Genomic DNA, 72089 nt, shown 5'->3' on the forward strand with positions numbered 1-72089 from the left:
TTGCTACATAACACTGGAGACAGTGTTGCTACACAACACTGGACACAGTGTTGCTACATAACACTGGAGACAGTGTTGCTACACAACACTGGACACAATGTTGCTACACAATACTGGACACAGTGTTGCTACATAACACTGGAGACAGTGTTCCTACACAGTGTTGCTGCACAACACTGGACACAGTGTTGCTACACAACACTGGAGAAAATGTTCTGCACAACACAACACTGGACACAGTGTTGCTACACAACACTGGACACAGTGTTCCTACACAACACTGGACACAGTGTTGCTACACAACACTGGACACAGTGTTGCTACACAACACTGGACACAGTGTTACTACACAACACTGGACACAGTGTTGCTACATAACACTGGGCACAGTGTTGCTACATAACACTGGACACAGTGTTGCTACATAACACTGGACACAGTGTTGCTACACAACACAACACTGGACACAGTGTTACTACACAACACTGGACACAGTGTTGCTACACAACACAACACTGGACACAGTGTTGCTACACAACTCTGGACACAGTGTTGCTACACAACACTGGACACAGTGTTGCTACACAACACTGGACACAGTGTTGCTACACAACACTGGACACAGTGTTGCTACACAACACTGGACACAGTGTTGCTACATAACACTGGACACAGTGTTGCTAAACAACACTGGACACAGTGTTGCTGCACATCACTGGACACAGTGTTGCTACACAACACTGGACACAGTGTTGCTACATAACACTGGAGACAGTGTTGCTACACAACACAACACTGCACACAGTGTTGCTACACAACACTGGACACAGTGTTGCTACACAACACTGGACACAGTGTTGCTACACAACACTGGACACAGTGTTGCTACACAACACTGGACACAGTGTTGCTACACAACACTGGACACAGTGTTGCTACACAACACTGGACACAGTGTTGCTACACAACACTGGACACAGTGTTGCTACACAACACTGGACACAGTGTTGCTACACAACACTGGACACAGTGTTGCTACACAACACTGGACACAGTGTTGCTACACAACACTGGACACAGTGTTGCTACACAACACTGGACACAGTGTTGCTACACAACACTGGACACAGTGTTGCTACACAACACTGGACACAGTGTTGCTACACAACACTGGACACAGTGTTGCTGCACAACACTGGACACAGTGTTGCTACACAACACTGGACACAGTGTTGCTACACAACACTGGACACAGTGTTGCTACACAACACTGGACACAGTGTTGCTACACAACACTGGACACAGTGTTGCTACACAACACTGGACACAGTGTTGCTACACAACACTGGACACAGTGTTGCTACACAACACTGGACACAGTGTTGCTACACAATACTGGACACAGTGTTGCTACACAACACTGGACACAGTGTTGCTACACAACACTGGACACAGTGTTGCTACACAACACTGGACACAGTGTTACTACACAACACTGGACACAGTGTTGCTACACAACACTGGACACAGTGTTGCTACACAACACTGGACACAGTGTTGCTACACAACACTGGACACAGTGTTGCTACACAACACCAGACACAGTGTTGCTACACAACACTAGACACAGTGTTGCTACACAACACTGGACACAGTGTTGCTACACAACACTGGACACAGTGTTGCTACACAACACTGGACACAGTGTTGCTACACAACACTGGACACAGTGTTGCTACACAACACTGGACACAGTGTTGCTACATAACACTGGAGACAGTGTTCCTACACAGTGTTGCTACACAACACTGGACACAGTGTTGCTACACAACACTGGACACAGTGTTGCTACACAACACTGGACACAGTGTTGCTACACAACACTAGACACAGTGTTGCTACACAACACTCGACACAGAGTTGCTACACAACACTGGACACAGTGTTGCTACACAACACTGGACACAGTGTTGCTACACAGTGTTGCTGCACAACACTGGACACAGTGTTGCTACACAACACTGGACACAGTGTTGCTACACAACACTGGACACAGTGTTGCTACACAACACAACACTGGACACAGTGTTGCTACACAACACTGGACACAGTGTTGCTACACAACACTGGACACAGTGTTGCTACACAACACTAGACACAGTGTTGCTACACAACACTAGACACAGTGTTGCTACACAACACTGGACACAGTGTTGCTACACAACACTAGACACAGTGTTGCTACACAACACGGGACCCAGTGGTGCTACACAACACTGACACGTGTTACTATACAACACTGGACACAGTGTTGCTACACAACACTAGACACAGTGTTGCTACACAACACTGGACACAGTGTTGCTACACAACACTAGACACAGTGTTGCTACACAACACTGGACACAGTGTTGCTACACACACACTGCACACAGTGTTGCTACACAACACTGGACACAGTGCTGCTACACAACACTGGACACAGCGGTACTACACAACACTGGACACAGTGTTGCTACACAACACTGGACACAGTGTTGCTACACAACACTGGACACAGTGTTGCTACACAACACTAGACACAGTGTTGCTACACAACACTGGACACAGTGTTGCTACACAACTCTGGACACAGTGTTGCTACACAACACTGGACACAGTGTTGCTACACAACACTGGACACAGTGTTGCTACACAACACTGGACACAGTGTTGCTACACAACACTGGACACAGTGTTGCTACACAACACAACACTGGACACAGTGTTGCTACACAACACTGGACACAGTGTTGCTACACAACACTGGACACAGTGTTGCTACACAACACTGGACACAGTGTTGCTACACAACACTGGACACAGTGTTGCTACACAACACTGGACACAGTGTTGCTACACAACACTGGACACAGTGTTGCTACACAACACTGGACACAGTGTTGCTACACAACACTGGACACAGTGTTGCTACACAACACTGGACACAGTGTTGCTACACAACACAACACTGCTACACAACACTAGACACAGTGTTGCTACACAACACTGGACACAGTGTTGCTACACAACACTGGACACAGTGTTGCTACACAACACTGGACACAGTGTTGCTACACAACACTAGACACAGTGTTGCTACACAACACTAGACACAGTGTTGCTACACAACACTGGACACAGTGTTGCTACACAACACTAGACACAGTGTTGCTACACAACACTGGACACAGTGTTGCTACACAACACTAGACACAGTGTTGCTACAGAACACTAGACACAGTGTTGCTACACAACACTGGACACAGTGTTGCTACACAACACTAGACACAGTGTTGCTACACAACACTGGACACAGTGTTGCTACACAACACTAGACACAGTGTTGCTACACAACACTAGACACAGTGTTGCTACACAACACTAGACACAGTGTTGCTACACAACACTAGACACAGTGTTGCTACACAACACTAGACACAGTGTTGCTACACAACACTGGACACAGTGTTGCTACACAACACTAGACACAGTGTTGCTACACAACACTGGACACAGTGTTGCTACACAACACTAGACACAGTGTTGCTACACAACACTGGACACAGTGTTGCTACACAACACTAGACACAGTGTTGCTACACAACACTAGACACAGTGTTGCTACACAACACTGGACACAGTGTTGCTACACAACACTGGACACAGTACAGACAGCGTCGTCTCATCACAGTTTAACATTTACGATTATTATTTATAGAGAACTTCCTTATCATATCTTAGCATTTAACTTTATTTACAGTGAAAATAATGTAGGCGCCTGTCATCTGGATTATCTTAATCAGTTGTTCAAGTATGTTATTGTAGCACTTTTAGTTTGTTCAGCTACGATATTTGATAGTTTGTAAACAGTTCATTTTCGGTGTCTTGAACAGCAGCCGCCTCTGTTCAGATTTTTATCAAGTTGCTTGGTGCGAAGACAACTGATCAAGAAGTTTGTGTGGAGCAATAATGTTCTCTGAGTTCTTCATATTGCTATCGTATTGTGGCGTCAGGGTGGTAAGAACGTCTAGTCTGGGACCCTTGGTCGACGGAGATGGACCACACCGAGGACCACTACAAAGTAATGAGTGAAATGATTGCTTTAATTCCAGTACGACTCAAGAGTTCATCCAGCCATTACTCTTTCTGAAGATTGACCACCCAAATGAGTTCCTCATGAACGAGATGCAAAACGCAGCAGACATCTGGGTGATCTCTAATATAACCCTAACTCTACATGGCTTTGAAGAAGACATTGATTATTTGTCGATGCACTCCATCCCAGACTCTGACTCGTGGAACTTCAGCTTCTTCAAGAAACTCTTATCACGTGCCTTAAATATTCTATGGAGAAGGAGCCTGGACACTGGAGTCACTCCACAGTCGTTAATAACTACTGATATAGCCCCACTCCACAAAGGTGGCAGCAAAGCAACTTCAAAAATCTATAGACTAACACCTCCGACGTCCCGCATTATCAACGTTTTTGTAAGGGTCTTGAGAAACAAGATCGCCAGTCACATGGAATCCTCGTAGTTATACAATCCAAGTGAACCTGGGCTCCGGAGAAGGTTGTTCCTGCCTCTCGCAGTTACTGGATCACTAGGACATAGTCTTATATACACTGGAAGACAAGCAAAATGCAGAGGTATAGTACACCGACTTTGCTAAAGTCTTAGACAAATGCCACCATGAAGTAACTGATCACAAAACACGCGTAAGAGAAATAACTGAAGAGAAACAACTGGGATGGTGGGGCAGATGGATCTTTAGTTTTCTTCCCAAAATACTCCAAAGAACGATAATAAATCGAAATCATTAGCTGCTGCAGTGAAATATTTTATTCCCCAAGGCAGGGTACTCGCTCCATTTCTCTTTTACATTATCTTATCAGACGTAGATAGTGACGTAAACCACGGCACTGTATCATATTTTGCAGATGATATTAGAAGTTGTATGAGAGTGGCATCCATATAAGACACAGTGAGCCTCCAAGTTGACATCAACCAAGTCTTCCAGTGGGCCACCGACAACAACACTAGATCGGACCACAAAGCAAAACTTAAACATCTCAATAAGATTTAAGTCTAATGTGAGAAACCTGAGAGTAAAATGTCAGATCTGAGGTTCAGGAAGCATAACAATATTGATGTAACTGCAAGGAAGTGATAAGTTGTATAACTAGAACATACAAAACAAAGGATACACAAATAACCCGCACATAGGAGACTGAAACTTATAAAGACGTTTCGGTCCGACTTTTACCACTAACTAGTGACACACTAGACCACTGTTCCAGTCACGGTATTGTGCCATTTTTTTTCAGAACAAAGGATGTCAAGCCAGTGATGACACTCCACAGCTCACTCGTTGACTCTCAGCTGTAATACTGAGGGTGACCGACGGCCTCCTTCAAGGCAGGAAAATAAAAAAAACAGTGGAAATTAGTGAGAGATATGTCATAGCGCGCAGTAAACTCAATCACCGAAATTACTGACAGTGCTTTAAGTCCCTAAAACTGTACTTCTTAGAACGTAGGCGAGAAAGATACATCATAATTTACACTAGGAAGACACTGGAGGGACTGATCCCAAACCCTCACACTGCAGTTAATGCAATGTTTGACAGACGAGTATACTAAGAGAAAACTTAATAAGTGTAGGGGGACCACAACTCTTCAACACTCTCCCTTCACATATAAGAGGTATCACAAAGGAATCCCTGGCTGCCTTCAAGATGGAATTCGATAAATTCTTGGAATCATTTCCTGATCATCCAGGCTGTGGTGTATACTTCGTGCTGCGGGTGGAGGGTAGCAACAGACTGATCGAACAGGCCAGCCGAAACCAGGAGACCTGGTCCGGGACGGGGCCGCGGGAACGGTGACCAGAGCGACTACAGGTAACGTACAGGTAGCCAGGAGAACATAGAAATAATTGAAGTAGTCAGGGAACAGTAGGCTTATTCTCTCTTCTTCTGTCGGTTTGTCTGTCTGTCTGTCTCTTTCTTTCTGTATGTCTGTCTGTCTGTGTGTGCCTGTCTGTCCGTTTCTCTCCCTCCCTCCTTCTCTCTCTCTCAGTTATTGCTATCCTCTGAGCTGGGTAACAGTGAATCAACTAATGATTTCAGCTTCAGGTTAATTCTCCTCGTCTGGGCGGCAGACTTGACACAAGGCGGATGGTTAGTGTTACCGAGGTAGTGGTACCATGGTACACTACTGGATGGTACCACCTTGGTAGTGGTACCATGGTACACTACTGGATGGTACCACCTTGGTAGTGGTACCAGCGTAGACTACTGGATGGTACCACCTTGGTAGTGGTACCGGGATACACTACTGGATGGTACCACCTTGGTAGTGGTACCGGGGTACACTACTTGATGGTACCATACTGGTAGTGGTACTAGGGTACACTACTTGATGGCACCACTTTGGTAGTGGTACCAGGGTACACTAGTGGATGGTACCACGTAATTCAGTGTTCCGTGCTGTGTGTCGTGTTCCACTAGACTCTCCTGCTGAATCAACTCACCTTCCACAACACACATCTTAAACCTTACTTACCTGGCTTGTCTGTGTTGCACGCTGTCGTATGTGTGTGTGTGTACCCTCCTAATTGTACTCACCTAATTGTGGTTGTAGGGGTCGAGACTCAGCTCCTGGCCCCGCCTCTTCATTGATCGCTACTAGGTCTTCTCTCTACCTGCTCCATAAGCTTTATCATACCTCGTCTTAAAGCTATGTATGGTTCCTGCCTATACTACATCGTATGCTAGACTATTCCACTTCCTGGCTAGTCTGTAATTGAAGAAATACTTCCTAACATCCCTTTGACTCATCTGAGTGTTCATCTTTCAATTGTGACCCCTTGTTTCTGTGTCCCATCTCTGGAACATCCTGTCTCTGTCCACTTTATCTATTCCACGCAGTATTTGTTATGTCGTAATCATGTCACTCCTGACCTCGGTGTCGTCAGACCGATTTCTCTTAACCTTTCTTCATAGGACATTCCCCTGAGCTCTGGAACTAGCCTTGTTGCAAACCTTTGCACTTTCTCTAATTTCTTGATGTGCTTGACTAGGTGTGGGTTCCAAACTGGTGCTGCATACTCCAGTATGGACCTGACGTATATAGTGTATAGAGTCTTGAACGATTCCTTATTGTGTGTGTGTGTGTGTGTGTGTGTGTGTGTGTGTGTGTGTGTGTGTGTGTGTGTGTGTGTGTGTGTGTGTGTGTGTGTGTGTGTGTGTGTGTGTGTGTGTGAGTGTGAGTGTGTGTGTGTGTGTGTGTGTGTGTGTGTGTGTGTGTGTGTGTGTGTGTGTGTGTGTGTGTGTGTGTGTGTGTGTGTGTGTGTGTGCGTGTGTGTGTGTTTGCGTGTGTGTGTGTGTATGTGTGTGTACTCACCTATTTATGGTTGCAGGGGTCGATTCACAGCTCCTGTGTGTATGTGTGCATGCTATATACGGTAGCCCCACACCTCACCTTCTTATGAAGATTAGAAGGTACCAAGCAGAGGGAGGGATGAAGGATAGAACGAACAGGGAGGGAGGGAGGAAAGGAGGGAGGGAGGAAGGGAGAGAGGAGGAGGAAGGGAGTAAGGGAGGCAGGAGAAGAAGAAGAGAGGCGTGGGCAGAGGTGTGGGCGAAGCGAGTGAGTGAGACCACTCACTTTTTTTCCCTCCCTCACTCTCCTGGATCACGAACATTAAAGAGGAACGTTAATGTGCGTAAAACACACACACACACACACACACACACACACACACACACACACACACAAACCCTTGCGCCGAGTCTAGAATCGATTTGTTTGTAAGTTTTGCATCATATCGTGGGCAGGAGTCAGTCAAGACGCAGTGCACCGCCACTCTACCATCAGGGATACTGTAGCCAGTGAAACACAACACTTAGGTATACACACTGTGTATATCCCCTGTGTGTGTGTGTGTGTCTGGTCTGCACCACGTATTATCTGTAATTACTCTTTACACCTTCACATTGTAGATATCCTGAAAAGTGAATCACTGTTGACAGCAGCAGTGTATGTTAGTAAGAACTCATATAAAATTAAGTCCTTTCTAAAATTTTCTCTTATCTAATGTAAAAATTAATAAATTTGTACCAAAAGAACGTTAGAGAACTTACCTAACCTTATTATAACAAGCGCAATCAAACACAATGAAATATATTTTTCTCGATAGGTTCAGAATGATTTTTGCGAAATTATTGCAAGAAGAGCGTAGCTATTTAAACCAAAACCGAAAGTTTTACCCATTCGGCACGATATATATATATATATATATATATATATATATATATATATATATATATATATATATATATATATATATATATATATATATATATATGTATATATACATATATATGTATATTTAGAGAGTATACTTTAATCATTAATGGTATAGTGTCCTTTACTAGACGTGCACATGTGACTTACTTGCAGCGTTAATGAGCCTCGTATAGCCGATAGGCTTTAAACTCAATAAACCAATTAATCCACCTCTTCCTTACCCACCAGACGACCCTAAGAGGTAAAGATGATCATTTTAATTGACAGGTGGATTAGCTGATGGTTGGAAACACAAGCACCCGATGGACAGCTGATGGATGTAAACACAAGCGTGTCTGGAACAGCTGATGGACGTAACACAAGCACGTGCGGAACAGCTGATGGATGTAAACACTAACGCGTGTGGACCAGCTGATGGATGTACGTGCAGATCAGCTGACTATGTAAACAACCTCGCATGCCGAATACTCAACAACAAGGGAATATACACACAGTGATCTGCAGTATATCCCACAATGTATATACACCAAGAGCTACCTTTAAATCCACGTTCTGAAACTTAAAGTATAAGTGATACCAACTAGAAACGGATCACAGGCAGTCAATAGGCCTTTAAAAAGTACACAAACACGTGACGACCAGGGGATCATGTGTACCAACGCACGTGACAAACAGCTGATTGCACCAAGCAAACACGGCGACCGGGTTATCACAGCCCGCCTGGTGATGCCTTGGTCATGAGAGGCTGTGTGAAGATAAGATTGTATAGCTTCGCTCACTCGTTTCATTCATGTAGTGACGCTGTAGACTTACCAGAGGGGAAGGAGAGATGTGAAGTGGACGAGGGCTCTCTCTTTCTCTATTTCTCTCTCTTTCTTTCTTTTATCTACCATATATCTCACATTTGGAAGATCACTCCCTACCAAAGCAAAAGACTCAACAGGAGATGCAACATTCTCCCAATGAAAAGCAGGGGCGCCATGAGTACACTGAGAGATAACACAATAAGTGTCAGGGGCCCAAGACTGTTCAACTGCCTCACAGCATACATAAGGGGGATTATCAATAGACCCCTGGCTGTCTTCAAGAAGGCGCTGTACAGGCACCTAAAGTGCCTATCTAATTGACCTGTGGTTTGTACGTTGGTTTACGTGCTGCTAGCAGTAACAGGCTAGTTGATCAGATCCTGATCCGCAACGAGGCCTGGTCTCAGACCGGGCCGCGGGGGAGTTGACCACCGAAACCCTCTCCAGGTATATTCCAGGTGACTCCCAAGAGTAATCGTATAAGATTGTATTTACAGAGAGAGAGAGAGAGAGAGAGAGAGAGAGAGAGAGAGAGAGAGAGAGAGAGAGAGAGAGAGAGAGAGAGAGAGAGAGAGAGAGAGAGAGAGAGAGAGAGTAAGAGAGATGGTGTGTGCTAGCTCCTGATAACGTTGTTTACCTCCGCTGCCTCATATAACCTTACGTTGTTTTGGGACGAACGAATTTATATATGAGGCAGTTTGTTTTATAGTGTGTGTGTGTACTCACCTATTTGTGGTTGCAGGGGTCGAGACTCAGCTCCTGGCTCCGCCTCTTCAATGATCGCTACTAGGTCCTCTCTCTCCCTGTTCCATGAGCTTTATCATACCTCTTCTTAAAACTATGTATAGTTCCTGGCTCCAGTAAGTCACTTGTCAGTCTATTCCACTGCCTGACAACTCTAAGATTAAAGAAATACTTCCTAACATCCCTTTGACTCATCTGAGTCTTCAACTTCCAGTTGTGACCCCCTGTTTTTGTGTCCCATCTCTGGAACATCCTGTCTTTCTCCACCATGTCAATTCCTCGCAGTATTTTGTATGTCGTTATCATGTCCCCTAACCCTCCTGTCCTCCAGTGTCGTCAGCCTGATTTCCCTTAATCTTTCTTCGTAGGACATTACCCTTAGCTCTGGGACTAGTCTTGTCGCAAACCTTTGCACTTTCTCCAATTTCTTGACGTGCTTGACCAGGTGTGGGTTCCAAACTGGTGCTGCATACTCCAGTATGGGCCTGACGTACACGGTATACAGAGTCTTGAACGATTCCTTACTGAGGTATCAGAACGTTATTCTCAGGCTTGCCAGGCGCCCATATGCTGCAGCAGTTATTTGGTTGATGTGCGCCTCAGATGTGCTCGGTATTATACTCACCCCAAGATCCTTTTTCTTGAGAGAGGTTTGCAGTCTTTGGCCACCTAGCCTATACTTTGTCTGTGGTCTTTGCCCTTCTCCGATCTTCATGACTTTGCATTTGGCGGGGTTAAATTCGAGGAGCCAGCAGCTGGACCAAGCTTCCAGCCTGTCCAGGCCTCTTTGTAGTCCTGCCTGATCCTCATCTGATTTAATTCTCCTCATTAACTTCATATCATCTTGAAACAGGGATGCTTCTGAATCTATCCCTTCTGTCATGTCATTCACATATACCAAAAATAACACTGGTCCTAGGACTGACCCCTGAGAAACCTCGCTCATCACAGGCGCCCACTGTGATACCTCGTCACGTACCATGACTAATTTTTGCCTCCTTGTCAGGTATTCTCTGAACCATTGCAGTGTCCATCCTGTTATACGTGCCTGATCCTCTGGCTTTTGCACTAATATCTTGTAAGGAACTGTGTCAAAGGCCTTCTTGCAGTCCAAGAAAATGCAATGTACTCACCCCTTGTCATAAAACTCCAGTAGGCTTGTGACACAGGATTTGACTTCCATGAATCCGTGCTGGTTGTCGTTTGTAAACTTGTTCCACTCTAGGTTCTCCACCACTCTCCTTCTGATAATCTTCTTCATGACTTTGCATACTATACACGTCAGTGACATTGGTATAAAGTTTAGTGCCTCGTGTCTGTCTCCTTTCTTAAAGATGGGAACTACATTTGCCGTCTTCCATACCTCAGGTAGTTGCCCAGTTTCAATGGATGTGTTGAAAATTATAGTTAGTGGCACACACAGCGTCTCTGCTCCCTCTCTAATGACCCATGGCGAGATGTTATCCGGTCCCACCGCCTTTGAGGTGTCAAGGTCACTTAGCAGCTTCTTCACTCTTCCTCGGTTGTGTGTATTTCATCCAACACTTCTTGGTATGTCCCTTGTTGGTGTACCCCCGCTGTTCTGACTTCCCGGAGTTCTTTCTGTCTCCACTGTAAATATTTCCTTAAATCTTATGTTGAGCTCCTCACATACCGCTCGGTCGTTTCTTGTGAGCTCCCCATCTTCTTTCCTCAGCTTGATTGCCTGGTCCTTGGCCGTTGTCTTCCTCCTGATATGGCTATTCAACAGCTTCGGGTCAGAGTTGACTTTTGATGCTATGTCGTTTTTGTACCCTCGCTGCGCGTCCCTCCTTACCTGTGCATACTCGTTTCTGGCTCTTCGACTAATCTCTTTATTTTCCTGAGTCCTTTGTCTTCTGTACTTTTTCATTCTCTGGTGCACTTAGTTTTTGTCTCCCTGCACCTTTGGGTAAACCAAGGGCTCATTCTGGTCTTGTTGCCCTTGAGAACAAACCTTTCCTCTGTCTTCCTGCATTTTGTTGTTGCATAATCCATCATTTCGTTTACTGATTTTCCTGCCAGTTCTCTTTCCCACTGAACCTCCTGCAGAAAATTCCTCATGCATGTGTAGTCATCCCTTTTGTAGTCTGGCTTTACCCATTCTACTCTTGTTACCCTCTCCACTTGTAACTCTACTATGTATTCAAAGCTCAGAACCAGGTGATCACTAGCTCCAAGAGGCCTTTCATATATATAACAAAAAAGGCACAATACCGTGACTGGAACGATACACAAATAACCCGCACATAAAAGAGAGAAGCTTACGACGACGTTTCGGTCTGACTTGGACCAGTGTGACTTTGTCAATGGTCCAAGTCGGACCGAAACGTCGTCGTAAGCTTCTCTCTTTTATGTGCGGGTTATTTGTGTATGGCCTTTCATATGTGATGTCCTCCATGTCCGAGCTACTCAGAGTGAACACGAGGTCCAGTCTTGCTGGTTCACCTCCCATCTCACTCTGGTAGTGTCCCTAACATGTTGATGCATGAGGTTTTCCAGTACCACCATGTGTGCGTTTGTGTGGCGATAACAATAGAAGAAGAAGAAGAAGAAGAAGAAGAAGAAGAAGAAGAAGAAGAAGAAGAAGAAGAAGAAGAAGAAGAAGAAGAAGAAGAAGAAGAAGAAGAAGAAGAAGGAAAAGAAGAAGTCCACTGGTAATAAGGAAATGGTCACAGATGAACCTCATTCCTTCAAATATAAAAAATTTTGCCCCACTCCCTGACCTTCGTGTCAATAAGACTGGGTGGTTTAGCGGGTGGGTGGGTGGGTGGTCGTGAACTGGTTGGGTGGGTGGGTGTTCCATGGGCGCTGCCACCGCCCATGGCCTCTACCCAACGGATGTACGTGAATTCCAGGCATAGCCAAGGACGTGCCTCTAACGGAATATGTGGGCCAAACGGTCACAACGATGTACTGTTAACACATCTGTTGCACTGTCCATTCCCGACCTAAGACCGTGCCGTTAACGGGTTTCAGTACATGATGCGCAACAGGTGAAGCTGTCAACAGATCTAGCAAGTAAGGCAAAATGAATCTAAGAACATACCGTTAACAGATCTGGCACGCAATGCTAACAGGTCTAAGAACACCAAACTGATCTAGGAACACCAAACAGATGTAAGAACACTAAACAGATGTAAGAACACTAAACAGATGTAAGAACACTAAACAGATGTAAGAACACTAAACAGATGTAAGAACACTAAACAGATGTAAGAACACTAAACAGATGTAAGAACACTAAACAGATGTAAGAACACTAAACAGATGTAAGAACACTAAACAGATGTAAGAACACTAAACAGATGTAAGAACACGCACAGCTTTGGTTATGCCACCAACACATCAAACGCTGGTCACACTGGACATAAGAAAGTATTGATTTGGAAATAGAGTAGTAGATGAGTGGAACAGTCTAGCAAGTAATGGATGAGTGGAACAGTCTAGCAAGTAATGAATGAGTGGAACAGTCTAGCAAGTAATGAATGAGTGGAACAGTCTAGCAAGTAATGGATGAGTGGAACAGTCTAGCAAGTAATGAATGAGTGGAACAGTCTAGCAAGTAATGAATGAGTGGAACAGTCTAGCAAGTAATGAATGAGTGGAACAGTCTAGCAAGTAATGAATGAGTGGAACAGTCTAGCAAGTAATGAATGAGTGGAACAGTCTAGCAAGTAATGAATGAGTGGAACAGTCTAGCAAGTAATGAATGAGTGGAACAGTCTAGCAAGTAATGAATGAGTGGAACAGTCTAGCAAGTAATGGATGAGTGGAACAGTCTAGCAAGTAATGAATGAGTGGAACAGTCTAGCAAGTAATGAATGAGTGGAACAGTCTAGCAAGTAATGAATGAGTGGAACAGTCTAGCAAGTAATGAATGAGTGGAACAGTCTAGCAAGTAATGAATGAGTGGAACAGTCTAGCAAGTAATGAATGAGTGGAACAGTCTAGCAAGTAATGAATGAGTGGAACAGTCTAGCAAGTAATGGATGAGTGGAACAGTCTAGCAAGTAATGGATGAGTGGAACAGTCTAGCAAGTAATGAATGAGTGGAACAGTCTAGCAAGTAACGGATGAGTGGAACAGTCTCGCAAGTAACGGATGAGTGGAACAGTCTAGCAAGTAACGGATGAGTGGAACAGTCTAGCAAGTAACGGATGAGTGGAACAGTCTAGCAAGTAACGGATGAGTGGAACAGTCTAGCAAGTAATGGATGAGTGGAACAGTCTAGCAAGTAACGAATGAGTGGAACAGTCTAGCAAGTAATGGATGAGTGGAACAGTCTAGCAAGTAATGGATGAGTGGAACAGTCTAGCAAGTAATGGATGAGTGGAACAGTCTAGCAAGTAATGGATGAGTGGAACAGTCTAGCAAGTAATGGATGAGTGGAACAGTCTAGCAAGTAATGGATGAGTGGAACAGTCTAGCAAGTAATGGATGAGTGGAACAGTCTAGCAAGTAACGGATGAGTGGAACAGTCTCGCAAGTAACGGATGAGTGGAACAGTCTAGCAAGTAATGGATGAGTGGAACAGTCTAGCAAGTAACGAATGAGTGGAACAGTCTAGCAAGTAATGGATGAGTGGAACAGTCTAGCAAGTAATGGATGAGTGGAACAGTCTAGCAAGTAATGGATGAGTGGAACAGTCTAGCAAGTAATGGATGAGTGGAACAGTGTAGCAAATAGTGGATGAGTGGAACAGTCTAGCAAGTAATGGATGAGTGGAACAGTCTAGCAAGTAATGGATGAGTGGAACAGTCTAGCAAGTAATGGATGAGTGGAACAGTCTAGCAAATAGTGGATGAGTGGAACAGTCTAGCAAGTAATGGATGAGTGGAACAGTCTAGCAAATAGTGGATGAGTGGAACAGTCTACTTTGTAGTGGATGAGTGGAACAGTCTAGCAAATAGTGGATGAGTGGAACAGACTACTTTGTAGTGGATGAGTGGAACAGTCTAGCAAATAGTGGATGAGTGGAACAGTCTACCTAGTAGTAGATGAGTGGAACAGTCTACCTAGTAGTAGATGAGTGGAACAGTCTACCTAGTAGTAGATGAGTGGAGCAGTCTACTTAGTAGTGGATGTGAGGAACATTCTACCTGGTAGTGGCTGAGTGGATCAGTCTGCCTAGTAGGGTCATTGAAGCTAAAACCTTGGGTAGCTTCAAATTCAGGTTAGATAAATACATGAGTGAGACGTGTTGGATTTGAGTGAGACTTAAACGTGAATTAATACAGTTATCAAAGTTTATTATTCCTTGTGTAGCATTGAAAATAGGTTGGGCAAATAATTTTTTTAGTGGGTTTGAGAAAGACCTTCCTAGTATGGGCCAGTAGGCCTGATGCTGTATTCCGCACATAGGAGAGAGGAGCTTCGTGTGTCTCTGCAAATGATCCAAGTCGAACCATTTACAAAGATATACAGTAATCTCCTTTCTCCTATATACGTGTTGTTTGTGTGTTGTTCCCTGACCCTGAGGCACACTCGCCGTAATGACTATATGTGGAGGTGATAGTGGTAGAAATGACTGTTAGTAGTAGTGATGCTGGTTGTAATCTAGATACTTGGGAAAGGTGTAATCTAATATACGAAGTGTAAACCCCGGGAGCTGAGTTTTCAGAGATCTGTGGGTAGTAGCGCAATGAGGCACCGGGAGATGCTGGGAGATGCTGAAAGATGCTGGGAGATGCTATGAGATGCTGATAGATGCTGTGAGATGCCGATAGATGCTGTGAGATGCTGATAGATGCTGTGAGATGCTGATAGATGCTGTGAGATGCTGGGAGATGCTGGGAGATGCTGGGAGATGCAGAGATGCTGGGAGACAAACGGACAGAAACACACACACACTCACACAGACGCTGACAGTTCCCTTACATGAGCCATATTATCCAGACCTGCCGTGTCGTGTTTCATGTCTAAGTGAACATGTTGAACGTGACTACTGTTGCACACTTGAGGCAGTCAGGGACTAGTTGTTCAACACGGGTGTTGAACACCATCTCTTCTTGCCTCTGTAGCATAGCACAACTGATGGTACCCCCTTGTTCCTGTCCCTCCAGTTATGGTAGTAAATACACACACACACACACACACACACACACACACACACACACACACACACACACACACACACACACACACACAAACACACACACACACACAGCACCTAGGTCCGGAGCTGTTTCTGGTATATGTGATTGACATGCCGGAAGGGATAGATTCAGAAGTGTCTCTGTTTACAGATGATGTGAAGTTAATGAGGAAAATTAAATCGGATGAGAATCAGACAGGACTACAAAGAGACCTGGACAGGCTGCAAGCCTGGTCCAGCAACTGGCTCCTGGAATTTAGTTCCACCAAATGCAAAGTCATGAAGATCGGAAAAGGGCAAAGAAGACCGCAGACAGAGTACAATCTAGGTGGCCAAAGACTGCAAACCTCACTCAAGGAAAATAATGTTGGGGTGAGTATAATACTGAGCGCATCTCGTGAGGCGCACATCAGCCAGCTGACTGCTGCAGTATATGTGCACCTGGCAAACCTGTGAATATAATTCCGATACCTCAGTAATTAATCGTTCACGACCCTGTACACCATGTACGTCACGCCCATATTGGAGTATGCAGCACCAGTTTGGAACCCACACCTGGTCAAGCACGTCAAGAAATTGGAGAAAGTGCAAAGGTTTGCAACAAGAATAGTCCCGGAGCTAAGGAGTATGTCCTATGAGGAGAGGTTAAGGGAAATCGACCTGACGACACTGGAGGACAGGAGGGATAGGAGAGACACGATAACGACATATAAAATACTGCGAGGAATTGACGAGGTGGACAAAGACAGGATGTTCCAGAGATGGGACACAGCAACAAGGGGTCACAATAAGGAGTTGAAGATTGAGATGAGCCAAAGGGATGCTAGGAAGTATTTCATCAGCCATAGAGTTGTCAGGAAGTGGAACAGTCTGGAAAGTGATGTAGTGGAGGCAGGATCCATAAATAGTTTAAAATGAGGTATGAAAAAACTCATGGAGCAGGGAGAGAGAGGACTCAGTGAAGAGGCGGGGCCAGGAGCTATGAATCAGCCCCTGCAACCACAATTAGGTGAGTACACACACACACACACACACACACACACACACACACACACACACACACACACACACACACACACATACACACACACACACACACACACACACACACACACACACACACACACACACACACACACACACGCACAAACAAAAGCACACACAAACTGGAACAATCTGCAGAATGATGTAGTGGAGGCAGGATCCATACACAGCCATAATTGTTGACAATGGTATAAAATACCGACAAGTTAAAGATTAAGACATACAACAGTCGGGTATCTTTATTGTTGGAACGTTTCGCCTACACAGTAGACTTCTTCAGTCAAATACAGAGGCAACAGGTTTACTAGTGAAATAAAAGATGATGTAATCAGTCCATCAACCTTGGAGAAAAAGTATTTGAGGTGGTCAGTCCCTCAGCCTGGAGAAGCGTTCAGCTCCATGGTCTGGAACAATATGAAGCTGAAGCATGAGAACGGAGTCTTAAATACTGTCGAAGGTGAGGTGGAAGATCTCGAAGACGTTGAAGGGGACGGAATTCGGTAATGGAAGTGAGAAGGAAGGTCCTCCTGGAATACAACCCTTCTCATTCATAGCTAGTAAATACGCGATGGAGAATGGAAGATGTCCCCTGTACCAGGATACAGTTGTGCTGGGAGAGACAGGTAACACTAAACTAGAGGCCAGTGTAAGTGACATGTAGGTTTATATAGAAGATTATCTGACGTAGTTGAGCATCTGAAAAGAAACAGATTCATAAACATCAGCCAACACGATTTTTGGAATGGTAAATCCTCTCTCGTATATCTGCTGGAGTTCTGTGACGAGGTAACGGCGTTACAGGGGAGCAAGAGGGATTGATAGGCTGTATAATTTTGAACTGTAAGATGGCGTTCAATACACTGAATCAAAAGAGACTGACACAAAACTAGGGATGCATGCAGGAATGACAGGGTGAGCACTACTATGGTCAAGGAATTAAACAGTGTTATTGTCCAGGAGAATGTGTCAGAATTGGCGAGTGTAACAAGTGGGGTTCACCAAGAGTCAGGACTTGGACCAATACTATTTCTTGTGCATGTAAACGACGTGACAGTAGTAATCGAGTCAGTGGTGTCCCCTGTTATCTTATCAAATGCTGTAAAAATAACATGAGCTGACCAGGAAAGACTACAAATGCATCTGATCACGCTGCAGGATTGATCCGGCAAGTGGTAATTAGAATTTAACCTCAGCAGAGGCAAAGTTATGAAAATCGGGGATGGCGAAGACCACCACAAACAGAGTACGGATTAGGAGGATAAAGCCTGCAGGCCTTCCTGAAAGAGAAGGACCTCGGGGTGAGCATAGATCCAAGTATTTCACCTGAGACACATACCAAGTGAATAACCGATGCAGCAAACGCTTTGTAGCTTTGAGGAACGTCCACAACGTATCATTCACCGCAATACACACGACATATGTCAGGCCCATCTTCAAGTATGCAGCTCCAGCATGGAGCCCACATTCGATAAAGCATGTCAAGAAAACAGTTTCCATTCCAAGTACAAGACTTGTTTTTTCAGACACAGCCATCTTGTTCCAGGAGCAAACCTTCTACTTAATGCGTAAGTTTTATGTCCTAGGAACAAGTCTTCATCTCCACGGAGACATCTGTTCCAGGAACAATCCTTTAACTCTAATCAGAAGCCCATCTGTTCCAGGAGCAATTCTTTAACTCTAATCAGAAGCCCATCTGTTCCAGGAACAATTCTTTAACTCTAATCAGAAGCACATCTGTTCCAGGAACAATCCTTTAACTCTTCTCCGAAGCACCTCTGTTTCAGGAAAAAGCCTATTCCAAACATGAGATTTGTATCCAGAGCGCGCAAGCAAGCCAGCAAGCCTTCCATCACGGACATATAAGCCTTCCCATTTCAGCCATCAGGCTGGAGTTGCAGGCATCTATTGCAGTGTTGCAGGCGGCGGCTTCAAATAACATTCATCAGAGGATATGTTTCACATTCCAGGGCTCGTGTCTCTTATACTGAGGGGGGATTTATTTTACGTTCCCAGGGCCAGCCTCTTTTATTCCATGATCTCGCTTTCCATTTTCAGGGCATTAGATTTTCTCCCTTTTTCCCCCCGACCTCCCCTCCCCCTCCTCCTTCCCCTTCCCCCTCACTCTCACTTTTCCTGGTTCGCGCTTTTCATTTCTCTCAGATGACATTACTTCCAGGATCCAGTTTTCGATTCCAGAAACTCGCTTTCTAATGCAGTTTTCAGAACCTTTTTGACACCGTTACTATTATTACTATTATAATTAAGTATTATTATTATTATTATTATCATTATCATTATTATTATTATTATTATTATTATTATTATTATTATTATTATTATTATTATTATTATTATTATTATTATTAGTAGTAGTAGTAGTAGTAGTAGTAGTAGTAGTAATTATTTCGCCGATCAACATTTATTTTCTGGTCATTGATATTATATCGATTTTAGGGTAAGTTTGTGGTGATGATTACGAATATGTCATCGGTTTAGCTTGAGAAATTTGGTATCCCATTGAAAAACATAAAATATCTAAAAAATATACTGATCAGGCGGGGATAACTTACAAATCACAATGAAATTATTTTTTCGATCATGAAAGCAAGCAAGACGTTTACCATCTTCAGATCAACACATAGACATCTTGTGATCTTGATAACAAAGCTTCTGTAAGACAATTTTGATGTTTTCGTATTCTTCTTTAAGTTTTTTTGTTTTGAGTGAGCAATTGGAGGAGATGCATATTGCTTACCATTGTGCAATAAGACAGTTCAAGCTTCTAATAGAACTGTCTATAAACAGCCGCCAATCTCCTGGTCAATATTCAAGTACCATTTGAAGAAGTCCAGTGATGTTATTGCAATATATAAGTTCTTCATCTTGGCTGAAGGAAGGAGTTCAACCTCTCTTATTCGATAAGCTGTTGTTCTAACCTCTTATTAATGGTTCTTTTCTTTTAGTCTGGATGCTAAAAGTTCAGATGTTTGCTTTGACAGACTGAGGTAACGTATCAGATCATTGAGTTCTTGGGAGAACTGTTGGGGTGTTGAAAAACTTACTTAATATTCACTTCCACTGCTGTCACCTGTGTTACATCCTAAACCCTGAGTTACTTTAACATCTGACAACCGCAGGTCAGGCAGTGTTGTAAACACTGGTATGGGCACGTCTTCACCTTGTGGCACAGGTCGGGATAGTTCCATTTGACTTTCTTGTATCGACTGAAACCTTTCACATTCACCATTCAGAAATAACAATCTTCGTGGTGGTTTCTCGGTTCTCTCCCCACCACAGGTACAACCAAGTTTAAACTTTTCCTTTGCTTATTTTTCCACTGTCGTCAGCATTCTACACAGGTTTTACTAACCACATGTGGAGCTCAAGATTTGTCTTGTTCTTCAAGCGCCACTCCAAAATCACCACGATAAGCTTGTTTTTCAAAATCTGTGATTTTTTTCTTTGCTATTGTAAACAGTATTTGCCATAAATGTAGAAAACCGTATTGGGATTGTTCAAGCAGACTCTTCGTGAAGAATTCATGTTTCTCTGGAAAAAAATAACAAAATAGAGGTACAATATTGTCAGGTGATCATTATTGATACATTGTCATTCTTCAGATATTAAATCATCTAAAAATTAAACTCTAATCTCCGTTAAAACTATCAGTATATACAAATTGTCACTACATATAAATATACACGAGTTACAGCTAAGTTTCCTGGTAAGTGAGGCCAGGTACACAGTGTCTCACTAACTACACCAAACATGGTACTCCTGCTCACATTTCCCAGTTTAGCAACAGCCCCATAATGCCCTAAATACCTTCAAATATCTCTGAGAGCCTAATTTTTTTTAGTTGACCAGTGTTATTATTATTATTATTATTATTATTATTTATTAATCCTGTTTATTATTTATTATTATTAGTATCCCACTCACCATATCTTTCATCCCAATCACCAGATCTTTAATCCCACTCACCAGATCTTTCATCCCACTCACCAGATATTTAATCCCACTCACCAGATCTTTAATCCCACTCACCAGATCATTCATCCCACTCACCAGATATTTAATCCCACTCACCAGATCTTTAATCCCACTCACCAGATCATTCATCCCACTCACCAGATATTTAATCCCACTCACCAGATCTTTAATCCCACTCACCAGATCATTCATCCCACTCACCAGATATTTAATCCCACCCACCAGATCTTTAATCCCACTCAACAGATCTTTCATCCCACTCACCAGAACTTTCATCCCACTCACCAGATATTTAATCCCACTCACCAGATCTTTCATCCCACTCACCAGATATTTAATCCCACTCACCAGATATTTAATCACACTCAACAGATCTTTCATCCCACTCACCAGATCTTTCATCCCACTCACCAGATATTTAATCCCACTCACCAGATCTTTCATCCCACTCACCAGATCTTTCATCCCACTCACCAGATCTTTCATCCCACTCACCAGATCTTTCATCCCACTCACCAGATCTTTCATCCCACTCACCAGATCCAGACATTAGCACTGACATCCGGAGGTTCATTCAACACTCAGATGCATCAGTTTTCAATTCACCTCGTCAGGTACTAATTCCAAGCTTCAAGTTTCAATTTCAGAGCCCAGTCATTATAGCAGAGGCCCAGTCATTATAGCAGAGGCCCAGTCATTATAGCAGAGGTCCAGTCATTATAGCAGAGGCCCAGTCATTATAGCAGAGGCCCAGTCATTATAGCAGAGGCCCAGTCATTATAGCAGAGGCCCAGTCATTATAGCAGAGGCCCAGTCATTATAGCAGAGGCCCAGTCATTATAGCAGAGGCCCAGTCATTATAGCAGAGGTCCAGTCATTATAGCAGAGGTCCAGTCATTATAGCAGAGGTCTAGTCATTATAGAAGAGGCCCAGTCATTATAGCAGAGGCCCAGTCATTATAGCAGAGGCCCAGTCATTATAGCAGAGGTCCAGTCATTATAGCAGAGTCATTATCTAGTCATTATAGCAGAGGTCCAGTCATTATAGCAAAGGCCCAGTCATTATAGCAGAGGTCCAGTCATTATAGCAGAGGCCCAGTCATTATAGCAGAGGCCCAGTCATTATAGCAGAGGTCCAGTCATTATAGCAGAGGTCCAGTCATTATAGCAGAGGTCCAGTCATTATAGCAGAGGCCCAGTCATTATAGCAGAGGCCCAGTCATTATAGCAGAGGCCCAGTCATTATAGCAGAGGTCCAGTCATTATAGCAGAGGCCCAGTCATTATAGCAGAGGCCCAGTCATTATAGCAGAGGCCCAGTCATTATAGCAGAGGTCCAGTCATTATAGCAGAGGTCCAGTCATTATAGCAGAGGTCCAGTCATTATAGCAGAGGCCCAGTCATTATAGCAGAGGTCCAGTCATTATAGCAGAGGCCCAGTCATTATAGCAGAGGCCCAGTCATTATAGCAGAGGTCCAGTCATTATAGCAGAGGTCCAGTCATTATAGCAGAGGCCCAGTCATTATAGCAGAGGCCCAGTCATTATAGCAGAGGCCCAGTCATTATAGCAGAGGTCCAGTCATTATAGCAGAGGCCCAGTCATTATAGCAGAGGTCCAGTCATTATAGCAGAGGCCCAGTCATTATAGCAGAGGCCCAGTCATTATAGCAGAGGCCCAGTCATTATAGCAGAGGTCCAGTCATTATAGCAGAGGTCCAGTCATTATAGCAGAGGCCCAGTCATTATAGCAGAGGCCCAGTCATTATAGCAGAGGTCCAGTCATTATAGCAGAGGTCCAGTCATTATAGCAGAGGCCCAGTCATTATAGCAGAGGTCCAGTCATTATAGCAGAGGTCCAGTCATTATAGCAGAGGTCCAGTCATTATAGCAGAGGTCCAGTCATTATAGCAGAGGTCCAGTCATTATAGCAGAGATCCAGTCATTATAGCAGAGCCCAGTCATTATAGCAGAGGCCCAGTCCAGTCATTATAGCAGAGGTCCAGTCATTATAGCAGAGGCCCAGTCATTATAGCAGAGGCCCAGTCATTATAGCAGAGGTCCAGTCATTATAGCAGAGGTCCAGTCATTATAGCAGAGGTCCAGTCATTATAGCAGAGGTCCAGTCATTATAGCAGAGGTCCAGTCATTATAGCAGAGGTCCAGTCATTATAGCAGAGGTCCAGTCATTATAGCAGAGGTCCAGTCATTATAGCAGAGGCCCAGTCATTATAGCAGAGGTCCAGTCATTATAGCAGAGGTCATTATCCAGTCATTATAGCAGAGGTCCAGTCATTATAGCAGAGGTCATTATAGCAGAGTCATTATAGCAGAGGTCCAGTCATTATAGCAGAGGTCCAGTCATTATAGCAGAGGTCCAGTCATTATAGCAGAGGTCCAGTCATTTTAGCAGAGGTCCAGTCATTATAGCAGAGGGCCAGTCATTATAGCAGAGCTCCAGTCATTATAGCAGAGGTCCAGTCATTATAGCAGAGGTCCAGTCATTATAGCAGAGGTCATTATAGCAGAGGTCCAGTCATTATAGCAGTCATTATAGCAGAGGTCCAGTCATTATAGCAGAGGTCCAGTCATTATAGCAGAGGTCCAGTCATTATAGCAGAGGCCCAGTCATTATAGCAGAGGCCCAGTCATTATAGCAGAGGCCCAGTCATTATAGCAGAGGCCCAGTCATTATAGCAGAGGTCTAGTCATTATAGCAGAGGTCTAGTCATTATAGCAGAGGTCCAGTCATTATAGCAGAGGTCCAGTCATTATAGCAGAGGTCCAGTCATTATAGCAGAGGTCTAGTCATTATAGCAGAAGTCTAGTCATTATAGCAGAGGTCTAGTCATTATAGCAGAGGTCCAATCATTATAGCAGAGGTCCAGTCATTATAGCAGAGGTCCAGTCATTATAGCAGAGGTCCAGTCATTATAGCAGAGGTCTAGTCATTATACCAGAGGTCCAGTCATTATAGCAGAGGTCCAGTCATTATAGCAGAGGTCCAGTCATTATAGCAGAGAGGTCCAGTCATTATAGCAGAGGTCCAGTCATTATAGCAGAGGTCCAGTCATTATAGCAGAGGTCCAGTCATTATAGCAGAGGTCCAGTCATTATAGCAGAGGTCCAGTCATTATAGCAGAGGTCCAGTCATTATAGCAGAGGTCCAGTCATTATAGCAGAGGTCTAGTCATTATAGCAGAGGTCCAGTCATTATAGCAGAGGTCCAGTCATTATAGCAGAGGTCCAGTCATTATAGCAGAGGTCCAGTCATTATAGCAGAGGTCCAGTCATTATAGCAGAGGTCCAGTCATTATAGCAGAGGTCCAGTCATTATAGCAGAGGTCCAGTCATTATAGCAGAGGTCCAGTCATTATAGCAGAGGTCCAGTCATTATAGCAGAGGCCCAGTCATTATAGCAGAGGTCCAGTCATTATAGCAGAGGTCCAGTCATTATAGCAGAGGTCCAATCATTATAGCAGAGGCCCAATCATTATAGCAGAGGTCCAGTCATTATAGCAGAGGCCCAGTCATTATAGCAGAGGTCCAGTCATTATAGCAGAGGCCCAGTCATTATAGCAGAGGTCCAGTCATTATAGCAGAGGTCCAGTCATTATAGCAGAGGTCCAGTCATTATAGCAGAGGTCCAGTCATTATAGCAGAGGTCCAGTCATTATAGCAGAGGTCTAGTCATTATAGCAGAGGTCCAGTCATTATAGCAGAGGTCCAGTCATTATAGCAGAGGTCCAGTCATTATAGCAGAGGTCCAGTCATTATAGCAGAGGCCCAGTCATTATAGCAGAGGTCCAGTCATTATAGCAGAGGTCCAGTCATTATAGCAGAGGTATAGTCATTATAGCAGAGTCATTATAGCAGAGGTCCAGTCATTATAGCAGAGGCCCAGTCATTATAGCAGAGGTCCAGTCATTATAGCAGAGGTCCAGTCATTATAGCAGAGGTCCAGTCATTATAGCAGAGGTCCAGTCATAGCAGAGGTCCAGTCATTATAGCAGAGGTCATTATAGCAGAGGTCCAGTCATTATAGCAGAGGTCCCAGTCATTATAGCAGAGGTCCAGTCATTATAGCAGAGGCCAAGTCATTATAGCAGAGGTCCAGTCATTATAGCAGAGGTCTAGTCATTATAGCAGAGGTCCAGTCATTATAGCAGAGGTCCAGTATAGCAGAGGTCCAGTCATTATAGCCAGTCATTATAGCAGAGGTCCAGTCATTATAGCAGAGGCCCAGTCATTATAGCAGAGGACCAGTCATTATAGCAGAGGTCCAGTCATTATAGCAGAGGCCCAGTCATTATAGCAGAGGTCCAGTCATTATAGCAGAGGTCCACTCATTATAGCAGAGGTCATTATAGCAGAGGTCATTATAGCAGAAGTCATTATAGCAGAGGTCCAGTCATTATAGCAGAGGCCCAGTCATTATAGCAGAGGTCAAGTCATTATAGCAGAGTCCAGTCCAGTCATTATAGCAGAGGTCCAGTCATTATAGCAGAGGTCCAGTCATTATAGCAGAGGCCCAGTCATTATAGCAGAGGCCCAGTCATTATGACAGAGGTCCAGTCATTATAGCAGAGGCCCAGTCATTATAGCAGAGGTCCAGTCATTATAGCAGAGGTCCAGTCATTATAGCAGTGGTCCAATCATTATAGCAGAAGTCCAGTCAGGTCCAGTCATTATAGCAGAGGCCCAGGCAGAGGTCCAGTCATTATAGCAGAGGTCCAGTCATTATAGCAGAGGGTCATTATCCAGTCATTATAGCAGAGGTCCAGTCCAGTCATTATAGCAGAGGCCCAGTCATTATAGCAGAGGTCTAGTCATTATAGCAGAGGTCTAGTCATTATAGCAGAGGCCCAGTCATTATAGCAGAGGTCCAGTCATTATAGCAGAGGTCTAGTCATTATAGCAGAGGCCCAGTCATTATAGCAGAGGTCTAGTCATTATAGCAGAGGTCTAGTCATTATAGCATTATAGCAGAGGTCTAGTCATTATAGCAGAGGTCCAGTCATTATAGCAGAGGTCCAGTCATTATAGCAGAGGTCCAGTCATTATAGCAGAGGTCCAGTCATTATAGCAGAGGTCTAGTCATTATAGCAGAGGTCCAGTCATTATAGCAGAGGTCCAGTCATTATAGCAGAGGTCCAGTCATTATAGCAGAGGTCCAGTCATTATAGCAGAGGTCCAGTCATTATAGCAGAGGTCCAGTCATTATAGCAGAGGTCTAGTCATTATAGCAGAGGTCCAGTCATTATAGCAGAGTCATTATAGCCCAGTCATTATAGCAGAGGTCCAGTCATTATAGCAGAGTCATTATAGCAGAGGTCTAGTCATTATAGCAGAGGTCCAGTCATTATAGCAGAGGTCTAGTCATTATAGCAGAGGCCCAGTCATTATAGCAGAGGTCTAGTCATTATAGCAGAGGTCTAGTCATTATAGCAGAGGCCCAGTCATTATAGCAGAGGTCCAGTCATTATAGCAGAGGTCCAGTCATTATAGCAGAGGCCCAGTCATTATAGCAGAGGTCTAGTCATTATAGCAGAGGTCTAGTCATTATAGCAGAGGCCCAGTCATTATAGCAGAGGTCCAGTCATTATAGCAGAGGTCTAGTCATTATCCAGTCATTATAGCAGAGGCCCAGTCATTATAGCAGAGGTCCAGTCATTATAGCAGAGGTCTAGTCATTATAGCAGAGGCCCAGTCATTATAGCAGAGGTCTAGTCATTATAGCAGAGGTCTAGTCATTATAGCAGAGGTCCAGTCATTATAGCAGAGGTCCAGTCATTATAGCAGAGGTCCAGTCATTATAGCAGAGGTCCAGTCATTATAGCAGAGGTCCAGTCATTATAGCAGAGGTCTAGTCATTATAGCAGAGGTCCAGTCATTATAGCAGAGGCCCAGTCATTATAGCAGAGGTCTAGTCATTATAGCAGAGGTCCAGTCATTATAGCAGAGGTCCAGTCATTATAGCAGAGGTCCAGTCATTATAGCAGAGGCCCAGTCATTATAGCAGAGGTCCAGTCATTATAGCAGAGGTCCAGTCATTATAGCAGAGGTCCAGTCATTATAGCAGAGTCCCAGTCATTATCGCAGAGGCCCAGTCATTATAGCAGAGGTCCAGTCATTATAGCAGAGGTCCAGTCATTATAGCAGAGGTCATTATAGCAGAGGTCTAGTCCAGTCATTATAGCAGAGGTCCAGTCATTATAGCAGAGGCCCAGTCATTATAGCAGAGGTCCAGTCATTATAGCAGAGGCCCAGTCATTATAGCAGAGGTCCAGTCATTATAGCAGAGGTCCAGTCATTATAGCAGAGGTCCAGTCATTATAGCAGAGGTCCAGTCATTATAGGTCTAGTCATTATAGCAGAGGTCCAGTAGCAGAGGTCTAGTCATTATAGCAGAGGTCCAGTCATTATAGCAGAGGTCCAGTCATTATAGCAGAGGACCAGTCATTATAGCAGAGGTCCAGTCATTATAGCAGAGGTCCAGTCATTATAGCAGAGGTCCAGTCATTATAGCAGAGGTCATTATAGCAGAGGTCATTATAGCAGAGGTCCAGTCATTATAGCAGAGGTCCAGTCATTATAGCAGAGGTCCAGTCATTATAGCAGAGGTCCAGTCATTATAGCAGAGGTCCAGTCATTATAGCAGAGCCCAGTCATTATAGCAGAGGCCCAGTCATTATAGCAGAGTCATTATCCAGTCATTATAGCAGAGGTCATTATAGCAGAGTCATTATAGCCAGTCATTATAGCAGAGGCCCAGTCATTATAGCAGAGGCCCAGTCATTATAGCAGAGGCCCAGTCATTATAGCAGAGGTCCAGTCATTATAGCAGAGGTCCAGTCATTATAGCAGAGGTCCAGTCATTATAGCAGAGGTCTAGTCATTATAGCAGAGGTCTAGTCATTATAGCAGAGGCCCAGTCATTATAGCAGAGGCCCAGTCATTATAGCAGAGGTCCAGTCATTATAGCAGAGGTCCAGTCATTATAGCAGAGGTCCAGTCATTATAGCAGAGGTCCAGTCATTATAGCAGAGGTCCAGTCATTATAGCAGAGGTCCAGTCATTATAGCAGAGGTCCAGTCATTATAGCAGAGGTCCAGTCATTATAGCAGAGGTCCAGTCATTATAGCAGAGGTCCAGTCATTATAGCAGAGGCCCAGTCATTATAGCAGAGGTCCAGTCATTATAGCAGAGGTCCAGTCATTATAGCAGAGGTCCAGTCATTATGGCAGAGGTCCAGTCATTATGGCAGAGGTCCAGTCATTTTAGCAGAGGTCCAGTGTTTATAGCAGAGGCCCAGTCATTATAGCAGAGGTCCAGTCATTATAGCAGAGGTCCAGTCATTATGGCAGAGGTCCAGTCATTATAGCAGAGGTCTAGTCATTATAGCAGAGGTCCAGTCATTATAGCAGAGGTCCAGTCATTATAGCAGAGGCCCAGTCATTATAGCAGAGGTCTAGTCATTATAGCAGAGGTCTAGTCATTATAGCAGAGGCCCAGTCATTATAGCAGAGGTCCAGTCATTATAGCAGAGGTCTAGTCATTATAGCAGAGGCCCAGTCATTATAGCAGAGTCATTATAGCAGAGGTCCAGTCATTATAGCAGAGGTCCAGTCATTATAGCAGAGCCCAGTCATTATAGCAGAGGTCTAGTCATTATAGCAGAGGTCATTATCCAGTCATTATAGCAGAGGTCCAGTCATTATAGCAGAGGCCATTATCCAGTCATTATAGCAGAGGTCCAGTCATTATAGCAGAGGTCCAGTCATTATAGCAGAGGTAGCCAGTCATTATAGCAGAGGTCTAGTCCATCATTATCCAGTCATTATAGCAGAGGTCCAGTCATTATAGCAGAGTCTAGTCATTATCCAGTCATTATAGCAGAGGTCCAGTCATTATAGCAGAGGTCTAGTCATTATAGCAGAGGTCCAGTCATTATAGCAGAGGTCTAGTCATTATAGCAGAGTCCAGTACAGCCAGTCATTATAGCAGAGTCATTATAGCAGAGGTCCAGTCATTATAGCAGAGGTCTAGTCATTATAGCAGAGGTCCAGTCATTATAGCAGAGGTCCAGTCATTATAGCAGAGGTCTAGTCATTATAGCAGAGGTCCAGTCATTATAGCAGAGGTCCAGTCATTATAGCAGAGGTCCAGTCATTATAGCAGAGGTCCAGTCATTATAGCAGAGGCCCAGTCATTATCAGAGGTAGTCATTATAGCAGAGGCCCAGTCATTATAGCAGAGGTCCAGTCATTATAGCAGAGGTAGTCAGAGGTCTAGTCATTATAGCAGAGTCAGTCATTATAGCAGAGTCATTATCCAGTCATTATAGGAGAGGTCTAGTCATTGTAGCAGAGGTCTAGTCATTATAGCAGAGGCCCAGTCATTATAGCAGAGGTCTAGTCATTATAGCAGAGGCCCAGTCATTATAGCAGAGGTCCAGTCATTATAGCAGAGGTCCAGTCATTATAGCAGAGGTCCAGTCATTATAGCAGAGGTCTAGTCATTATAGCAGAGGCCCAGTCATTATAGCAGAGGTCCAGTCATTATAGCAGAGGTCCAGTCATTATAGCAGAGGTCCAGTCATTATAGCAGAGGTCTAGTCATTATAGCAGAGGACCAGTCATTATATCAGAGGTCTAGTCATTATAGCAGAGGTCATTATCCAGTCATTATAGCAGATGTCGATTCATTATAGCAGAGGTCCAGTCATTATAGCAGAGGTCCAGTCATTATAGCAGAGGTCGAGTCATTATAGCAGAGGTCTAGTCATTATAGCAGAGGAGTCATTATAGCAGAGGTCCAGTCATTATAGCAGAGGTCCAGTCATTATAGCAGAGGTCCAGTCATTATAGCAGAGGTCCAGTCATTATAGCAGAGGTCCAGTCATTATAGCAGAGGTCAAGTCATTATAGCAGAGGCCCAGTCATTATGACAGAGGTCCAGTCATTATAGCAGAGGCCCAGTCATTATAGCAGAGGCCCAGTCATTATAGCAGAGGCCCAGTCATTATAGCAGAGGCCCAGTCATTATAGCAGAGGCCCAGTCATTATAGCAGAGGTCCAGTCATTATAGCAGAGGTCCAGTCATTATAGCAGAGGCACAGTCATTATAGCAGAGGTCCAGTCATTATAGCAGAGGTCCAGTCATTATAGCAGAGGTCCAGTCATTATAGCAGAGGTCCAGTCATTATAGCAGAGGTCCAGTCATTATAGCAGAGGTCCAGTCATTATAGCAGACGTCCAGTCATTATAGCAGAGGTCCAGGCATTATAGCAGAGGTCCAGTCATTATAGCAGAGGTCCAGTCATTATAGCAGAGGCCAAGTAATTATAGCAGAGGCCCAGTCATTATAGCAGAGGTCCAGTCATTATAGCAGAGGCCCAGTCATTATAGCAGAGGTCCAGTCGTTATAGCAGAGGCCCAGTCATTATAGCAGAGGTCCAGTCATTATAGCAGAGGTCCAGTCATTATAGCAGAAGTCCAGTCATTATAGCAGAGGCCCAGTCATTATACCAGAGGCCCAGTCATTATAGCAGAGGTCCAGTCATTATAGCAGAGGTCCAGTCATTATAGCAGAAGTCCAGTCATTATAGCAGAGATCCAGTCATTATAGCAGAGGCACAGTCATTATAGCAGAGGTCCAGTCATTATAGCAGAGGTCCAGTCATTATAGCAGAGGCCCAGTCATTATAGCAGAGGCCCAGTCATTATGACAGAGGTCCAGTCATTATAGCAGAGGCCCAGTCATTATAGCAGAGGCCAAGTCATTATAGCAGAGGTCCAGTCATTATAGCAGAGGCCCAGTTATTATAGCAGAGGTCCAGTCATTATAGCAGAGGTCCAGTCATTATAGCAGAGGCCCAGTCATTATAGCAGAGGTCCAGTCATTATAGCAGAGGCCCTGTCATTATAGCAGAGGTCCAGTCATTATGGCAGAGGTCCAGTCATTATAGCAGAGGGCCAGTCATTATAGCAGAGGTCCAGTCATTATACCAGAGGGCCTGTCATTATAGCAGAGGTCCAGTCATTATACCAGAGACCCTGTTATTATACCAGAGGTACAGTCATTATACCAAAGGCCCTGTCATTGTACCAGAGGTCAAATCATTATACCAAAGGCCCTGTCATTATACCAGAGGTCCAGTAATTATACCAGAGGCCCTGTCATTATACCAGAGGTCCAGTAATTATACCAGAGGTCCAGTCATTATATCAGAGCCACTGTCATTATACCAGAGGTTCAGTCATTATACCAGAGGTCCAGTTATTATACCAGAGGTCCATTCATTATACCAGAAGTCTTGTCATTACACCAGAGGCCCTGTCATTATACCAGAGGTAGAGTAATTATACCAGAGGCCCTGTCATTATACCAGAGGTTCAGTCATTATACCATAGGCCCTGTCATTATACTAGAGGTCAAGTCATTATACCAGAGGTCCTGTCATTATACCAGACGTTAAGTTATTATACCAGAGGTCCAGTCATTATACCAGAGGCCCTGTCATTATACCAGAGGTCCAGTCATTATACCATAGGCCCTGTCATTATACCAGAGGTCAGGTTATTATACCAGAGGTCTTGTTATTATACCAGAGGCCTTGTCATCATGTCAGAGGCCCTGTTATTATACCAGAGGCCCTGTCATTATACCAGAGGTCTTGTCATCATAGCAGAAGCCCTGTTATTATACCAGAGGCCCTGTTATTATACCAGAAGCCCTGTTATTATACCAGAGGCCCTGTCATTATACCAGAGGTCTTGTCATCATAGCAGAAGCCCTGTTATTATACCAGAAGCCCTGTTATTATACCAGAAGCCCTGTTATTATACCAGAGGCCTTGTTATTATACCAGAGGTCTTGTCATCATACCAGAAGCCCTGTTATTATACCAGAAGCCCTGTTATTATACCAGAAGCCCTGTTATTATACCAGAGGCCCTGTTATTATACCAGAAGCCCTGTTATTATACCAGAGGCCCTGTCATTATACCAGAGGTCTTGTCATCATACCAGAAGCCCTGTTATTATACCAGAAGCCCTGTTATTATACCAGAGGCCCTGTTATTATACCAGAGGCCCTGTCATTATACCAGAGGTCTTGTCATCATACCAGAAGCCCTGTTATTATACCAGAAGCCCTGTTATTATACCAGAGGCCCTGTCATTATACCAGAGGCCCTGTTATTATACCAGAGGCCCTGTTATTACACCAGAGGCCCTGTTATTATACCAGAGGCCCTGTCATTATACCAGAGGTCTTGTCATCATACCAGAAGCCCTGTTATTATACCAGAGGCCCTGTTATTATACCAGAGGCCCTGTCATTATACCAGAGGTCTTGTCATCATACCAGAAGCCCTGTTATTATACCAGAAGCCCTGTTATTATACCAGAGGCCCTGTCATTATACCAGAGGCCCTGTTATTACACCAGAGGCCCTGTTATTATACCAGAGGCCCTGTTATTATACCAGAGGCCCTGTCATTATACCAGAGGCCCTGTTATTATACCAGAGGCCCTGTTATTATACCAGAGGCCTTGTCATCATGTCAGAGGCCTTGTCATCATGCCAGAGGCCTTGTCATCATGTCAGAGGCCTTGTCATCATGTCAGAGGCCTTGTCATCATGTCAGAGGCCTTGTCATCATGTCAGAGGCCTTGTCATCATGTCAGAGGCCTTGTCATCATGTCAGAGGCCTTGTCATCATGCCAGAGGCCTTGTCATCATGTCAGAGGCCTTGTCATTATACCAGAGGCCTTGTCATCATGCCAGAGGCCTTGTCATCATGTCAGAGGCCTTGTCATTATACCAGAGGCCTTGTCATCATGACAGAGGCCTTGTCATCATGCCAGAGGCCTTGTCATCATGTCAGAGGCCTTGTCATCATGCCAGAGGCCTTGTCATCATGACAGAGGCCTTGTCATCATGTCAGAGGCCTTGTCATCATGACAGAGGCCTTGTCATCATGCCAGAGGCCTTGTCATCATGTCAGAGGCCTTGTCATTATACCAGAGGCCTTGCCAGAGGCCTTGTCATCATACCAGAGGCACTGTTATTATACCAGAGGCCTTGTCATTATACCAGAGGCCTTGTCATCATACCAGAGGCCCTGTTATTATACCAGAGGCCTTGTCATCATGCCAGAGGCCCTGTTATTATACCAGAGGCCTTGTCATCATACCAGAGGCCCTGTTATTATACCAGAGGCCTTGTCATTATACCAGAGGCCTTGTCATCATACCAGAGGCCCTGTTATTATACCAGAGGCCTTGTCATTATACAAGAGACCCTGTCATTATACCAGAGGTCTTGTCATCATACCAGAAGCCCTGTTATTATACCAGAGGCCCTGTTATTAAACCAGAGGACTTGTCATCATACCAGAGGCCCTGTTATTACACTAGAGGCCTTGTCATCATGCCAGAGGCCCTGTTATTATACCAAAGGCCCTGTTATTATACCAGAGGCCTTGCCATCATACCAAAGGCCCCTGTCATTGTACAAGTGACCCTGTCATTATACCAGATGCCCTGTCATTTTACCAGAGGCACTGTCATCATACCAGAGCCCCATGTCATCATAACAGAGACCCTGTCATTATACCAGAGGACCTGTCATCGTACGAGAGGCCTCTGTCTTCATAGTAGGGGACCCTGTCATTATACCATAGGACCTGTCATCATACCAGAGGCCTCTGTCATCGTACCAGAGGCCCTGTCATTATACCAGAGGCACTGTCATCAAACCAGAGGCATCTCTCATCATACCAGGGGCAACCGTCATTATATCAGGGGCCCTGTCATTATACCAGAGGCCCTGTCGTTATACCAGCGGATCCGTCATCATCCCCATCTCATCATCACACCATCATTCCATCACACTATCACCCCATCATACCATCACACCATCACAACATGACACCATCATTCCATCACACCATGACACTATCATACCATCACACCATCATTCCATCACACCATCACACCATCACACCATCACACAATCACACCATCACACAATCACACCATCACACCATCACATCATCACACCATCATTCCATCACACCATCACACCATCACACCATCATTCCATCATTCCACCATTCAATCGCACCACCACGCCATCATACAATCACACCATCACACCACCATTCCATCACACCATCATACCATCACACCATCGCACCATCATACCATCACACCATCGCACCATCATACCATCACACCATCACACCATCACACCATCATACCATCACACCATCACACCATCACACCATCACACCATTACACCATCATACCATCACACCATCACATAATCACACCATCACACCATCATACCATCACACCATCGCACCACCATACCATCACACCATCGCACCATCACACCATCACACAATCATACCATCACACCATCACACCATTATACCATCACGCCATCACACCATCATACCATCATACCATCACACCATCACACCATTACACCATCATACCATCACACCATCACACCATCACATCATCACACCATCATACCATCACACCATCGCACCATCACACCATCGCACCATCACACCATCACAGCATTACACCATCATACCATCACACCATCACACCATCACATCATCATACCATCGCACCATCACACCATCACACCATCACACCATCACACCATCATACAATCGCACCATCACACCATCACACCATCACACCATCACATCATCACACCATCATACCATCACACCATCACACCATCACACCATCATACCATCACACCATCACACAATCACACCATCACATCATCACACCATCACACCATCACACCATCACACCATCGCACCATCATACCATCACACCATTACACCATCACACCAACATATCATCACACCATCACACCATCACACCATCATACCATCACGCCATCACACCATCACACCATCACACCATCACACCATCATACCATCACGCCATCACACCATCACACCATCACACCATCATACCATCATACCATCGCTCCATCACACCATCACACCATCATACCATCACAACTTTACACCATCATACCATCGCACCATCGCACCATCACACCATCACACCATCATTCCATCACACCATCATAACATCATACCATCACACCATCACACCATCACACCATTACACCATCATACCATCACACCATCACACCATCACACCATCACACCATCACACTATCACACCATCATACCATCACACCATCGCACCTTCACACCATCACACCATCATACCATCACACCATCATACCATCACACCATCATACCATCACACCACACCATCATACCATCACACCATCGCACCATCACACCATCACACCATCATACAATCACACCATCGCACCATCACACAGCACACCATCATACCATCGCACCATCACACCATCACACCATCACACCAATACACCATCACACCATCACGCCATCATACCATCACAATATCACACCATCACACCATCACACCATCATACCATCGCACCATCACACCATCACACCATCACACCATCACACCATCACACCATCATACCATCGCACCATCAGACCATCACACCATCAGACCATCACACCATCATACCATCACACCATCACACCATCACACCATCACACCATCATACCATCACACCATCACACCATCACACCATCATACCATCACACCATCACACCATCACACCATCACACCATCATATCATCACACCATCGCACCATCATACCTTCACACCATCACACCATCACATCATCACACCATCATACCATCACACCATCACACCATCACACCATCACACCATCCCACCATCATACCATCATACCATCACACCATCACACCATCATACCATCATACCATCACACCATCACACCATCACACCATCATACCATCACACCATCACACCATCACACCATCATACCATCATGCCATCGCACCATCACACCATCACACCATCATACCATCACAACATCACACCATCATACCATCACACCATTGCAACATTACACCATCACACCATCATACCATCACACCATCATACCATCATACCATCACACCATCACACCATCACACCATCACACCATCACACCATCACACCTTCATACCATCACACCATCACACCATCACACCATCACACCATCACACCATCATACCATCACACCATCATACCATCACACCATCATACCATCATACCATCATACCATCACACCATCACACCATCACACCATCACACCATCACACCATCACACTATCGCACCATCACACCATCACACCATCACACTATCACACCATCACACCATCACACCATCACACTATCGCACCATCACACCATCACACCATCATACCATCACACCGTCACACCATCACACCATCATACCATCATACCATCACACCATCACACCATCACACCATCATACCATCACACCATCACATCATCACACCATCACACCATCGCACCATCATACCATCACACCATCACACCATCACACCAACATATCATCACACCATCATACCATCACGCCATCACACCATCACACCATCACACCATCATACCATCATACCATCGCTCCATCACACCATCACACCATCATACCATCACAACTTTACACCATCATACCATCACACCATCGCACCATCACACCATCAGACCATCATACCATCACACCATCATAACATCATACCATCACACCATCACACCATCACACCATTACACCATCATACCATCACACCATCACACCATCACACCATCACACCATCACACCATCACACCATCATACCATCACACCATCGCACCTTCACACCATCACAACATCATACCATCACACCATCACACCATCACACCATCATACCATCACACCATCACACCATCACACCATCACACTATCACACCATCAAACCATCATACCATTGCACCATCACACCATTATATATCACACCATCACACCATCATACCATCACACCATCACACCATCACACCATCATACCATCACACCATCATACCATCACACCATCATACCATCACACCACACCATCATACCATCACACCATCGCACCATCACACCATCACACCATCATACAATCACACCATCGCACCATCATACCAACACACCATCACACCATCATACCATCGCACCATCACACCATCACACCATCACACCATCACTCCATCATACGATCGCACCATCACACCATCACACCATCATACCATCACACCAATACACCATCACACCATCACACCATCATACCATCACACAATCACACCATCACACCATCACATCATCATGCCTTCTCACCATCACACCATCACACCATCACACCATCACACCATCATACCATCGCACCATCACACCATCACACCATCACACCATCACACCATCATACCATCACACCATCACACCATCACACCATCACACCATCACACCATCACACCATCACACCATCATACCATCACACCATCACACCATCACACCATCACACCATCATACCATCACACCATCATACCATCACACCATCACACCATCACACCATCATACCATCACACCATCACACCATCATACCATCACACCATCATACCATCACACCATCATACCATCATACCATCATACCATCACACCATCACACCATCACACCATCATACCATCACACCATCATACCATCACACCATCACACCATCATACCATCACACCATCATACCATCACACCATCATACCATCACACCATCATACCATCACACCATCATACCATCACACCATCATACCATCACACCATCACACCATCATACCATCACACCATCATACCATCACACCATCATACCATCACACCATCATGCCATCATACCATCACACCATCATACCATCACACCATCATGCCATCATACCATCACACCATCATACCATCACACCATCATGCCATCATACCATCACACCATCATACCATCACACCATCATACCATCACACCATCATACCATCACACCATCATACCATCACACCATCATACCATCACACCATCACACCATCATACCATCACACCATCATACCATCACACCATCATACCATCACACCATCATGCCATCATACCATCACACCATCATACCATCACACCATCATGCCATCATACCATCACACCATCATACCATCACACCATCATGCCATCATACCATCACACCATCATGCCATCATACCATCACACCATCATACCATCATACCATCACACCATCACACCATCATACCATCACACCATCATGCCATCATACCATCACACCATCATGCCATCATACCATCACACCATCATACCATCATACCATCACACCATCACACCATCATGCCATCATACCATCACACCATCATACCATCACACCATCATACCATCACACCATCATACCATCACACCATCATACCATCACACCATCACACCATCATACCATCACACCATCATACCATCACACCATCACACCATCATACCATCACACCATCATACCATCACACCATCATACCATCACACCATCACACCATCATACCATCACACCATCATACCATCATACCATCACACCATCACACCATCATGCCATCATACCATCACACCATCATACCATCACACCATCATACCATCACACCATCATACCATCACACCATCATACCATCACACCATCACACCATCATACCATCACACCATCATACCATCACACCATCATACCATCACACCATCACACCATCATACCATCACACCATCATACCATCACACCATCATACCATCACACCATCATACCATCATACCATCATACCATCATACCATCTGTGGAAAATTGCATTGATCTGAATGTATCATTATGTACATAACAGTAATTGAACAAAGATAATTATTATTTATCAGTTAGACAAGTAGGAATTTGGGACACCTAGGTGGCAAAAAATGTCCCCCTTCGATACCTACCACTGTCATATCCACAAGTTGCTCTGGACCTATTAATTACAAATAAAATATGTATCACCAGGAATGCTGATAAATATATAAATTTGTGGACTGTATATTAAAATTAAAAAAGGACTATATATATACACACATACATAACAGAAGGAGAGTATATCTTAATATCATTCACCAATTTGACTGGAGATTAAGGTGTATCATACTCAGAAAACCTCAGTCTATACATGAAAATAACACTGGCCAGAGTTAATCATTAACAGACTTATCTGAGGTTCCTGAAGCTGTCTTGTCCAGTCACCTGATATCTCAAGTTATGCAGGAATGCACATCCAACAATTTCGCCTCCTATTTGAGAGGAGTCAACCCAATTTTACCTCTAGAGCACAAAAATTCTTCACATTATTAACTAACGCCTTTTACTCAATTCAAACAACAATGGCGACTCTCATCTGCTCAGGCGCAGCTTCCCATTTTCGATAACAAATTTTTTATTAAATACAGTATGGCCATCTATATACATATAACTACTGTATTTCTGGAAAATATATACAGTATTTCCACACCATCATACCATCACACCATCATACCAACACACCATCACACCATCATACCATCATACTATCACACCATCACACCATCATACCATCACACCATCACACCATCACACCATCACACCATCACACCATCACACCATCATACCATCATACCATCACACCATCACACCATCACACCATCACACCATCACACCATCACACCATCATACCATCACACCATCACACCATCACACCATCACACCATCACACTATCACACCATCACACCATCACACCATCACACCATCATACCATCACACCATCATACTATCACACCATCATACCATCATACCATCACACCATCACACCATCACACCATCACACCATCACACCATCATACCATCATACCATCACACCATCACACCATCACACCATCACACCATCACACCATCATACCATCATACCATCACACCATCACACCATCATACCATCACACCATCACACCATCATACCATCATACCATCACACCATCACACCATCATACCATCACACCATCATACCATCACACCATCATACCATCACACCATCACACCATCAAACCATCATTACACCATCACACCATCACACCATCACACCATCACCATCATGCTATCACACCATCACACCATCACACCACACCATCATACCATCACACCATCACACCATCATACCATCACACCATCACACCATCACACCATCACACCATCATACCATCATACCATCATACCATCACACCATCACACCATCACACCATCATACCATCATGCCAACATACCATCAGACCATCAGACCATCAGACCATCACACCATCATACCATCATACCATCTCACCATCTCACCTTCACACCATCACACCATCACACCATCACACCATCACACCATCATACCATCATACCATCACACCATCACACCATCATACCATCACACCATCACACCATCATACCATCATACCATCACACCATCACACCATCATACCATCACACCATCATACCATCACACCATCATACCATCACACCATCACACCATCAAACCATCAAACCATTACACCATCACACCATCACACCATCACACCATCATACCATCATGCTATCACACCATCACACCATCACACCACACCATCATACCATCACACCATCACACCATCATACCATCATACCATCACACCATCACACCATCACACCATCATACCATCATACCATCATACCATCACACCATCACACCATCACACCATCATACCATCATGCCATCATACCATCACACCATCACACCATCACACCATCACACCATCATACCATCATACCATCACACCATCACACCTTCACACCATCACACCATCACACCATCACACCATCACACCATCACACCATCATACATCATACCATCATACCATCATACCATCATACATCATACCATCACACCATCACACCATCACACCATCATACCATCACACCATTACACCATCACAACACACCATCATACCATCATACATCATACCATCATACCATCATACCATCATACCATCATGCCATCACACCATCACACCATCACACCATCACACCATCACACCATACCATCACACCATCACACCATCACACCATCACACCATCACTCCATCATGCCATCATACCATCATACATCATACCATCACACCATAACACCATTACACCATCATACCATCACACCATCACACCATCACACCACACCATCATACCATCATACCATCATACCATCATACCATCATACCATCATACCATCACACCATCACACCATCACACCATCACACCATCACACCATCACACCATCACACCATCACACCATCATACCATCACACCATCACACCATCACACCATCACACCATCACACCATCACTCCATCATACCATCATACATCATACCATCATACATCATACCATCACACCATCACACCATCACACCATCATATCATCACACCATCACACCACACCATCATACCATCATACATCATACCTTCATACCATCATACCATCACACCATCATACCATCATACATCATACCATCATACCATCATACCATCATACCATCACACCATCACACCATCATATCATCATACCATCATACCATCACACCATCACACCATCATACCATCACACCATCACACCACACCATCATACCATCATACATCATACCATCATACCATCAGACCATCACACCATCATACCATCATACCATCATACCATCACACCATCACACCATCATACCATCACACCATCACACCATCATACCATCATACCATCATACCATCACACCATCACACCATCATACCATCACACCATCATACATTATAGCATCATACCATCACACCATCACACCATCATAGCATCATACCATCATACCATCACACCATCACACCATCATACATCATACCATCATACCATCATACCATCAAACCATCATACATCATACCATCATACCATCACACCATCACACCATCATAGCATCATACCTTCATACCATCACACCATCATACCATCATACATCATACCATCATACCATCATACCATCACACCATCATACATCATACCATCATACCATCACACCATCACACCATCATAGCATCATACCATCATACCATCACACCATCATACCATCATACATCATACCATCATACCATCATACCATCATACCATCACACCATCATACCATCATACCATCATACCATCATACCATCACACCATCATACCATCATACCATCATAGCATCATACCATCATACCATCATACCATCACACCATCATACCATCATAGCATCATAGCATCATACCATCATACCATCATACCATCATACCATCACACCATCATACCATCATACCATCATAGCATCATACCATCACACCATCATACCATCATACCATCACACCATCACACCATCACACCATCACACCATCACACCATCACACCATCCTTCCTGGTCAACTTTCAACTTAAAGTCGCAGTTTTACATTCGAGAAATTTCTTTTTACAGTTGACGACTCAAGATTGAGTCTTCTTCAAGTTGTTAATTCCTACTATCAACTCTTCTCTTCTCTCCCCATCAACTCTCTCTTCTTCCCTCATCAACTATTCTTCTTCCCCATCAACTCTGGGTGCATCGTTTCGCCCACACACGGGGCCAGGAGCTATGGCTCTTCCCCTAAAACCCCAAATATGAGTGTACTCGTGAAGGACGGGAAGCATTTGTCTGGATGTTTCAATCATCACTCGGTGTGGCATGTATGTACATGTATATGTATGCATATGTATAAGTATATATATATATATATATATATATATATATATATATATATATATATATATATATATAGTGCTTTCGTGACTACTATATATATATATATATATATATATATATATATATATATAAAAGTCTTAAGAGAAGGCATATCAACCAAGTTTTCATGGTAAGGGAGAACCAACATATTTTTAGTTGAATACGGCTGGTTGTCCCTTTTTGGATTGTAAAAAGTATTTCTAGCAACTTTAAAAGATTTATCAATTACATTTCTTGGGTATTTTAAATTATTACCTATTTCATAAATTTTGGATATTTCCTCATCTATGAACTCAGGACTACAAATTCGTAAAGCTCTCAGAAACATTGATGAGAAAACAGACAGTTTGACTCTATCTTGATGCGAGGAATAATAGTGGACATAGGAACAGTTATTTGTAGGTTTTCTGTAAATTTTAAATTTGAATTCATTATTACCCTTAATAATTAAAACATCTAAAAAAGGCAATGAGTTATTTTCTTCAAACTCAACAGTAAAGTTTATAGAATGGGCAAAGCTATTTAATTTTCCAAGGAAATGGTGTATATCTACATTTTTGGGCATAAGACACAAAATATCATCAACATATCTGAACCATTTAGCTCTATTAGGGAGGATTGTGCTAAGTAACCTTGTTTCAAAAAATTCTATGTATAGGTTACTACAAATAACTGTTCCTATGTCCACTATTATTCCTCGCATCAAGATAGAGTCAAACTGTCTGTTTTCTCATCAATGTTTCTGAGAGCTTTACGAATTTGTAGTCCTGAGTTCATAGATGAGGAAATATCCAAAATTTATGAAATATGTAATGATTTAAAATACCCAAGAAATGTAATTGATAAATCTTTTAAAGTTGCTAGAAATACTTTTTACAATCCAAAAAGGGACAACCAGCCTTATTCAACTAAAAATATGTTGGTTCTCCCTTACCATGATAACTTGGTTGATATGCCTTCTCTTCTTAAGACTTTTAATATTAAAGTTGTATTCAAAAATCTTGATACAGTAAAAAAAACTTTTGATTAAGAATTCCCCCCAAAATGCTGATGGATGTGTCTATAAGATTCCTTGTAAAATTTGCGATAAAGTTTATTACGGTCAAACTGGTAAAAATCTCGAACTAAGATTAAAACAACATAAATATAGCATTAGAACTGGACAAGATTCCAATGCTCTATTTATTCATGTAAGAGATTTTAACCATCCAATTGATTTTCAAAAAGTTGAGAAAGTAGTATCAAACAAGTCCATGGTCGACAGGAATATAATTGAATCTTGTTTCATAAAAAGCAGTTTTGACAATAATATGAATATTTCCTTTGGTTTATATAAATAAGATCCATTTATAATTAATAGAATTTGGGAAGAATTTAATAATACACTGGACAAATAATTTTTAAATTTTCTTGGGTAGAATAGTTTGTGGGGTGAGTTGTGCAAAGGACCTATCCAAGTTGGGTCGGCGCGCGTCAGGTGTTTAACCGTTGTGGGATCTGATAGTGAGGTGCTGGCCTGACCCCTTATATAGCTTCCTTGGATGCTTTACTTTCATAGTTCCTTGATAATGTGAGTGGTCACGAAAGCGCTTGGAATTTCTCTATTTTTTCAGAGTGGTTGTTTTGCATATTCCGAAATCACCTGTTTACTGTGATCTTATTGCATATATATATATATATATATATATATATATATATATATATATATATATATATATATATATATATATATATATATATATATATATATATATATATATGTATATATATATATATATATATATATATATATATATATATATATATATATATATATATATATATATATATATATATATATATATATATATATATATATATATATATATATATATATATATATATATATATATATATATGTATATATATATATATATATATATATATATATATATATATATATATATATATATATATATATATATATATATATATATATATATATATATATATATATATATATATATATATATATATATATATATATATGTCGTGCCGAATATGTAAAACTGGTCAATTAGCAAGAACTCACTTAAAATTAAGTCCTTTCTAAAATTTTCTCTTATACGTTTAAAGATATATTTTTTTCATTAATGTTGATGTAAAAATTTAGAATTTAGCACCAAAAGGAACTTAGAAAACATACCTAATCTTATTATAACAAGCGCAATTTATTTTAGCTTAACTCAACTAAATATATTTTAGATTTGTTTACAATAATTTAATACTAAGCAAACACAGTGAAATATATTTTTTTCGTTAGGTTCAGAATGATTTTGGCGAAATTATTGCATACACAAATTTTCACTTGTCCTATATGGCAAGATGAGCATTGCTATTTAAGCAAAGATCGCAAGTTCTGCCTATTCGGCACGACATATATATATATATATATTCGGAATTTCGTTTTCTCGAATAAAAACAGGATATTATTATTTTTTTTCGGGGGGGGGGGGGGTCTAAAGCGGTAGGCAGAGCTATCACTGCAGAGCTGAATGTTCAAGGTGCAGAGTGAGCTGAATGTTCAAGGTGCAGAGTGAGCTGAATGTTCAAGGTGCAGAGTGAGCTGAATGTTCAAGGTGCAGAGTGAGCTGAGTGTTGAAGGTGCAGAGTGAGCTGAGTGTTCAAGGTGCAGAGTGAGCTGAATGTTCAAGGTGCAGAGTGAGCTGAGTGTTCAAGGTGCAGAGTGAGCTGAATGTTCAAGGTGCAGAGTGAGCTGAATGTTCAAGGTGCAGAGTGAGCTGAGTGCTCAAGGTGCAGAGTGAGCTGAATGTTCAAGGTGCAGAGTGAGCTGAGTGTTCAAGGTGCAGAGTGAGCTGAATGTTCAAGGTGCAGAGTGAGCTGAATGCTCTAGGTGCAGAGTGAGCTGAATGTTCAAGGTGCAGAGTGAGCTGAATGTTCAAGGTGCAGAGTGAGCTGAGTGTTCAAGGTGCAGAGTGAGCTGAGTGTGCAAGGTGCAGAGTGAGCTGAGTGTGCAAGGTGCAGAGTGAGCTGAATGTTCAAGGTGCAGAGTGAGTTGAATGTTCAAGGTGCAGAGTGAGCTGAGTGTTCAAGGTGCAGAGTGAGCTGAATGTTCAAGGTGCAGAGTGAGCTGAGTGTTCAAGGTGCAGAGTGAGCTGAATGTTCAAGGTGCAGAGTGAGCTGAATGTTCAAGGTGCAGAGTGAGTTGAGTGTTCAAGGTGCAGAGTGAGCTGAGTGTGCAAGGTGCAGAGTGAGCTGAGTGTGTAAGGTGCAGAGTGAGCTGAGTGTGCAAGGTGCAGAGTGAGCTGAATGTTCAAGGTGCAGAGTGAGCTGAATGTTCAAGGTTCAGAGTGAGCTGAATGTTGAAGGTGCAGAGTGAGCTGAATGTTCAAGGTGCAGAGTGAGCTGAGTGTTCAAGGTGCAGAGTGAGCTGAATGTTCAAGGTGCAGAGTGAGCTGAGTGTTCAAGGTGCAGAGTGAGCTGAGTGTTCAAGGTGCAGAGTGAGCTGAATGTTCAAGGTGCAGAGTGAGCTGAGTGTTCAAGGTGCAGAGTGAGATGAGTGTTCAAGGTGCAGAGTGAGCTGAGTGTGCAAGGTGCAGAGTGAGCTGAGTGTGCAAGGTGCAGAGTGAGCTCAGTGTGCAAGGTGCAGAGTGAGCTGAGTGTTCAAGGTGCAGAGTGAGCTGAGTGTTCAAGGTGCAGAGTGAGCTGAGTGTGCAAGGTGCAGAGTGAGCTGAGTGTGCAAGGTGCAGAGTGAGCTGAATGTTCAAGGTGCAGAGTGAGCTGAGTGTGCAAGGTGCAGAGTGAGCTGAGTGTGCAAGGTGCAGAGTGAGCTGAATGTTCAAGGTGCAGAGTGAGCTGAGTGTTCAAGGTGCAGAGTGAGCTGAGTGTTCAAGGTGCATAGTGAGCTGAGTGTGCAAGGTGCAGAGTGAGCTGAGTGTGCAAGGTGCAGAGTGAGCTGAATGTTCAAGGTGCAGAGTGAGCTGAGTGTTCAAGGTGCAGAGTGAGTTGAGTGTTCAAGGTGCAGAGTGAGCTGAGTGTTCAAGGTGCAGAGTGAGCTGAATGTTCAATGTGCAGAGTGAGCTGAGTGTTCAAGGTGCAGAGTGAGCTGAATGTTCAAGGTGCAGAGTGAGCTGAGTGTTCAAGGTGCAGAGTGAGCTGAATGTTCAAGGTGCAGAGTGAGCTGAATGTTCAAGGTGCAGAGTGAGCTGAGTGTTCAAGGTGCAGAGTGAGCTGAATGTTCAAGGTGCAGAGTGAGCTGAGTGTTCAAGGTGCAGAGTGAGCTGAATGTTCAAGGTGCAGAGTGAGCTGAATGTTCAAGGTGCAGAGTGAGCTGAATGTTCAAGGTGCAGAGTGAGCTGAGTGTTCAAGTTGCAGAGTGAGCTGAGTGTTCAAGGTGCAGAGTGAGCTGAGTGTTCAAGGTGCAGAGTGAGCTGAATGTTCAAGGTGCAGAGTGAGCTGAATGTTCAAGGTGCAGAGTGAGCTGAGTGTTCAAGGTGCAGAGTGAGCTGAGTGTTCAAGTTGCAGAGTGAGCTGAATGCTCAAGGTGCAGAGTGAGCTGAGTGTTCAAGGTGCAGAGTGAGCTGAATGTTCAAGGTGCAGAGTGAGCTGAGTGCTCAAGGTGCAGAGTGAGCTGAATGTTCAAGGTGCAGAGTGAGCTGAGTGTTCAAGGTGCAGAGTGAGCTGAATGTTCAAGGTGCAGAGTGAGCTGAATGTTCAAGGTGCACAGTGAGCTGAATGTTCAAGGTGCAGAGTGAGCTGAATGTTCAAGGTGCAGAGTGAGCTGAGTGTTCAAGGTGCAGAGTGAGCTGAATGTTCAAGGTGCAGAGTGAGCTGAGTGCTCAAGGTGCAGAGTGAGCTGAATGTTCAAGGTGCAGAGTGAGCTGAGTGTTCAAGGTGCAGAGTGAGCTGAATGTTCAAGGTGCAGAGTGAGCTGAATGTTCAAGGTGCACAGTGAGCTGAGTGTGCAAGGTGCAGAGTGAGCTGAGTGTGCAAGGTGCAGAGTGAGCTGAATGTTCAAGGTTCATAGTGAGTTGAATGTTCAAGGTGCAGAGTGAGCTGAGTGTTCATGGTGCAGAGTGAGCTGAATGTTCAAGGTGCAGAGTGAGCTGAGTGTTCAAGGTGCAGAGTGAGCTGAATGTTCAAGGTGCAGAGTGAGCTGAGTGTTCAAGGTGCAGAGTGAGCTGAATGTTCAAGGTGCAGAGTGAGCTGAGTGTTCAAGGTGCAGAGTGAGTTGAGTGTTCAAGGTGCAGAGTGAGCTGAGTGTGCAAGGTGCAGAGTGAGCTGAGTGTGTAAGGTGCAGAGTGAGCTCAGTGTGCAAGGTGCAGAGTGAGCTGAGTGTTCAAGGTGCAGAGTGAGCTGAATGTTCAAGGTGCAGAGTGAGCTGAATGTTCAAGGTGCAGAGTGAGCTGAGTGTTCAAGGTGCAGAGTGAGCTGAGTGTTCAAGGTGCAGAGTGAGCTGAATGTTCAAGGTGCAGAGTGAGCTGAATGTTCAAGGTGCAGAGTGAGCTGAATGTTCAAGGTGCAGGGTGAGCTGAATGTTCAAGGTGCAGAGTGAGCTGAATGTTCAAGGTGCAGAGTGAGCTGAATGTTCAAGGTGCAGAGTGAGCTGAATGTTCAAGGTGCACAGTGAGCTGAATGTTCAAGGTGCAGGGTGAGCTGAATGTTCAAGGTGCAGAGTGAGCTGAGTGTTCAAGGTGCAGATTGAGCTGAATGTTCAAGGTGCAGAGTGAGCTGAATGTTCAAGGTGCAGAGTGAGATGAATGTTCAAGGTGCAGAGTGAGCTGAGTGTGCAAGGTGCAGAGTTAGCTGAGTGTGCAAGGTGCAGAGTGAGCTGAGTGTGCAAGATGCAGAGTGAGCTGAATGTTCAAGGTGCACAGTGAGCTGAGTGTTCAAGGTGCAGAGTGAGCTGAGTGTTCAAGGTGCAGAGTGAGCTGAGTGTGCAAGGTGCAGAGTGAGCTGAATGTTCAAGGTGCAGAGTGAGCTGAATGTTCAAGGTGCAGAGTGAGCTGAGTGTTCAAGGTGCAGAGTGAGCTGAGTGTTCAAGGTGCAGAGTGAGCTGAGTTTGCAAGGTGCAGAGTGAGCTGAGTGTGCAAGGTGCAGAGTGAGCTGAGTGTGCAAGGTGCAGAGTGAGCTGAATGTTCAAGGTGCAGAGTGAGCTGAGTGTTCAAGGTGCAGAGTGAGCTGAGTGTTCAAGGTGCAGAGTGAGCTGAGTGTTGAAGGTGCAGAGTGAGCTGAGTGTGCAAGGTGCAGAGTGAGCTGAGTGTGCAAGGTGCAGAGTGAGCTGAGTGTGCAAGGTGCAGAGTGAGTTGAATGTTCAAGGTGCAGAGTGAGCTGAGTGTTCAAGGTGCAGAGTGAGCTGAATGTTCAAGGTGCAGAGTGAGCTGAATGTTCAAGGTGCAGAGTGAGCTGAGTGTTCAAGGTGCAGAGTGAGCTGAATGTTCAAGGTGCAGAGTGAGCTGAGTGTTCAAGGTGCAGAGTGAGCTGAATGTTCAAGGTGCAGAGTGAGCTGAGTGTTCAAGGTGCAGAGTGAGCTGAATGTTCAAGGTGCAGAGTGAGCTGAGTGTTCAAGGTGCAGAGTGAGCTGAGTGTTCAAGGTGCAGAGTGAGCTGAATGTTCAAGGTGCAGAGTGAGCTGAATGTTCAAGGTGCAGAGTGAGCTGAGTGTTCAAGGTGCAGAGTGAGCTGAGTGTTCAAGGTGCAGAGTGAGCTGAGTGTTCAAGGTGCAGAGTGAGCTGAATGTTCAAGGTGCAGAGTGAGCTGAGTGTTCAAGGTGCAGAGTGAGCTGAGTGTTCAAGGTGCAGAGTGAGCTGAGTGTGCAAGGTGCAGAGTGAGCTGAGTGTTCAAGGTGCAGAGTGAGCTGAGTGTGCAAGGTGCAGAGTGAGCTGAGTGTGCAAGGTGCAGAGTGAGCTGAGTGTGCAAGGTGCAGAGTGAGCTGAGTGTTCAAGGTGCAGAGTGAGCTGAGTGTTCAAGGTGCAGAGTGAGCTGAGTGTTCAAGGTGCAGAGTGAGCTGAGTGTTCAAGGTGCAGAGTGAGCTGAGTGTTCAAGGTGCAGAGTGAGCTGAGTGTTCAAGGTGCAGAGTGAGCTGAGTGTTCAAGGTGCAGAGTGAGCTGAGTGTTCAAGGTGCAGAGTGAGCTGAGTGTGCAAGGTGCAGAGTGAGCTGAGTGTTCAAGGTGCAGAGTGAGTTGAGTGTTAAGGTGCAGAGTGAGCTGAGTGTGCAAGGTGCAGAGTGAGCTGAGTGTGCAAGGTGCAGAGTGAGCTGAGTGTGCAAGGTGCAGAGTGAGCTGAGTGTTCAAGGTGCAGAGTGAGCTGAGTGTGCAAGGTGCAGAGTGAGCTGAGTGTGCAAGGTGCAGAGTGAGCTGAGTGTTCAAGGTGCAGAGTGAGCTGAGTGTGTAAGGTGCAGAGTGAGCTGAGTGTGTAAGGTGCAGAGTGAGCTGAGTGTGCAAGGTGCAGAGTGAGCTGAGTGTGCAAGGTGCAGAGTGAGCTGAGTGTGTAAGGTGCAGAGTGAGCTGAGTGTGTAAGGTGCAGAGTGAGATGAGTGTGTAAGGTGCAGAGTGAGCTGAGTGTGCAAGGTGCAGAGTGAGCTGAGTGTGCAAGGTGCAGAGTGAGCTGATTGTGCAAGGTGCAGAATGAGCTGAGTGTGCAAGGTGCAGAATGAGCTGAGTGTGCAAGGTGCAGAGTGAGCTGAGTGTGCAAGGTGCAGAGTGAGCTGAGTTTGCAAGGTGCAGAATGAGCTGAGTGTTCAAGGTGCAGAGTGAGCTGAGTGTTCAAGGTGCAGAGTGAGCTGAGTGTTCAAGGTGCAGAGTGAGCTGAGTGTTCAAGGTGCAGAGTGAGCTGAGTGTTCAAGGTGCAGAGTGAGCTGAGTGTTCAAGGTGCAGAGTGAGCTGAGTGTTCAAGGTGCAGAGTGAGCTGAGTGTGCAAGGTGCAGAATGAGCTGAGTGTTCAAGGTGCAGAGTGAGCTGAGTGTTCAAGGTGCAGAGTGAGCTGAGTGTTCAAGGTGCAGAGTGAGCTGAGTGTTCAAGGTGCAGAGTGAGCTGAGTGTTCAAGGTGTGGCTAAAAACCCAGATTGTGTCAGCCCAACAAACTCACCTTTAAAACTCATTAATAGCCTTGTGCTTACAGAGTTCACTTTGCTTAATGAAGACAACACTTGCTGGTGCTCACTGCAAGTGCTAATCTTGCTGCCCCACTCTCTTTATTGCTTACCATGGACACTAACTCACATTCTCGAAGCGATTACCATTCCAGGGACCACTATATCACATTGCAGGCGCGATTATCATTCCAGGAACCATTATCTTACATTCCAGGCAGGATTCCTATTCCAGGGACCACTATCTCACGTTCCTGACACGTTATTACCATTCCAGGAACAACTATCTCACATTCTAGGTACTATTACCATTCCAGCGACCAATATCTAACATTCCAGGCACAATTTTCCCATTCCAGGGACCACTACCATATTAGTCACTATTCCCGTTCCAGGAGCTATTATGTAGCGGTAATATCTAACGCTGAGAAACCTTGGCCACCTTCCAGACACTCTCACCTTCCATACTCACATAAATTCCCATAGTGTCGTTTTGCTCGCTTTAAAAAACCATTTACTCTCCTGAGGTGGTTTTTATAAAACATGTAGTCTCCTGAGGTGGTTTTTATAAAACATGTAGTCTCCTGAGGTGGTTTTTTTTATAAACTTTTCTTTTTCATCCACCAGAAAAGATTTTCAAAACCTTCTTTTACTTTACGGTCCAAAATTTAGAATTCTGTTCACGACTTTTGTCTTTCAAAAAAATTTCTTTACAATTAGAGACGGTCTACGTATCATTCCTGGCGACCTATTTACCATACCAAGTGACCTATTTACCATACCAGGTGACCTATTTACCATACCAGGTGACCTATTTACCATACCAGGTGACCTATTTACCATACCAGGTGACCTATTTACCATTCCAAGTGACCTATTTACCATTCCAGGTGACCTATTTACCATTCCAGGTGACCTATTTACTATTCCCGGTGACCTATTTAACCATTCCTGGCGACTTATTTAATCATTCTTGGCGACATATTTAACCATTCTTGGCGACGTATTTACCATTCTTCGCGACCTATTTAACCAGTCCCGGCGACGTATTTAACCATTCCTAGCGACTTATTTAACCGTTACTGGCGAACTATTTACCATACTTGGCGACATATTTAACCATTCCCGGTGACCTATTTACCATTCCTGGCGAACTATTTAACATTCCTGGCGACCTATTTACCATTCCAGGCGACCTATTACCATTCCAGGCGTAATGGTTTCCAGGGAGAGGAATTTGTTTCCAGAGAGGCTGGAATTCCAGTGTGTGTGTGTGTGTGTGTGAATGTACTCACCTACTCACCTAGTTGAGGTTGCAGGGGTCGAGTCCAAGCTCCTGGCCCCGCCTCTTCACTGGTCGCTACTAGGTCACTTCCTGAACCGTGAGCTTTATCATACCTCTGCTTAAAGCTATGTATGGATCCTGCCTCCACTACATCGCTTCCCAAACTATTCCACTTCCTGACAACTCTGTGGCTGAAGAAATACTTCCTAACATCCCTGTGATTCATCTGTGTCTTCAACTTCCAACTGTGTCCCCTTGTTGCTGTGTCCCATCTCTGGAACATCCTGTCTTTGTTCACCTTGTCAATTCCTCTCAGTATTTTGTATCTCGTTATCATGTCCCCCCCCCTATCTCTCCTGTCCTCCAGTGTCGTCAGGTTGATTTCCCTTAACCTCTCCTCGTAGGACATACCTCTTAGCTCTGGGACTAGTCTTGTTGCAAATCATTGCACTTTATCTAGTTTCTTTAAGTGCTTGGCTAGGTGTGGGTTCCAAACTGGTGCCGCTTACTCCAATATGGGCCTAACGTACACGGTGTACAGGGTCCTGAACGATTCCTTATTAAGATGTCGGAATGCTGTTCTGAGGTTTGCTAGGCGCCCATATGCTGCAGAAGTTATTTGGTTGATGTGCGCTTAAGATGTGGTTGGTGTTATACTCACCCCAAGATCTTTTTCCTTGAGTGAGGTTTGTAGTATCTGGCCCCCTAGACTGTACTCCGTCTGCGGTCTTCTTTGCCCTTCCCCAATCTTCATGACTGCACTTGATGGGGTTGAACTCCATATAAGTTGGATAAATTTAGATTTAGAAAGGACATAGGTAAGTACTGGTTTTCTAACAGAGTTGTAGATGCGAGGAACAGTCTTCCCAGTGGGGTGATAGAGGCTAGGACCTTGGGTAGCTTTAAGAAGAGACTGGACAAATATATGAGTGGGAGGGGCTGGGTTTGATTGGTGTCATGGGGTACGGGAGTTATTTCTTGGGTAGCTTTAGGTAGAGGTCGTTTTGATAAGGACCTGCCTCGTATGGGCCAGTAGGCCTTCTGCAGTGTTCCTACATTCTTATGTTCTTATGTTCTTATGAGCCAATTGCTGGACCAGGTCTGCAGCCTGTCCAGATCCCTTTGTAGTTCTGCCTGGTCTTCGATCGAGTGAATTCTTCTCATCAACTTCACGTCATCTGCAAACAGGGACACTTCAGAGTCTATTCCTTCCGTCATGTCGTTCACAAATACCAGAAACAGCACTGGTCACAGGTGCCCACTCTGACACCTCGCCACGTACCATGACTCGCTGCTGTCTTCCTGACAAGTATTGATAAATTAGACACATGTGCAACTCTTGGGTATCTTTATTGAGGAAACGTTTCGCCACACAGTGGCTTCATCAGTCCATACAAAGGAGAATCTTGAAGAATAGGAGGAGAATGAGGTAATCAGTCCCTCAACCTTGATTCGATGTGGTCAGTCCATCAATCTTGAATAGAATACGGCATACGTGCTGAGAAGGAGCTTATAAACCGTTGGCAGGAGAGGTGAAGCAGTCAGAGGCAGTGTAACACTTATTCAATGTTGAAGTAGGTCGTGCCCAAGAATTAGGCAAGCGAAGAATTCCCAAGTATTAAGATCCCAAGAAGATGCAGTGTCTGACAGCTTTGTAGATGAATGGTTCAGAGAACCGACATGCTGATAAATTAGACACATGTGCAACTCTTGGGTATCTTTATTGAGGAAACGTTTCGCCACACAGTGGCTTCATCAGTCCATACAAAGGACGTATGCCGTATTCTATTCAAGATTGATGGACTGACCACATCGACTCAAGGTTGAGGGACTGATTACCTCATTCTCCTCCTATTCTTCAAGATTCTCCTTTGTATGGACTGATGAAGCCACTGTGTGGCGAAACGTTTCCTCAATAAAGATACCCAAGAGTTGCACATGTGTCTAATTTATCAACATGTCGGTTCTCTGAACCATTCATCTACAAACCTGACAAGTATTCCCTGATCCATTGTAGTGCCTTCCCTGTTATCCCTGCTTGGTCCTCCAGTTTTTCCGCTAATCTCTTGTGTGGAACTATGTCAAACGCCTTCTTGCAGTCCAAGAAAATGCAGTCCACCCACCCCTCTCTCTCTTGTCTTACTGCTGTTACCATGTCATAGAACTCCAGTAGGTTTGTGACACAGGATTTCCCGTCCCTGAAACCATGTTGGCTGCTGTTGATGAGATCGTTCCTTTCTAGGTGTTCCACCACTCTTCTCCTGATAATCTTCTCCATGATTTTGCATACTATACATGTCAGTGACACTGGTCTGTAGTTTAATGCTTCATGTCTGTCTCCTTTTTTAAAGATTGGGACTACATTTGCTGTTTTCCATGCCTCAGGCAATCTCCCTGTTTCGATAGATGTATTGAATATTGTTGTTAGGGGTACACATAGCGCCTCTGCTCCCTCTCTCAGGACCCATGGAGAGATGTTATCTGGCCCCATTGCCTTTGAGGTATCTAGCTCACTCAGAAGCCTCTTCACTTCTTCCTCGGTTGTGTGTACTGTGTCCAGCACATGGTGGTGTACCCCACCTCTCCGTCTTTCTGGAGCCCCTTCTGTCTCCTCTGTGAACACTTCTTTGAATCTCTTGTTGAGTTCTTCACATACTTCACGGTCATTTCTTGTTGTCTCTCCTCCTTCCTTAATTAGTCTCATTACCTGTTCCTTGACTGTTGTTTTAAACATAAGAACATAAGAAAGGAGGAACACTGCAGCAGGCCTGTTGGCCCATACTAGGCAGGTCCTTTGCAAGTTGAAGATTGAGACACTTATGCAGCATATGGGAATCTTTATTCAGGAAACGTTTCGCCACACAGTGGCTTCATCAGTCCAATACAAAGAGGAAGGCGTAAGGAGAGGAGGAGAATGAGGTAATCAGTCCCTCAACCTGGAGTCGATGTGTTCAGTCCATCAATCTTGTAGAATGTACAGCATAGGGCCGTAGACGTGGCTTATATACTGTAGTGAGGTGACGTGAAGCAGATGGAGGCGGGGTCATAGTGGTACCATCCACTAGTCGAAGTAGGTCTTCGTCCAAAGGTTGAACAAGTGTTGAAGAATTCTTTGTAACAAGACCCCATGATGCTGCCGTGTCTGACAGTTGTGATGAATGGTTTGAAAAACCGACAAGTTGAAGATTGAGACACTTATGCAGCACATGGGAATCTTTATTCAGGAAACGTTTCGCCACACAGTGGCTTCATCAGTCCAATACAAAGAGGAAGGCGTAAGGAGAGGAGGAGAATGAGGTAATCAGTCCCTCAACCTGGAGTCGATGTGTTCAGTCCATCAATCTTGTAGAATGTACAGCATAGGGCCGTAGACGTGGCTTATATACTGTAGTGAGGTGACGTGAAGCAGATGGAGGCGGGGTCATAGTGGTACCATCCACTAGTCGAAGTAGGTCTTCGTCCAAAGGTTGAACAAGTGTTGAAGAATTCTTTGTAACAAGACCCCATGATGCTGCCGTGTCTGACAGTTGTGATGAATGGTTTGAAAAACCGACAAGTTGAAGATTGAGACACTTATGCAGCATATGGGAATCTTTATTCAGGAAACGTTTCGCCACACAGTGGCTTCATCAGTCCAATACAAAGAGGAAGGCGTAAGGAGAGGAGGAGAATGAGGTAATCAGTCCCTCAACCTGGAGTCGATGTGTTCAGTCCATCAATCTTGTAGAATGTACTGTGTGGCGAAACGTTTCCTGAATAAAGATTCCCATATGCTGCATAAGTGTCTCAATCTTCAACTTGTCGGTTTTTCAAACCATTCATCACAAGGTCCTTTACAATTCATCCCACTAACAAACATTTGACCTACCCAATTTTCAATGCTACCCAAGAAATAAGCTCTGATGTGCAAGTCTCACTCAAATCCAACCCATCCCACTCATGTATTTATCCAACCTAAATTTGAAACTACCCAAAGTCCTAGCCTCAATAACCCAACTAGGTAGACTGTTGAAGATTGAGACACTTATGCAGCATATGGGAATCTTTATTCAGGAAACGTTTCGCCACACAGTGGCTTCATCAATCCAATACAAAGAGGAAGGCGTAAGGAAAGGAGGAGTATGAGGTAATCAGTCCCTCAGCCTGGAGTCGATGTGTTCAGTCCATCAATCTTGTAGAATGTACATTCTACAAGATTGATGGACTGAACACAGTAGAATGTACAATGTAGAATGTACATTCTACAAGATTGATGGACTGAACACATCGACTCCAGGCTGAGGGACTGATTACCTCATACTCCTCCTTTCCTTACGCCTTCCTCTTTGTATTGGATTGATGAAGCCACTGTGTGGCGAAACGTTTCCTGAATAAAGATTCCCATATGCTGCATAAGTGTCTCAATCTTCAACTTGTCGGTTTTTCAAACCATTCATCATAGGTAGACTGTTCCACTCATCTACTACCCTATTTCCAAAGCAATACTTACCTATGTCCTTTCTAAATCTAAACTTATCTAATTTAAATCCATTACTGCGGGTTCTCTCTTGGAGAGATATCCTCAAGACCTTGTTAATATCCCCTTTATTAATACCTATCTTCCACTTATACACTTCGATCAGGTCTCCCCTCATTGTTCGTCTAACAAGTGAATGTAACTTAAGAGTCTTCAATCTTTCTTCATAAGGAAGATTTCTAATGCTATGTATTAATTTAGTCATCCTACGCTGAATGTTTTCTAACGAATTTATGTCCATTCTGTAATATGGAGACCAGAATTGAGCTGCATAATCTAGGTGAGGCCTTACTAATGATGTATAAAGCTGCAGTATGACCTCTGGACTTCTGTTGCTTACACTTCTTGATATAAATCCCAGTAATCTATTTGCCTTATTACGTACGCTTAGGCATTGCTGTCTTGGTTTAAAGTTGCTGCTTACCATAACCCCCAAGTCCTTTTCGCAATTTGTATGGTTAAGTTCTACATTATTTAACTTATAAGTGCTAGGGTTATGGACACTCCCGAGCTTCAGAACCTTGCATTTATCTACATTGAACTGCATCTGCCACTTTTCTGACCAAGAGTAGAGTTTGTCTAAATCCTCCTGAAGTTCCCTAACATCTACGTTTGAATCAATTATCCTACCTATCTTTGTATCATCGGCGAATTTGCTCATATCACTAGTAATTCCTTCATCAAGATCATTGATATATATTATAAACAACAACGGGCCCAAGACTGATCCCTGTGGAACGCCACTTGTTACTGATCCCCACTCGGATTTAACCCCATTTATGGACACTCTTTGCTTCCTGTCTGTGAGCCATGATTCGATCCACGAGAGCACCCTTCCCCCAATGCCATGAGCTGCTACTTTCTTCAACAGTCTTTGGTGTGGAACTCTATCAAATGCCTTACTAAAATCTAAGTAAATAATATCAAATTCTTTATCGTGGTCAACAGCCTCAAAAGCTTTACTGAAGAAAGTCAATAAATTAGTTAGACAAGACCGGCCTCTTGTGAATCCATGCTGAGTATCATTAATCAAGCTATGCTTATCGAGATGGCTTCTTATAATCTCAGCTATAATTGACTCTAGTAATTTGCCTACAATTGAGGTCAGGCTTATTGGGCGGTAATTTGACGGTAACGACTTGTCCCCTGTTTTAAAAATAGGAATTACATTAGCCATCTTCCACATATCAGACACTGCACCTGTTTGAAGAGATAAATTAAAAATATTAGTTAATGGTTCACAGACTTCCATTTTGCATTCCTTTAGAACCCTTGAAAAAACCTCATCAGGACCCGGTGACTTATTTTGCTTCAGTCTGTCTATCTGCTTCACAACCATTTCACTAGTGACTGTGATGTTACATAATTTATCTTCTTCTGATCCACTATAAAAATTAATTACCGGAATATTATTAGTGTCTTCCTGTGTAAAAACCGAGAGAAAATAATTATTTAAAATCGAGCACATTTCATTCTCTTTGTCAGTAAGATGCCCATAGTTATTTTTAAGGGGACCTATCTTATCTCTGACTTTTGTTCTATAGACCTGGAAAAAACTTTTTGGGTTAGTTTTAGAATCCCTAGCAACTTTAATTTCATAGTCCCTTTTAGCTTTTCTTATCCCCTTTTTAATGTCCCTCTTAATGTCAATATACTGATTCATAAGATGACCCTCGCCTCTTTTGATACGCCTATAAATTCCTTTCTTATGCCCTAGTAGATATTTCAGCCTACTATTCATCCATTTTGGGTCATTTCTATTTGATCTAATTTCCTTATAAGGGATAAACGTTCTTTGAGCAGCATGTATTGTGTTCAGAAAACTGTCATATTGATAGCTCTCTTCGTTACCCCAGTCAACAGATGATAAGTGTTCTCTAAGCCCATCGTAATCTGCTAAGCGAAAATCTGGGACTGTTACTGAGTTATCCCTACTATCATACTTCCATTCAATTCTACATGTAATTGATTTGTGGTCGCTAGCACCCAGTTCCGCTGAAACTTCTAAATTATTAACAAGGGATTCATTGTTTGCCAGAACTAAGTCAAGCAGGTTATTACCCCTTGTAGGTTCTGTCACAAACTGCTTCAAAAAACAATCCTGAACTACTTCTAAGAAATCGTATGATTCTAAATTCCCAGTCAAGAAATTCCAATCAATATGACTAAAGTTAAAGTCTCCTAGAATTACTACATTATCGTGCCTTGTGGCCCTAACAATTTCCTCCCATAGTAGTCTCCCCTGGTCCCTATCTAAATTTGGGGGACGGTATATCACACCTAAAATTAATTTTTCATGCCCCTCTGAAAATTCTATCCAAACAGACTCTGTATGTGTTACTTCAGACTTAATACCCGTTTTTATGCAACAGTTCAAGCTATCTCGGACATACAATGCCACCCCACCCCCCTTCCCGATACTTCTATCTACTTGGAACAATTTAAAACCCTGAATGTGACATTCTGCAGGCATGTCCCGACTTTTTGAATTAAACCACGTCTCAGTAATGGCAAATACATCTATGTTACCTGCACTAGCAACTAGTCTCAACTCGTCCATCTTATTCCTAACACTGCGACTATTTGTGTAATAAATATTTAATGACCCTCCTCTCTCTTTACCCTTCCTGGTCCTTTCTGTTATTCCACTAAACCTATTACTGTCATTGTCAATTAGTGCCACTGGCTTTCCAATATCCTCCTCATTTTGCCTATTACTAGTTCTCCTAGTACTCATGTTACTACCCTGCGACTTCACAGTTTTCCCGCCAAAACCCATACCACTAACTATTCCTAGTTTAAAGACCTAACAGCTCCCTCCACTGCGTTGGCCAGTGCTCCCACCCCACACCTAGACAAGTGAACCCCATCCCTGGCATACATGTCATTTCTGCCATAGAAGAGGTCCCAGTTGTCAATGAATGTTACCGCATTTTCCTTACAGTATTTGTCCAGCCAGCAATTGACACCAATTGCTCTGGACAACCATTCATTTCCAACTCCTCTCCTTGGCAAAATGCCACATATGACAGGTTTCCCACCCTTCTTCCTAATTATCTCTATTGCTGACCTATACCTGCTAATCAGGTCCTCACTCCTACGTCTGCCAACATCGTTGCCTCCAGCACTGAGACAGATAATAGGATTGCTCCCATTACCTCTCATGATGTCATCCAGACGGCTAACAATATCCTTCATCCCAGCCCCAGGAAAACACACTCTCTGCCTCCTACTCCTATCCTTCAAACAGAATGCTCTATCCATGTACCTAATCTGGCTATCCCCAACAACAACAATGTTTTTACCTTCCTTGGCGTCGTCCGTAGTGATGCTCCGAGTAGTCGACTCACATTCGCCAGGTAGCATTACACCACTTGTAGAATTCGTCATGACGTTCTCGATGGTCTTCGTTGGGGTTTCTAGGGATGTCTCACTCACGTCTGCCAATGCTTCCTTGGTGCTCGTTGTGGCATTCCCAGTAGAACAGTCACATTCGTCAGGTAGCACCGAGAATGAGTTGGAAGTTTCCACGGCAGTCTTCTGGTTTCTCGTTGTTTCTGCCTCTCCAACGTGGTTCCATGTTGCCCGGCCACTGACCAAGCTCCCCTCTTAACCTGGGGACTCACAACAGGAGGATTACTACGAATCCTCTTGTTCTCCTCCGTTAATCGCCGTATCTCCAGTTTAGCAACTCTGAGTTCTTCTCTCAGCTGCTGGTAAAGCTGCTCAAGAGAGGGCATCCTGGTACAGATTCACAGAGAGCACACAAACAGGTCTTCACAGAGCTAAGTACACGTCACCACTGAGCTAAGTACACGTCACCACTGAGCTAAGTACACGTCACCACTGAGCTAAGTACACGTCACCACTGATGTGGCTGTGTGTGTGTGTGTGTGTGTATGTGTATGTGTGTGTGTGTATGTGTGTGTGTGTGTTTGTGTGTGTGTGTATGTGTATGTTGTGTGTGTGTATGTGTGTGTGTGTATGTATGTGTATGTGTGTGTATGTGTGTGTGTATGTTTATGTGTGTGTGTGTATGTGTATGTGTGTGTGTATGTGTGTGTGTGTGTGTTTGCGTGTGTGTGTATGTGTATGTGTATGTGTGTGTGTGTGTGTGTGTGTGTTTGTGTGTGTGTGTGTATGTGTGTGTATGTGTGTGTATGTGTGTGTGTATGTTTATGTGTGTGTGTGTATGTGTATGTGTATGTGTGTGTGTATGTGTGTGTGTGTGTGTGTTTGCGTGTGTGTGTGTGTGTGTATGTGTATGTGTGTGTATGTGTGTGCGTATGTGAGTGCACAATAAACTAGCCACTACCATCCACAAAAATATTTTTAACGGTTGTATGTGGTAACGTTTCGCCCCCCATAGCTAATCAGCGGCAACAATCATTACGCAGTCAATCAGCGCTGGGGATGAGTGATGCGTTCAACGCTGACTTCTAATGCATAATGTATCAGAAATTGAATTGAAAGGATATGAGGCAGAGAGGCGTATATGCGTGACCAACCAGCGTGAGTGATGTCACTCTAGGCTCTCTCTTTCACTCTGGTGAATACTACTACTACTACTACTACTACTACTACTACTACTACTACTACTACTACTACTACTAATAATAATAATAATAATAATAATAATAATAATAATAATAATAATAATAATAATAGCAGTAATAATAATAATTATCAAAAACATCAATAATAATAATAATAACAATGCTAGTTAAAATATATACTGAGTGTCAACACTGCGTGTACCACCAGTCAGTCTTCTGGGAGAGTGTAAACAACGCGTGCGAAACACGTGTCGGCGCAACCAATCAGTAATAAGGATGCAAGACGTCCCGGGCGCTGGTCTTTCATGCGTGACCAATCAGCAATAAGAACGCTGAACGTCTGTGTTGGCAACCCTCCTCATGCGTGACCAATCGCGTTCGGGGTATCACTCCTTTTTTTCCTCCCTCTCGCGTGAAGATCGCATTATTGGCGGGTAAAACTCGTTATTGGCGGGTGAAACTCGTTATTGGCGGGTAAAACCCGTGAGTGCGACCCGGATCCATCAATTGGCGAGGAGGCAGGAAGATGTTATTCCACCAGGGACCTTAAAGACGTTGTTCTCGCACAGTACGGTGGGGAAAATGAGCCTTGTGCCGCATGACAGAGAATTCTCAGCCTCTAGTGTTGTGGTCGGGGTAAAAACGCAGGCAGTCACGCCGTAGAGATTTTTGCGCGATTTTATCTCCATTTAACATACGCTGGTTTGCGACCGTGTTAAATGCCCTGTGTTGCGCGAAGCCCAGTTCACTACGAACCACGGAATGGGTGGTGTTTGAACCATGGCGAGTGAGTCGTAGCTGGCCAGTGCGTTAATCACTGGGCCAGCTGGTTACAATAAGATTCACACAATTAGGTATATTTATACACCAATGGGAGGTTAGTATGGGCCACCACTGTGACCGCAAATGAAAACATTTGTGGTCACAGTGGTGGCCTATGCTAACCTCACTATGCTAACTTCCTACTGTGACCACAGATACTTGCATTTGTGGTCGCAGTGTGTGGCCCATCCTAACCTCCCTATGGTGTATAAATGCACCTGGCCCAGTGGTTACCGCATTGACCTGGAATATTACGACTCACTCACCATGCTTCAAACACCACCCGTTCCGTGGTTTGTTTGCAATCGTGCCATTACGATTTCGTGAGTCAGTAAGAATGCCAGCCTGTAAAGTCACAAGGCAGCATCTGAGATCCTGCCAGACCAGCTTCTGAGATCCTGCCAGACCAGCTTCTGAGATCCTGCCAGACCAGCATCTGAGATCCTGTATGTAAAGTAAAAGGACACAAGTGCAACTAATGTGACATTTATTGTGGCAACGTTTCGCTCTCCAGGAGCTTTATCAAGCCATTACAAACAATACATGGACACAGAGGGTATATAAAGGCTCAGAGTGAGGTGAATACTAGTGAGGTACCATTTCGATGTTCACTAGTGGTAGTAGTAGTAGTAGTAGTAGTAGTAGTAGTAGTAGTAGTAGTGGTAGTGACTACTACTACTACTACTACTACCACTAGTGAACATCGAAATGGTACCTCACTAGTATTCACCTCACTCTGAGCCTTTATATACCCTCTGTGTCCATGTATTGTTTGTAATGGCTTGATAAAGCTCCTGGAGAGCGAAACGTTGCCACAATAAATGTCACATTAGTTGCACTTGTGTCCTTTTACTTTACATATTGTCGGTAATTCTACCAACTTTATTACAATCTGAGATCCTGCCTGGCCAGCATCTGAGATCCTGCCAGACTAGCGTCTGAGATCCTGCCTGACCAGCATCTGAGACACTGCCAGACCAGCATCTGAGATCCTGCCTGACCAGCATCTGAGATCCTGCCAGACTAGCGTCTGAGATCCTGCCTGAACAGCATCTGAGACACTGCCAGACCAGCATCTGAGATCCTGCCTGACCAGCATCTGAGATCCTGCCTGACCAACATCTGAGATCCTGCCAGACTAGCATCTGAGATCCTGCCTGACCAGCATCTGAGACCCTGCCAGACCAGCATCTGGGATCCTGCCTGACCAGCATCTGAGACCCTGCCAGATCAGCATCTGAGATCCTGCCTGACCAGCATCTGAGACCCTGCTAGACTAGCATCTGAGATCCTGCCTGACCAGCATCTGAGATCCTGCCAGCCCAGCATCTGAGATCCTGCCAGACTAGCATCTCGAACCAAATTAGCATTCAAGGCCTGGTTTCTGAGTGACCGTAAGGATGTTCAACATTCCCGTCTCCCATCCTTGAGAACCTATTACCAGCTTCCCTCTTTCTCAGCATTTCTCCCTAGGACCTTTTTCAGAACTGTCTTTAACTACGTTAATAAGATAATCGCACATCCCATCTATCACAATTATATGGTCTATTGACCAGTGAGGTGAGCCAAGATGCAGAGATTACTTCAAGACTGTCCAAGACATCCTCCATCCTTCTTATGCACCTAATTCAGGTTTGTTAAGGTTCCTCCCTTTCACCCTCGTTACTAATTACCGTTACAATATGCGCTGGGGAAGCGCTAAACCTGGGGAATGGGAGGTAGGTCCAGGTAAAAAAAGAGGTAAGAAATAATAATAATAATAATAATAATAATAATAATAATAATAATAATAATAATTTACATTGGGAAAATTTAATATTGAGGTTCCCTTTAATAATAATAACAATAATAATAATAATAATAATAATAATTTACATTGGGAAAATTTAATATTGAGGTTATATTTAAATTTATATTATATATATATATATATATATATATATATATATATATATATATATATATATATATATATATATATATATATATATATATATATATATATATATATATATATATATTTGCAATAAGATCACAGTAAACAGGTGATTTCAGAATATGCAATACAACCACTCTGAAAGAATAGAGAAATTCCAAGCGCTTTCGTGACTACTCACATTATCAAGGAACTATGAAAGTAAAGCATCCAAGGAAGGTATATAAGGGGGTCTGGCCAACACCTCACTATCAGATCCCACAACGGTTAAACACCTGACTCGTGCCGGCCCAACTGGACAGGTCCTTTGCACAACCACCAACAAACTATTCTACCCAAGAAAATTTTTAAAATTATTATTTGTCCAGTGTATTATTAAATTCTTCCCAAATTCTATTAATTATAAATGGATCTAATTTATATAAACCAAAGGAAATATTCATATTATTGTCAAAACTGCTTTTTATGAAACAAGATTCAATTACATTCCTGTCGACCATGGACTTGCTTGATACTACTTTGCATTGTTGATGCAAAATTTGTATTTAATGATAAGTTTTACACTCAGAAGTTTGGTATGGCAATGGGAAATCCTCTTTCACCTGTTCTTAGTAACCTATACATGGAATTTTTTGAAACAAGATTGCTTAACACAATCCTCCCTAATAGATCTAAATGGTTCAGATATGTTGATGATATTTTGTGTCTTATGCCCAAAAATGTAGATATACACCATTTCCTTGGAAAATTAAATAGCTTAGCCCATTCCATAAACTTTACTGTTGAGTTTGAAGAAAATAACTCATTACCTTTTCTAGATGTTTTAATTATTAAGGGTAATAATGAATTCAAATTTAAAATTTACAGAAAACCTACAAATAACTGTTCCTATGTCCACTATTATTCCTCGCATCAAGATAGAGTCAAACTGTCTGTTTTCTCATCAATGTTTTTGAGAGCTTTACGAATTTGTAGTCCTGAGTTCATAGATGAGGAAATATCCAAAATTTATGAAATAGGTAATGATTTAAAATACCCAAGAAATGTAATTGATAAATCTTTTAAAGTTGCTAGAAATACTTTTTACAATCCAAAAAGGGACAACCAGCCTTATTCAACTAAAAATATGTTGGTTCTCCCCTACCATGAAAACTTGGTTGATATGCCTTCTCTTCTTAAGACTTTTAATATTAAAGTTGTATTCAAAAATCTTGATACAGTAAAAAAATTTTTGATAAAGAATTCCCCCCAAAATGCTGATGGATGTGTCTATAAGATTCCTTGTGAAATTTGCGATAAAGTTTATTGCGGTCAAACTGGTAAAAATCTCGAACTAAGATTAAAACAACATAAATATAGCATTAGAACTGGACAAGATTCCAATGCTCTATTTATTCATGTAAGAGATTTTAATCATCCAATTGATTTTCAAAAAGTTGAGAAAGTAGTATCAAGCAAGTCCATGGTCGACAGGAATATAATTGAATCTTGTTTCATAAAAAGCAGTTTTGACAATAATATGAATATTTCCTTTGGTTTATATAAATTAGATCCATTTATAATTAATAGAATTTGGGAAGAATTTAATAATACACTGGACAAATAATAATTTTAAAAATTTTCTTGGGTAGAATAGTTTGTTGGTGGTTGTGCAAAGGACCTGTCCAGTTGGTCCAGTATGGTCCAGTAGGCCTTCTGCAGTGTTCCTCCATTCTTATGTTCTTAGTAGTAGTAATAGTAGTGGTAGTAATAGTAACAGTAGTAGCAGTAGTACCTACCTGGAATCTATCTGGAGGGTATTCCGGGGATCAACGCCCCCGCGGCCCGGTCCACGACTAGGCCTCCCGGTGCATCAGGACCTGATCAACCAGGCTGTTACTGCTGGCCGCACGTAGTCCAACGTCCAGCCTCCAGTCTAACAAGGCTCCAAGGTGGCGGACTATTTCTATTATTTCCTTCCATTTCTTTCTTAGTTTCCTGTCACTAAAAAATCACTTGGAGTGTGGTTGTCGTAACTGCCATTGTTTGTCTTGTAGATGAATGGTTCAGAGAACCGACATGTTGATAAATTAGACACATATGCAACTCATGGGTATCTTTATTGAGGTAACGTTTCGCCACACAGTGGCTTCATCAGTCCATACGAAGGAGAAACTTGAAGAACAGGAGGAGAATGAGGTAATCAGTCCCTCAACCTTGAGTCGATGTGTTCAGTCCATCAATCTTGAATAGAATACGGCATATCAGCGGAGAAGCAGCTTATAAACCGTATGGCAGGAGAGGTGCAGCAGTCATAGGTGGTGTCACATTTGTTCAATGTGGAAGTAGGTCGTGCCCAAGAATTAGGCAAGCGAAGAATTCCTAAGTATTAAGATCCCAAGAAGTTGCCTAATTCTTGGGCACGACCTACTTCCACATTGAACAAATGTGACACGACCTATGACTGCTGCACCTCTCCTGCCATACGGTTTATAAGCTGCTTTTCCGCTCATCTGCCGTATTCTATTCAAGATTGATGGACTGAACACATCGACTCAAGGTTGAGGGACTGATTACCTCATTCTCCTCCTGTTCTTCAAGTTTCTCCTTCGTATGGACTGATGAAGCCACTGTGTGGGGAAACGTTTCCTCAATAAAGATACCCAAGAGTTGCATATGTGTCTAATTTATCATTGTTTGTCTTGTGAGGTCTGTACCTCCTGGTCCCTTCTAGATGGTATGCAGGGCAGCTGGTGTTGTAGCAGCTGGTGTTGTAGCAGTGTTCTTTGAGGACCGAGGAGTCGCACATTTCCCGGTGAAAGAAATTACAGGAGGGAGAACGACACACTCCTTTAGACAGGATGTCACGACATTTTTTTGGGGATGCTCAAAGTTGCATGCCGCGTTTGTTTTTCCGGATATTCAATACTTGGTGTCCCAAACATAGAATTTGCACAATTTCGCTTTTGGCTGGGTAGAATTTTTGGTAGATGTGTTTCCTGTTCGGTTTCTAGTACTGAACTATGATCCTCAGCATCCAAGCTAGTAGTAGTAGTAATAATAATAGTAGTTGTAGTAGTAATAATGGTAATAGTATTAAAAGTAGTATTAGCAGTAGTAGTAATATTAGTTGTAGTAGTAGTAGTAGTAGTAGTAGTAGTAGTAGTAGTAGTAGTAGTAGTAGTAGTAGTAATAATAATAATAATAATATAGCAGGTATGAGCTTCAGAGAAAGACTATACTGACAGAGATAGTCCCTCTAATATAGTTACAATGATGATGATGATGATGATGATCTTCATCATCATCATCATCACCACCATCATCATAATCATCATCATCATCACCATCATCATCATCACCACCATCACCATCATCATCATCATCACCATCATCATCATCACCACCATCACCATCACCACCATCACCATCATCATCATCATCTCATTATAATCATTATTATTATCATCATGATGACACAGACAGCGTCAGGGAGCCAAGACCATAAATCATCCGTGGATTCTGCTGACACGCTTATAAAGAGCCTGATTACAGGTAAGAGAGAGAGAGAGAGAGAGAGAGAGAGGGAAGGACAATCACCTTTTATCTCTCTCTCTCTCTCTCTTTCTCCCTTACACTCTAAAGCAACCCACGGTGATGACGCCACTGTCGGTACAAGTGTCGTGGCCTGAGTAGAAATAAGTAAATTTATCTTTACTTATTGTTTTGTTCCCCTAGACTTGACTACTGAGACTTCAGGTTAGGGAGGAGGGAAGATAACCTCGTCATTCTTCCAAGGTTACGATCTATGTTGACAGGACCTCCACGGGGGTAACCTGCACACAACAATATCAAGAAATTCTAGTTTGTCTTCTAGTTTTTAGTACAAGAGTGAGGTTGACAATAGTTTGGGCTTTGTTGATCTTATGAAGAAAGTCATGAAAATGTCGAGTCTTCCAGTATGTGCAACCGGATTTCTATAGACATATCTGAGTCATAACATTGTGTTAGTAATGATATTGTGAAGACTTTCAGTCTCTGAGTTCTCCATAAAAATGTTGGCCAGGACTTTCCCTACCTGAAGGAGGTGAAGTTAACAGTCAGCTCGATAAAGGCAATGCACAGCAATCAGTGAAAATCTCAAGGCACTAATAACAAACAGACAAATGAACAAGCACCGCCTTCTCTTACCTGGAGACTTCAATATCAACCTTAGCCTACCAGATGATCAGACTGTAACTGATTTCATCAACAATATGAACAACACATTGCAGTGATGGTGTATAAACAAGACAGGTCACTTAAGTCATGGTGAGGTTAAACGTAAAATGATGATGTCATCTGTCAGTCTAAGTTTGCGTGTATTAATGTCGACATCAGCGTAAACATTAGCTAAGAACGAGATGACAGCAAATGACAGAATATGATTACTCTTAAAGTTGATGTTTTTTCCATACTGGCGAGGAAGTCTCCAGAGCACACCAGAGGAGCGGGATTAATGGCGTCCAATATATTAGTGACCAGAGTCCCACAACCAACAGATATACAATAACGATGTCCCGAGTGTGTGAGTGTGTGCACTTATGTTCCTCATCCATTATGTACATACTGAGTGAAGCATACTTACCTACGTAGGTTCAAGACTCACTCCAGCAATTACAAGCCAGACTTGTCAAAGAGAAGCCGCCATAACCAGGGTTAATTTCGTTTTTTCTTATTGATCTGCTGACTTTTTTCTTCTGTATATTCTTGGCAAATAAAGAACCGCAGGTGTTGTACATGTGTTGTACATGTGTTGTACATGTGTTGTACATGTGTTGTACATGTGTTGTACATGTGTTGTACATGTGTTGTACATGTGTTGTACATGTGTTGTACATGTGTCTTATTCACTTGCAAGTAGTTATCAAATGACATCAATAATATTACTCATATTGTCTGGGGGAAGCGCTAAGTTCGTCGGGGCTTAGATAACGGAAGGTAATCACGTTTGATACATGGTAAGAATAAACCAATGTGTTGCAGCAGTGTTAGACACACCTGCAACACAGTGTGTTGCAGGTGTGTCAAGCACTGCTGCAACACACTGGTATATTCTTACCAGGATGACTTCAGTAACTCTATCGCAAACTATTGTTTAACATGACCTAGTGTTGCTAGTGGATCCAGCTTACCTGTAACCTCACCTCCCAGCTGAGGGACTGATAACCTCATCTTCCACTGTCACCGTATATCATCTCTGGATTGAACTGATAAAGCCACTGGTGGGCGAAAGGTCTTGTAATAAAGATGTGAGATATTACACAAGTGTCTAGCATCTCATCCCAACGATATTATTTACTAATATCGTAAGAGGCTGCAAACTAATGACTATTAACACAAATGAATGTTTGTGTGTCCCCGTGCAAGCAGCCTGTGTGTGGCGTGCTGCTTCACACATCAAGGGCAAACGCTCCTTGAATTCCCCTTTGTAGAGTGCGGGGTCTTAACAAGCTAGAGTGGTTTTACTCGCAGCCAGTAAAGAGGGAACTATGCTTCTGACAACCCACTCTCCCCTTCACTCCCACCCCCTAACAACTGTCCCCCTAAACCCAACCTTTCCCTTAACTTACCCCTTTAAACCCTATCCCCCTTCTTTTCATTTTTTTCTCTCTCTCCCCTCCCCTTCCACTCTTCACACATTCTCCCCTCACTCCTCCCTCTCTCCTCTGGATAGACTGAGGAACATGCAGGTATACGACCTATAATTGTTTATAAATGATATTGAACCTCCGAGAAGACTTGATTGATAATCCAGCGAGTGGCACTCTGGCACCCTTGGGGAGGGTGAGGCACCCTTGTGAAGGGTGAGGCACCCTTGCGGAGGGTGAGCACCCAAGATGACTTTAAGGGTGGTCACTCATCATCCACGAACAATAACAGGTGTAGATTAACATGGATACTGAGTATATTAACCTAACTGATTGCTGACCACCATATTTTGTATAGAATGATGGAGGTGATAGTAAGATGATAGGGATGTTGGCAGGATGATAGGAGTGATGGAAGGATGATAGGGGTGATGGTAGGATGATAGGGATGATGGCAGGATGTTGGGAGTGATGGAAGGATAATAGGGATGATGGTAGGATGATAGGGATGGATGGGAGGATGAGAGGGATGATGGCAGGATGATAGGGATGCTGGGAGGATGATAGGGATGATGGTAGGACGATAGGGATGCTGGCAGGATGATGCCAAATAAATAAAATAACCAAGATGGCTGTAATCTCTACCATACAGTAGCAGATAAAACTCCTGAACCACACTCACCTCCCCAGCGACCTTTATATTAGACAGGACATGAGAAACTGAACAAGAAAACATTCAGAGTCTCAGAAAGCGTACGTTGACAAAGGATCATATTCGGAGAGAGTGAATGAAACATTTTAAAACATAACTACAAAGGTTACTCAATTTAATGATGCAGTACCATCAACGATAATTTGATATTCATTTATAAACACTGCAGTACATGTGATAGTCCATTATTACCGGTACACTTCCGGTTATCCTTATCCAATAGTCACTGTCTGTAATAGTACAAATAACATCTCTACAGTCAGCTAAGACGATCATAATGCCGCAACAACACATACGAGAACAATACGATGGATCGAACTACAAACAATAGGCTTTCTGCTGATACCCCCAACACTGCACCATCCCCCCTCCCCTGTCTAACAATGCACTAATAAGTAGTGATGAACTAAATCCTATATAATATTATCATTATTTTCATTATTATCATGCTCTGCATCATCTTCCAGAATATTCTTAGACTTATGGTTTAAACCACTTCCAGCCGATCCTCCATAGTTGTAACAGAGCAAGAAAGGTGTGCAGCTGCACATCCAGGAGGTGAGTTGGGCTGATCACTGCTGCAACTGCAGTGGATCAATTTTAGAACTTCATGAGGTACAATGATGCCACAGAGAGTCCAGCAACACCATAGAGAGTCCAGAGATAATGCAGAGAGTCCAGAAACAACGATCACAAGATTAGTTGCGTGGTCTTCGGTCTCCTCTGGATCAATACACTGTGATAGTCTTTCCCCTGATGGTGTGTCTGCCACCGTCATGGTATGTGATCCCTGGTGTTATCTCTTCCTTGTCAGTGAGTAGTTACTGCCTCACAAGACACAACTTTCAAAATCTTGCAAGTCCTTCGTTCCTCTGTAGTTCAACTTTGCAACAAGAAAAGTCTTCCCTCCTCACTGATAACCAGCGGGTGAGAAACACACACACAAAAACCCACAAATGTAATGTAATGACATCCTTTACAGATAACGTTTCATCCAGGAAAATAAGCTGACTTATTCCGGTAGCCGCAGAATTCTGACACAAAGAACAAAAAGTCACAATACCGTGACTGGAACAATACACAAATAACCCGCACATAGCAGAGAGAGAGAGAGAGAGAGAGAGAGAGAGAGAGAGAGAGAGAGAGAGAGAGAGAGAGAGAGAGAGAGAGAGAGAGAGAGAGAGAGAGAGAGAGAGAGAGAGGAGCTGACGATGACGACGTTTCGGTCCGACTTGGACCATTTACTAAGTGCTGGTTATTTGTATATTCTGACACATATTGACTGATCTGGTCATGACTGCAACAACACGTGTTATTTTTCTCATTTGAGAAACATACAGAGTAGAACTCGCTTAATTTAATCACTCAGAATACAACCTGATACATGAGTCTCTGTGATACAATAAGACCACAATAAACAGGTGACGTCACAATATGCAGAACAAACACTGTGAAAAAAGAGTAAATTCCAATCGCTTTCGTAATTTCTCACATTATCAAGTAATTATTTTCTCACATTAACGGTTCCTTGATAATGTGAGAAATCACAAAACCTATTGTAATTCTACGATTTTTTTTCACAGTTTTAGTTCTGTATGAGTCCTTATACATCTACTAGTGGGTTTGTCCAGTGGTGACGCCACCTACCACTGCTCCACCTCATCTGTCTCCAGTATACAAGCCCCGTCT

This window comes from Cherax quadricarinatus, chromosome 1 (genome assembly GCF_038502225.1).
Source record: "Cherax quadricarinatus isolate ZL_2023a chromosome 1, ASM3850222v1, whole genome shotgun sequence".
Classification (NCBI taxonomy): Eukaryota; Metazoa; Arthropoda; class Malacostraca; order Decapoda; family Parastacidae; genus Cherax; species Cherax quadricarinatus.